Source organism: Euphorbia lathyris, chromosome 8 (assembly GCF_963576675.1).
Source record: "Euphorbia lathyris chromosome 8, ddEupLath1.1, whole genome shotgun sequence".
Lineage (NCBI taxonomy): Eukaryota > Viridiplantae > Streptophyta > Magnoliopsida > Malpighiales > Euphorbiaceae > Euphorbia > Euphorbia lathyris.
This window is the reverse complement of record NC_088917.1, coordinates 5462746-5534834: the sequence shown is the minus strand read 5'-3', so window position 1 is coordinate 5534834 and position 72089 is coordinate 5462746. Positions and strand designations below refer to the sequence as shown.

The window sequence follows — 72089 nt, the reverse complement described above, 5'->3', positions numbered from 1 at the left end:
TTGATGTAGTGAAGAGTTTCTCATTCTACAAATAAAATTATTTGTAGAATGTCTTATAAATATTATTGATTTTCATTTGTTACGTTTTGCTGTTGGAAAAACTATTGTAGATATCAAGCCTCGCTCGGTGAATCCGATGAGATGATACTGTTGACGACAACGATGTTATTGGAGCCGAAAGTAACCAATCTGGAAATCAAGCTACTCGTTGGGACCGAAACTCAGAGTTGGAAGAGTCGTCACCCATGAATGGGAAATGAACATCGGATTCCTTGCGGGAGACCGGTTGAGTTTGGGAAATTGGATACGAGTCGAGAAGGCTAACTCCTTTCCGGAGTAAGACTACTAGGCACCTCAAAATCGTCCGGTTTGAACCACCGGCCTCCTGCTTAACACTACTAAGCGCTAACGGCCTAATAACATATTTCTTTAAGTTTCAAATTCATTTGTAAACCTTTCCTTTCTCGTTTTGAAAACCGTTTTAAGCATTTGATTTAAAGCCATTTAAGTTAGATCACCAAATTTAATTCTCAATATGTCATTATTCTCTAAATATTATGATTTTACACCATAATTTAAACATTTTAGACTCCAATTCATAAATCATAAATCCTAAAATATATATTCTAGACTTTTAATTTATAAATTATAATCCTTAAAATATATTAAAAGTATTGATTTTACTAGTTTGATATAATCTAAAATTATGACTTGACATAATTGTAAATAGTTTCTAAGAGATGAATTTCTGTGCAATTTTCCCGGGGAATCAATCAATTGCTTGAAACCGGGCCCATGTCTACTAAAAAAAAGTAAACAAAAAGCCCAAAATTAGCAGCCCAAATTTAGTACACATAAGGGAGCCCAATTAGCCATAAATCGCACACAACGCCCAAAAAACTTAATATATATATATTTTACAGCCAGGAGCAAATTTACTCCATAACATCTAAAATGATGCAACTATACCTAACGTTGGCAGCAAGAACAATTTTATCCTAATGTTGCCAAGTTGGATCCATTTTAGTAATAATTCATCAAACTGTTTTTTCAGTCATGAATCATGTCATTTACTCTTCACACGTGAGTCATTTTTATCACTCATCAGATCATAAACATATGATTAGATGTGAAAAAAATACTATCTATTTTAAGAGTTGGACAAAAAAAGTTAAAAATATTTCCCCCAATTAATAAATATTAACCTCCAATTCTATTATTAAATGACAGAAAATATGATCTTTTTTAACAAACTCATGCAATTGAGGCAGAATAAAAAAAAACAAAATATATGTGTTTTACAATAATGTCTGAAAAAAAACAAAATATATGTGTTTTACAATAATGTCTGAAATTGACCAAACTTGACAATATTATGAGTAAAATTGTTCTTGATTGCCAATGTTAAAGGTAAAATTGCTCATGACGGTAAACTTTAAAGGTATTTTTACACCTTTTCTTTTTAAAAGGATTGAAAAAAAGTTATGGCTTCGCCCAGGCTCGAACTGGGGACCTTTAGTGTGTTAGACTAACGTGATAACCAACTACACCACGAAACCTTACTATGGAAATCACTTTATTTAAATAAATTTAAATAAAATTCAACAACGGAGGTCAACTTTAACCCTACCGTTTTAAGGGAATGCAAACTTAACCTTAACATGTGAAATTGTGCAAATTTAATTCTAATATTTCCAAGAAAGATTGATTTTAGCCATACATTATTAAAAATTAGAAAAAATTAGTTTGACTGGTGTTTAAATGTCACTTCAGACATTCCAAATATCAATTATGTCTAAGATATTTAGTTAATTACTAACAAAATTACAAAATTTTGGTTAAAATGCTAAAAACTAAATATGTTATATATAAGTTAATCACAATTTTTTTTTTGTCAAACTAGCTAAAATAATTTATGCGTCATTAATATAGCTACAAAAAATGTACGAAATTGCTTTAGTTTATCAACAAACTTGTTTAGAATGTCCGATGTGATAGTTAATAACAGTCAACCCAGTCTTTCAAATTTTCAATAAAGCACGACTAACATTGATCTTGATTAGAAACGTTAATGCTAAATTTCCACCATTTCATACGTTGGGGCTAAATCTGCAATTCGCTTGAACGGTATAGTTAAATTTAGTTCTTATCTCATTCAGCAACGGTGAACCAAGTTCATGTTTCAATTTTATCTCCCTTTTTTACTTTATACACAACACACTTGTAATTAACTTTATTATCAGAGTTCATACGGGCCACTGTCCCAAAACACAAAATCGAGGATCTAAATAGTCACCTTACTTGAATTACTCTATTATAAAGTACACACCCAAAATTACAGGGAAATGTATGAAGCAAAGTAGAACATCAGATGATTATGCAGTTAACTTGGAAGGATAATTAGTACGGAACCCCGTGTAAAAGGAAATGACATCTAAAAGATTTACCATGTGAAGGGTATGAGATTAACCTAGTGTATCTAGTACCCGTCATATATTTGGTCACATAAATTTTAGGGATAATTCTAAAAATAACCCCTATGATTTTGAGAGTTTACACATGAATGCCTTCGAGTTTTTTTTGTTGCAAAAAGAATACATACATTTTAGGGATATAATTCCAAAAATAGACTTGTATTTTTTGTTGTTGTCTAAAACTGTGTTATTTGGCTATAGGAGTTCATTTGAGCAACTCTAATGGTTGGAGGGTATGGACACATCACCATTTTAACGACTCTCTTTTCAAAACACTCTCTACCACAAATCTTCTCTAGTGGTTAGTCACGATAACAATATTTAATGAATCACACACATCATATAATATTTTTTTTCTTTTTCTTTTAATCAATTAACTTATTTTGTAATAATAATAAAATTGATAATAAATTAAAATTAATAGAATAAAAAATATTTGCAAGTAAACATTATAATTTTATTATCTTTATTAATAAAGTGACATATAGAAACACGAGAAAATATAATAATAAATATTAAATATTTATGTCGTTTGGTGTCGTTTTGTCCATATATTATTATTTCAATTGCTAGTTTTGCGAATTCATTTCCATGGGTTAGCATATCAACCCCTAACTCAATCTAAAATCTGCATGTCAGTTTCGTGTCATCCAAAAATGATACATTACTTACTAAGTTAAATCTATATATTAAAATTGCATCTTGATTTCATATCGTATGTACTTTTGCCACATTTAGTAAAAATAAATTATTTTCGATGTGGTTATCACATGATCATTCCTATAATTTTATTTGTCAGAAAAAAATTCAATAAAAAACATTGTGATTCAACTACAATAAAACCAGGCCCATATTTAGTGAGTAAAATTGAAAAAGTTTAAGCTTTGCCCATGCTCGAAATGGGGACCTTTAATGTGTTAGACTAACGTGATAACCAACTACACCACAAAACCTTACTATGAATGTCACTTTATTGAAATAAAATTAAATAACATTCAGCTACGGAGAACCATGTTCACAATTCAATTCTATCTCCATTCTTTACTTTATACCAATGTTTTAAAAACCGGACCTAACATTGAATCAGATTGATAAAGAATTCAGAGATCAATAAATTTATAAATTAATAAATATACTTAACCAAAGTATTATGAGAGTTTATATAAAAGACCGTCCACAATACAGAATCGACAAACCCGACTAGTCACGACACTCGAACTACTCTATCATCAAGCACACACCCAAAATTACTGGGAAATGTATGAATATTAAAGTCATTTACTTGAACACATCATGAAGTTTTGGGAAACAAAATGTATGAAAATTAGAAAAGAAGTTAATATTTTATTGGTTTAAAGCACTATTTGGCCCATGATCTATCCAAAAATTATGTCATTTGATCCATGATCTATTATTTGATCATATTTGGCTCATGATCTATTCCAAATTGGTGAACTTTCACCCAATTTCGATTCAAACTTAACCGAATCATTATCTCATTGATAAGTAACGATATTTTCACACTTGAACTTAATAGATTTTAGTTTAGGATTTGTTTTTTGTTTTCTTTTTTTGTTTTTTTAATCTAATTAATTATTTCCACATAGTATGAAACAAAAAAAACTTTTAAAAATATCATATTTCAAGTTGTGTCAAAATATCGTTACTTATCAATGAGATAAAGATTCTGTTAAGTATTCATACAAATTGGGTGAAATTTCACCAAATGGGATAGGTGAATGGCCAAATGTGACCAAATAATAGATCAGGGCCAAATGACACAATTTTGAATAGGTCACGAACCAAATAATGTTTTAAGCCTATTTTATTTGCGTCTTTGGAAAACAAATAAAGAACCTCCAAGCATCAGCTATTCACTCAAATCAATCAACACGTAAACTAAAACAAATCAAAGATAAATACTTCAAGTATGATCCTCTGAGCCAGTAGTGAATACAGGATTGCTCGGTTGGGATTTTACATGTGCGTTTGGGATTTTTTTTGCTAACTTGCTTAATTTTTTTTTGTATATATACGTGTTATAATTTGAATGGTCAACAACCAATTTTAAGTATTAATATACAATTTCTCAAAATTAAACTAGATTTCATTTAATAGTCCTAACATGTACAAAATTAGATTTAGAGAGGGCTGAACATGTAAAAAAATTAAAACAATTGATTTCAGATGTCCTACCAGGCAATTTTTTTTAATAATTTGGATTTAAGAAGGCCTAAAAGGCAAAAAAAACTTAGAAATTTGTATTTATGGAGGCCTAACAGGCCAAAAAAAATTTAGAAATTTTGATTTAGAAATGTCTAACAATCCAAAAAAAATTAGAAATTTGGATTTATAGAGGTTTAAAAGGCAAAAAAAAAAAAGAAATTTGAATCTAGAGAGGCCTAACAGGGCTAAAAATATTAGAAATTTAGATCTAGGAAGTAATAGGTCCAAAATATTAAAATTTTGAATTTTGAAAAATAAAATTTAAATAAATAAACGATTTCTAAAATAAATTGAGGTTTGGAGGAATTGAACCTAGGGGTGAGCACGGTCCGGTTCGGTCCAAAAACCAAACCAAACCAAATTGGACCGAATCAAATTACCTCTATTTTTTAAAACCAAACCAAACCAAATTATAATTTGGTTTGGTCTAGACCGAACCGAATTATTTCGGTCCGGTCCGGTTTGGTTCATGTTTGGACCAAACAAAGCACTAGCGACCTACAACTATTTGTGCCTTGAATAATCAAACAATTATATAAAGACAATAATCATATAATTAGTTTTTCTTTTGTATATATATAATTAGTTCAGAGAAAAAACATATTTAATTGTTTTTTCTTTTCTATATATAATTAGTTAATTAATTTAAAACCTTAAAACTAAAAGTACTACATATTGTATTTTGGTTTGGTTTTGTTCGGTTTTGGACCGGACCAAACCAAACTAGCTTAAAAATTAGGACCAAACCAAACCAAATTATAATTCGATCCGGTTTGGTCCGGTTTTTTCGGACCGGTGTTTTTAGTCTTTGGGTTTTCGGTTCGGTTCTGCTCACTCCTAATTGAACCTAGGACCTTTTAAAAAAACAAGTGTTTTTAACAATCTCATCTACCTTTAAACAATGAAATATTACTACATAGAGTCTATATAGACTAATATTAGGGGGGGGGGCGAAACTTTTCGTTACCATGGTGGTTCCGATGGCCGGAGGGGCCCGCCCCCCGGGCCCACCCCTGTCTCTGCCCCTGCGAAAGGTCATGGGTTCAAACCGCATCAAGCTCATTTTTTGTTTTATTATATGAAGTTATTTTTATTATATCTCTTTTTTTTAAGAATTTATTATCTCTTTTCTATAAAACAAATCAATTTTCTATTAAAAAAAATCAATTTCGTACTTTTTGAGATTCAATTATCTTAATTCTAAATTAAATTTTATGAAAATTATAGCTAAAAAAAAGTGTGAAAATGTTACAATTTTTAGCTAACATACAAAAACCATAAAGTTTAAGTGTGCTAGAAGGTTAAAAAAATTTGTCCATCCCTAACAGGCTGGACTTCGAAAAATTAATATTCGGACTAAAATTAGCCCCCCCCCACAGACGTCGATTCCTGGATCCGCCACTGTCTATGAGAATCATTTACATAAAGTTCTGATACTGAATCAATCCAAGGACGCCAACAACAAGACTCAACATTGTTTTGACTTAAGTTATTGTTCACGTAGATTATATCTAAGTATCAGCATCATTCTTTCATATGTTTAACTCTGATCAAACATGCTTCTGACTCTGAACTTAATTCTTACTATTGAACTTTAAAATGTCTAACGATTATTTTCTGTCAAAGTAAAATTATTTTTCAGTAGCTCAACCCTTACTGGACCGTGTGTACTTTTGCCACCACTATTATTTTTAGTGATTTTGCATCTAGAAATGCCGGTAGATAATATTTTGCATGAGCAACTTGGTACTTAAAGCGAAATAAAATGTTTTTTTATATGAAAGATGTTTTAATTAGATTTTTTTTTGTAGGATATGAAAATAGTGACAGAAAACAACAGCAACAAAAAAAACTACATCAAGTAGCAACTGCGCTAGACATGGAAGAACCTAGAAAATCAGCTTCAATGAGACCGGTAAGAACACCACCAGGGGAGGAAATAACATGGCAGCCTAGTTGGATAGATTGGGCTTTCGATGCTAAACAATCAGCACACCTATTACCTTCCCAATAGATATGAGGAACGTGATAAATTCAAACTTACTTCTAAGAAAATGAATATTTCCTATCAAGGATCTGACATGATGATGAACTAAACAACTCGAATTAATCATAGTGACTCCTTCTACACAATCAGACTCCACCGTAATCCTTTTCAAATTTCTCTTGATAGATAAACGGGGACTAGAGAGGATGCCCCAGAGTTCAGCTTCAAATGTACTGTCATGGCCTAGGGCCTTACAAAACTAACTTAAAAACCGAAAAAACCATTTTCCGAAACCGAAATCGAACCGAAAAATAGGTTAACAGTAACTGATGAACTAGGTTACGGTTTTTTATTTAAAAACCGATGGTTAACCGAAACCGAAAAATAAACCGATTATGCATTGATACACATAAAACTAGTATAAATTATATATAGAAAGTTAATTATCAATATATAAATATACTATATTTAATTTAATAGTTAAAAAGATTAAAAATAACTTATAATTTAATGTTTTTGCGGTTTTATTAATTAAATTTGATGTTCAATATTTTTTTTAATATTTAAATAGTTATATATTTATTTTAGGGAAAAGAACAAATAAAATGTCCGTGGTTTGTACAATTTACATATAGAAGCCCGTAATGTAAAAGTTTGCAAATAGAGATATGTGGTATGTTTTATTTATAAAAAAAAAATATTTCAATTTCACAATTAAGTTCTAATTACAACCGAAAACATTTTTATCTTTAAAAAATCATTCTTACATATCAACAAAACATAACTCCCTAAAGAATAACACTCTAAATCGACACAATAAATCATATGGTGGACATTTTACGTTTTTTACTAATTTGACAGTTTATGAAGTAAATTGATATTTAAGTTCATTTTATACAGTTGCAATTTGATTTTCGGGTTTGTGTTTTGTCAATATATAAATGTAATTTATTTATTTTTTTTAAATAATCTTGATTGTAATCAGAACTTAAGAATATAATTTCAAATACTTTGTTTTGTAAAAAAAAGCATACCACATGCCTTTATTTGTAAACTTTTAAACCACAGACCTCTATTTACAAATAGGGTAAACCACGAGCATTTTATTTTTACTTTGTCCTTTATTTTAAAGTGAATAATTATAGATATAAAGTGATATTTGCTACGAAAAGTAGCTAATGGTTAACCGACCGAAATATAGGTTAATCGACCGAAATAATAGGTTAACCGAAATATAGTTAACCGAATTAAATGGACTGGTTAACCGACCACGTGCACCTCTACCATAGCCTATATTGTGATCATAACCACTTTTTACTATTTCAGAAGAGGCGCTTATTAAGTATAATAAAAAAAAGTGTAATTTTAGCTAATTTTTCTTTTATCTAATTAATTTTTCTATTTGCTTTTTTAATTGTACTTATTTATTATAACCATGATTTACTATTTCGGCTTTAGGCCTTAAAATTCTCACTTTGGTAGAATATAACTGTGACTATTTAATTTTGAGGTTACTTATTATTCCCAAATTATAAACTAGACATTTTAATTCTTAAAATCACATATATTATCTAAAAAATCCAAATAATTGGAACACAAATTCATCATTTCTATAACATAATGTTTGATTACATTATTAAAAATCTCAATCAAATTAAACAATCAATCGCTGCAAAATCATCCTCTAAGCAACATATATATCAATAGACTTATCATGCAACATCATCATCGACTTGTATATGAAGTCATTATCGACATCAATGAGATACTTCCTATCAGGTGGGAAGAAGAAATTGACCTTAGAGATGCACCAAGGAGGAATATCAAACATTGTAGCCACTTTTTTCTTTAAGTCATTAAGCTTTAGATCACCACATTTGTCGATTAAGATAGGATGAGTTTTCCCTCCTTCATATAGATCATTGTGCCATCACTGGCAGTCTTGAATTTTCCTCCTATATGGCATATTGCTAAAAGATCCATTACCTGCACATGTGGCATCTTGCTAAATAGTAAGTTTCAATTAGCAAGAATTATAGTCACAATGCAAATATTTTTCTAAACCAGAAACACATTTTATATTTTCAATATTTAGAGAAACGAGAGGTGAACATGAAGTAAACAAACATGAAATGCAAAAACGCTATTGAAGAGTAGTTTTCGTGTAATATAATCTCACATTATTGCATTTAGAAGATAATAATCTCTCATATTTCAAAATTTCAACATAAAAAAATGAGCTTAAAGAAATCAACTTTTCTTACTAAACAATAAATTCGTCAACCAAAAATATAAGGAAAAAGCAAAAATAATGCCTGAAAATAAAAAAACGGCCAATAATTTCACAAAATCTCATCACAATCCAGAAACTATTCTACATGAGTTTCATTAATGGCAGAAACAAAATTCCTAAAAAAACTCTTAAATTCAAGCAAAAAGGATGAATCAAAGTAAGAGAACACAAAAGGAAATGAGGTACCTTTGTTCTTAATTAGTGAAAAATAACACAGTGTAAGGAATTCCCAGATACCAATTGGAGTTTCAGATCGAAATAGCAATAAGAAGAGATTAATCTATCTATGTATATATAACTAAGATTTTTCACTATTTTCCACTATTTCCTCCGTAATAAAAGTCTCATTAATTGAATTCAACATTATTAATTATATAAAACATTTTGGTGGTTACACTAGTTTAAGTTGTCATTAACGTGAATTAATTCAATAAGATTAAGTGATTGTTTTCTTTCCAAGAGGCTAGCAACTCATCTTAGTATGCATCATCAATCAATATACTAAAACTAATATTATATATTGTAACTATTTTAGTAAATCTTAAAATTAAAGTATTGAATTTGATTTTAAGTTCTTAATTATTAATATTGTAACTTAAAGTTTTAATTTAAGTATTTTAATTTACCATAATAAGTGAGTTAATTAGATATTTTAAACGGTTTTTTTTAGAAGAAATATTTTAAATGGTTAGTTATCAAACACATTTAAATATTAATCAATGTTTAAAATATTTATTTCTAGCTGTTCTGTTAGTTTCATTAATAGGATTTTTAATAACAAAGCACACGCTCTTGCACGAGCCGTTGCTAATGTGCCCATCAAGGAGAATGGCTTATCGCCCCCCTCCATTTCTATGTTCTATGACTGAGATTATTACTAAATATAAATCCTACTTTCTTTTAAAAAATTGCTTTTTTAAGTTATCAAACAATGCCTTAATTTGTCATATATAATAGTCAATGTCATTTTTCATGTACAAAATGAGCATGTTGATGTAGTGAAGAGTTTCTCATTCTACAAATAAAATTATTTGTAGAATGTCTTATAAATATTATTGATTTTCATTTGTTACGTTTTGCTGTTGGAAAAAATATTGTAGATATCAAGCCTCGCTCGGTGAATCCGATGAGATGATACTGTTGACGACAACGATGTTATTGGAGCCGAAAGCAACCAATCTGGAAATCAAGCTACTCGGTGGGACCGAAACTCAGAGTTGGAAGAGTCGTCACCCATGAATGGGAAATGAACACCAGATTCCTTGCGGGAGACCGGTTGGGTTTTGGAAATTGGATACGAGTCGAGAAGGCTAGCTCCTTTCCGGAGTAAGACTACTAGGCACCTCAAAATCGTCCGGTTTGAACCACCGGCCTCCTGCTTAACACTACTAAGCGCTAACGGCCTAATAACATATTTCTTTAAGTTTCAAATTCATTTGTAAACCTTTCCTTTCTCGTTTTGAAAACCGTTTTAAGCATTTGATTTAAAGCCATTTAAGTTAGAAGAATCACCCATTTTTAGTTAAATGAATTTGTATATGTACGAAGAGAGGCGAGGAGAAAATGTAAATCGGAAAGATAAATCACAATATTTGAGAATATGTATCTATGCTAAGCTATATACACTAATGTTTAAAACTAATTCCTCTCCTAAAAACCCCATTTATTTACATGTTCGCACTTAAATCGTCGTTAGAACGATTAAGGCGCATTAAAAACGTGAAGTTAGAAATCATAAGTGGGAAGTAGCTTAGTGGTAAGACGTGCATAGTTGTTATTTAGTGATCTAAGTTTGATTTTTGCTACTTCCATAATCTTTTTTTTTTAATTGTGTATGTGTGCAAAACTGATCAGACCGAAGCATTGAACCTGACCAGTTTGTGGTTCATTTGGTCGATTTAAGCGAATCAATATGATTTGTTGAACATATAAAACCAATCACTAACTGGATAGGACACTTGATCGATTTGCGGTCGAACCGATCAGTCCGATTTGGTTTTCAAAACACGAATAATATGGTTTTTTTATAATAATAATATGGTTGTTTAATATTAGTCATTTTGTGTTCACTTTTACGTATCATATGATTGTCATAAGACATTAAAAAAATTATATACTTCTTTAATTCATGTTTGAAACGGTCACTTGTAGGAAACTTTTCCGTTCTTCGGATTTCCCTCTGAAAATAACGCCGAAATGGTACGTAACTACAGATTACTGAAGATGAAAAGGGGTAAAATACATCTATGACCTCTGAAGTGTAGCGCTACTAATCTTATGGTTAAATATCTATTTTCATGTGATCGTTTCATTGATTTTTTAAATGAATTTTCTTTGATTTGGACTTTAACGTTACAATAACGTAAAGTTTAAGAACTTTTATGTCACGAAATGAAGTTTAGGGTGATAATGTGTGTTAGTAGTGCTATTGTTTACCCAAGAAAGGGTTCAAAGTGTTTTGCTGCTTAGTTACCTGTCATGTAAATCAGATTTTTTTTTTTGTCTTCCATGTTCTTTTGATTCTGTTGGTAGCAAATTTCACGGTTTTGTATGATGGTTCATGTTAACCGATCCCGAATCATTTCGGGACTAAGGCTTTATTGTTGTTGTATAAAATTATTCAATTGAAAATCTGTGTTGAAATAAAGTTATGAGCTTCGTTTGTGTTTTGTTTTGATTTGTTCCCTTTAAGGGAAGAGAATTTCCGTAAGTTTTGAATTCTTAACTTGAAAGTTATCACCGTTTAACTTTGGTCTCACCCGTGTTCATTTTTGCCTGAAAATCACCAAAGCCGAAGATGCCACGTGAATGACATGTCATAAAAAAATGCAACTGAAACACCCTCTTCCTAGACCGAAAACCGTCTAACATAGTTATTAAACCTTCAAGTATTGTTTGACTTAAAAAATTTACTCACACATTCTTTTTAACCGCAAAATTCACAAAATATAGGCTTTTATTTATAAACTTTTAAATTACAAAGACTATCTTTACAAATCAGTTAAATTATGAAGTTTTATTTTTATAATTTTTTTTCAAAAAAAGGGGTTAAGGTGTAAAAATACCCCTAACGTTTTGGGTCAGGAGCAATTTTATCCCCTAATGTCTAAAATGGTGCAATTTTACCCCTAACATTTGTAGCCAAAAGCAATTTTACCCCTAACGTTGATAATTTGGGTCAATTTGAGAAATAATTCATCAAACTGTCTGCTCGGTCATGAATCTTGTCATCTACACTTCACACGTGCATCATTTTATTAATAACAAATCACAAACATATGTTGGGATGTGAAAAAAAATAAAAAAAATATATTGTCTTATACGAATTACACAAAAAAGTTCAAAAATTCATCGAATTTATAAATATTAATCTTCTTTTTTTTGTTACAAGGAAGGCAGAGCCCAAAGCAAATATTAATCTTTAATTCTATTATTAAATTACAAAAAACATGAAATCCTTCTTTTAGAACGAATTGATATGTAATTGGTGCAAAATAAGTAACAAAAATGTCTGTATTTTATAATAGTATCTGAAATTGACCCAAAATATTAATGTTAGGAATAAAATTACATCATTTTAAACGTTAGGGATAAAATTACTTCTGACCTAAAACGTTTGGGGGCATTTTTTGTACCTTAACCCCCCAAAAAAATGAAGTTCAACAACTAACATTGTGAATCATGGGTCAATTACATGAATATCATAATTAACTACAAAATTACAACTAAGTCATATCACCAAATTTAATTCTTAATATGTCATTATTCTCTACATATTATGATTTTACACCATAATTTAAACATTTTAGACTCCAATTCATAAATCATAAATCCTAAAATATATATTCTAGACTTTTAATTTATAAATTATAATCCTTAAAATATATTAAAAGTATTGATTTTACTAGTTTGATATAATCTAAAATTATGACTTGACATAATTGTAAATAGTTTCTAAGAGATGAATTTCTGTGCAATTTTCCCGGGGAATCAATCAATTGCTTGAAACCGGGCCCATGTCTACTAAAAAAAGGGTCAAATACATGAATATCATAATTAAGTATAAAATTACAACTAAGTCATATCACCAAATTTAATTCTTAATATGTCATTATTTTCTATTTATTATGATTTTACACTATAATTTAAAAATTCTAGACTTCAATTCATAAATTATAAACCGTAGAAAATATATTCTAGACTTCTAACTTATAAATTCTAATCCTTAAAATATATTAAAGTACTGATTTTACTAATTTTACATAATCTAAAATTATAATTTGACATAGTTGTAAATAGTTTTTAAAATATGAATTTCAGTGTAATTTTCCCCTAAAAAAAAGTAAACAAAAAGCCCAAAATTAGCAGCCCAAATTTAGTACACATAAGGGAGCCCAATTAGCCATAAATCGCACACAACGCCCAAAAAACTTTATATATATATATATATTTTACAGCCAGGAGCAAATTTACTCCATAACATCTAAAATGATGCAACTTTACCTAACGTTGGCAGCAAGAACAATTTATCCTAATGTTGCCAAGTTGGATCCATTTTAGTAATAATTCATCAAACTGTTTTTTCAGTCATGAATCATGTCATTTACTCTTCACACGTGAGTCATTTTTATCACTCATCAGATCATAAACATATGATTAGATGTGAAAAAAATACTATCTATTTTAAGAGTTGGACAAAAAAAGTTAAAAATATTTCCCCCAATTAATAAATATTAACCTCCAATTCTATTATTAAATGACAGAAAATATGATCTTTTTTAACAAACTCATCCAATTGAGGCAGAATAAAAAAAAACAAAATATATGTGTTTTACAATAATGTCTGAAAAAAACAAAATATATGTGTTTTACAATAATGTCTGAAATTGACCAAATTTGACAATATTATGAGTAAAATTGTTCTTGATTGCCAATGTTAAAGGTAAAATTGCTCATGACGGTAAACTTTAAAGGTATTTTTACACCTTTTCTTTTTAAAAGGATTGAAAAAAAGTTATGGCTTTGCCCAAGCTCGAACTGGGGACCTTTAGTGTGTTAGACTAACGTGATAACCAACTACACCACGAAACCTTACTATGGAAATCACTTTATTTAAATAAATTTAAATAAAATTCAACAACGGAGGTCAACTTTAACCCTACCGTTTTAAGGGAATGCAAACTTGACCTTAACATGTGAAATTGTGCAAATTTAATTCTAATATTTCCAAGAAAGATTGATTTTAGCCATACGTTATTAAAAATTAGAAAAAATTAGTTTGACTGGTGTTTAAATGTCACTTCAGACATTCCAAATATCAATTGTGTCTAAGATATTTAGTTAATTACTAACAAAATTACAAAAATTTGGTTAAAATGCTAAAAACTAAATATGTTATATATAAGTTAATCACAATTTTTTTTGTCAAACTAGCTAAAATAATTTATGCGTCATTAATATAGCTACAAAAAATGTACGAAATTGCTTTAGTTTATCAACAAACTTGTTTAGAATGTCCGATGTGATAATTAATAACAGTCAACCCAGTCTTTCAAATTTTCAATAAAGCACGACTAACATTGATCTTGATTAGAAACGTTAATGCTAAATTTCCACCATTTCATACGTTGGGGCTAAATCTGCAATTCGCTTGAACGGTATAGTTAAATTTAGTTCTTATCTCATTCAGCAACGGTGAACCAAGTTCATGTTTCAATTTTATCTCCCTTTTTTACTTTATACACAACACACTTGTAATTAACTTTATTATCAGAGTTCATACGGGCCGCTGTCCCACAACACAAAATCGAGGATATAAATAGTCACCTTACTTGAATTACTCTATTATAAAGTACACACCCAAAATTATAGGGAAATGTATGAAGCAAATTAGAACATCAGATGATTATGCAGTTAACTTGGAATGATAATTAGTACGGAACCCCGTGTAAAAGGAAATGACATCTAAAAGATTTACCATGTGAAGGGTATGAGATTAACCTAGTGTATCTAGTACCCGTCATATATTTGGTCACATAAATTTTAGGGATAATTCTAAAAATAACCCCTATGATTTTGAGAGTTTACACATGAATGCCTTCGAGTTTTTTTTGTTGCAAAAAGAATACATACATTTTAGGGATATAATTCCAAAAATAGACTTGTATTTTTTGTTGTTGTCTAAAACTGTGTTATTTGGCTATAGGAGTTCATTTGAGCAACTCTAATGGTTGGAGGGTATGGACACATCACCATTTTAACGACTCTCTTTTCAAAACACTCTCTACCACAAATCTTCTCTAGTGGTTAGTCACGATAACAATATTTAATGAATCACACACATCATATAATATTTTTTTTCTTTTTCTTTTAATCAATTAACTTATTTTGTAATAATAATAAAATTGATAATAAATTAAAATTAATAGAATAAAAAATATTTGCAAGTAAACATTATAATTTTATTATCTTTATTAATAAAGTGACATATAGAAACACGAGAAAATATAATAATAAATATTAAATATTTATGTCGTTTGGTGTCGTTTTTTCCATATATTATTATTTCAATTGCTAGTTTTGCGAATTCATTTCCATGGGTTAGCATATCAACCCCTAACTCAATCTAAAATCTGCATGTCAGTTTCGTGTCATCCAAAAATGATACATTACTTACTAAGTTAAATCTATATATTAAAATTGCATCTTGATTTCATATCGTATGTACTTTTGCCACATTTAGTAAAAATAAATTATTTTCGATGTGGTTATCACATGATCATTCCGATAATTTTATTTGTCAGAAAAAAATTCAATAAAAAACACTGTGATTCAACTACAATAAAACCAGGCCCATATTTAGTGAGTAAAATTGAAAAAGTTTTGGCTTTGCCCAAGCTCAAAATGGGGATCTTTAATGTGTTAGACTAACGTGATAACCAACTACACCATAAAACCTTACTATGAAAGTCACTTTATTGAAATAAAATTAAATAACATTCAGCTACGGAGAACCATGTTCACAATTCAATTCTATCTCCATTCTTTACTTTATACCAATGTTTTAAAAACCGGACCTAACATTGAATCAGATTGATAAAGAATTCAGAGATCAATAAATTTATAAATTAATAAATATACTTAACCAAAGTATTATGAGAGTTTATATAAAAGACCTTCCACAATACAGAATCGACAAACCCGAATAGTCACGACACTCGAACTACTCTATCATCAAGCACACACCCAAAATTACAGGGAAATGTATGAATATTAAAGTCATTTACTTGAACACATCATGAAGTTTTGGGAAACAAAATGTATGAAAATTAGAAAAGAAGTTAATATTTTATTGGTTTAAAGCACTATTTGGCCCATGATCTATCCAAAAATTATGTCATTTGATCCATGATCTATTATTTGATCATATTTGGCCCATGATCTATTCCAAATTGGTGAACTTTCACCCAATTTCGATTCAAACTTAACCGAATCATTATCTCATTGATAAGTAACGATATTTTCACACATGAACTTAATAGATTTTAGTTTAGGATTTGTTTTTTGTTTTCTTTTTTTGTTTTTTTAATCTAATTAATTATTTCCACATAGTATGAAACAAAAAACTTTTAAAAATATCATATTTCAAGTTTAAGTGTCAAAATATCGTTACTTATCAATGAGATAAAGATTCCGTTAAGTATTCATACAAATTGGGTGAAATTTCACCAAATGGGATAGGTGAATGGCCAAATGTGACCAAATAATAGATCAGGGCCAAATGACACAATTTTGAATAGGTCACGAACCAAATAATGTTTTAAGCCTATTTTATTTGCGTCTTTGGAAAACAAATAAAGAACCTCCAAGCATCAGCTATTCACTCAAATCAATCAACACGTAAACTAAAACAAATCAAAGATAAATACTTCAAGTATGATCCTCTGAGCTAGTAGTGAATACAGGATTGCTCGGTTGGGATTTTACATGTGCGTTTGGGATTTTTTTTGCTAACTTGCTTAATTTTTTTTTTGTATATATACGTGTTATAATTTGAATGGTCAACAACCAATTTTAAGTATTAATATACAATTTCTCAAAATTAAACTAGATTTCATTTAATAGTCCTAACATGTACAAAATTAGATTTAGAGAGGGCTGAACATGTAAAAAAATTAAAACAATTGATTTCAGATGTCCTACCAGGCAAATTTTTTTTAATAATTTGGATTTAAGAAGGCCTAAAAGGCAAAAAAAAACTTAGAAATTTGTATTTATGGAGGTCTAACAGGCCAAAAAAATTTTAGAAATTTTGATTTAGAAATGTCTAACAATCCAAAAAAAATTAGAAATTTGGATTTATAGAGGCTTAAAAGGCAAAAAAAAAAGAAATTTGAATCTAGAGAGGCCTAACAGGGCTAAAAATATTAGAAATTTAGATCTAGGGAGTAATAGGTCCAAAATATTAAAATTTTGAATTTTGAAAAATAAAATTTAAATAAATAAATGATTTCTAAAATAAATTGGGGTTTGGAGGAATTGAACCTAGGGATGAGCACGGTCCGGTTCGGTCCAAAAACCAAACCAAACCAAATTGGACCGAATCAAATTACCTCTATTTTTTTAAACCAAACCAAACCAAAATATAATTTGATTTGGTCTAGACCGAACCGAATTATTTCGGTCCTGTCCGGTTTGGTTCATGTTTGGACCAAACAAAGCACTAGCGACCTACAACTATTTGTGCCTTGAATAATCAAACAATTATATAAAGACAATAATCATATAATTAGTTTTTCTTTTGTATATATATAATTAGTTCAGAGAAAAAACATATTTAATTGTTTTTTCTTTTCTATATATAATTAGTTAATTAATTTAAAACCTTAAAACTAAAAGTACTACATATTGTATTTTGGTTTGGTTTTGTTCGATTTTGGACCGGACCAAACCAAACTAGCTTAAAAATTAGGACCAAACCAAACCAAATTATAATTCGATCCGATTTGGTCCGGTTTTTTCAGACCGGTGTTTTTCGTCTTTGGGTTTTCGGTTCGGTTCTGCTCACTCCTAATTGAATCTAGGACCTTTTAAAAAAAACAAGTGTTTTTAACAATCTCATCTACCTTTAAAAAATGAAATATTACTACATAGAGTCTATATAGACTAATATTAGGGGGGGCGAAACTTTTCGTTACCATGGTGGTTCCAATGGCCGGAGGGGCCCGCCCCCCGGGCCCACCCCTGTCTCTGCCCCTGCGAAAGGTCATGGGTTCAAACCGCATCAAGCTCATTTTTTGTTTTATTATATGAAGTTATTTTTATTAGATCTCTTTTTTTTAAGAATTTATTATCTCTTTTCTATAAAACAAATCAATTTTCTATTAAAAAAAATCAATTTCGTACTTTTTGAGATTCAATTATCTTAATTCTAAATTAAATTTTATGAAAATTATAGCTAAAAATAAAAAAAAAGTATGAAAATGTTACAATTTTTAGCTAACATACAAAAACCATAAAGTTTAAGTGTGCTAGAAGGTTAAAAAAATTTGTCCATCCCTAACAGGCTGGACTTCGAAAAATTAATATTCGGACTAAAATTAGCCCCCCCCCCCCCCCCCCCGGACGTCGATTCCTGGATCCGCCACTGTCTATGAGAATCATTTACATAAAGTTCTGATACTGAATCAATCCAAGGACGCCAACAACAAGACTCAACATTGTTTTGACTTAAGTTATTGTTCACGTAGATTATATCTAAGTATCAGCATCATTCTTTCATATGTTTAACTCTGATCAAACATGCTTCTGACTCTGAACTTAATTCTTACTATTGAACTTTAAAATGTCTAACGATTATTTTCTGTCAAAGTAAAATTATTTTTCAGTAGCTCAACCCTTACTGGACCGTGTGTACTTTCCACTATTATTTTTAGTGATTTTGCATCTAGAAATGCCGGTAGATAATATTTTGCATGAGCAACTTGGTACTTAAAGCGAAATAAAATGTTTTTTATATGAAATTTGATGTTTTAATTAGATTTTTTTGTAGGATATGAAAATAGTGACAGAAAACAACAAAAAAAAAAAAACTACATCAAGTAGCAACTGCGCTAGACATGGAAGAACCCAGAAAATCAGCTTCAAGAAGACCGGTAAGAACACCACCAGGGGAGGAAATAACATGGAAGCCTAGTTGGATAGATTGGGCTTTCGATGCTAAATAATCAGCACACCTATTACCTTCCCAATAGATATGAGGAACGTGATAAATTCAAACTTACTTCTAAGAAAATGAATATTTCCTATCAAGGATCTGACATGATGATGAACTAAACAACTCGAATTAATCATAGTGACTCCTTCTACACAATCAGACTCCACCGTAATCCTTTTCAAATTTCTCTTGATAGATAAACGGGGACTAGAGAGGATGCCCCAGAGTTCAGCTTCAAATGTACTGCCATGGCCTAGGGCCTTACAAAACTAACCGAAAAACCGAAAAACCATTTTCCGAAACCGAAATCGAACCGAAAAATAGGTTAACAGTAACCGATGAACTAGGTTACGGTTTTTTATTTAAAAACCGATGGTTAACCGAAACCGAAAAATAAACCGATTATGCATTGATACACATAAAACTAGTATAAATTATATATAGAAAGTTAATTATCAATATATAAATATACTATATTTAATTTAATAGTTAAAAAGATTAAAATAACTTATAATTTAATGTTTTTGCGGTTTTATTAATTAAATTTGATGTTCAATATTTTTTTTAATATTTAAATAGTTATATATTTATTTTAGGGAAAAGAACAAATAAAATGTCCGTGGTTTGTACAATTTACATATAGAAGCCCGTAATGTAAAAGTTTGCAAATAGAGATATGTGGTATGTTTTATTTACAAAAAAAAAAATATTTCAATTTCACAATTAAGTTCTAATTACAACCGAAAACATTTTTATCTTTAAAAAATCATTCTTACATATCAACAAAACATAACTCCCTAAAGAATAACACTCTAAATCGACACAATAAATCATATGGTGGACATTTTACGTTTTTTACTAATTTGACAGTTTATGAAGTAAATTGATATTTAAGTTCATTTTATACAGTTGCAATTTGATTTTCGGGTTTGTGTTTTGTCAATATATAAATGTAATTTATTTATTTTTTTAAATAATCTTGATTGTAATCAGAACTTAAGAATATAATTTCAAATACTTTGTTTTGTAAAAAAAGGCATACCACATGTCTTTATTTGTAAACTTTTAAACCACAGACCTCTATTTACAAATAGGGTAAACCACGAGCATTTTATTTTTACTTTGTCCTTTATTTTAAAGTGAATAATTATAGATATAAAGTGATATTTGCTACGAAAAGTAGCTAATGGTTAACCGACCGACATATAGGTTAATCGACCAAAATAATAGGTTAACCGAAATATAGTTAACCGAATTAAATGGACTGGTTAACCGACCACGTGCACCTCTACCATAGCCTATATTGTGATCATAACCACTTTTTACTATTTCAGAAGAGGCGCTTATTAAGTATAATAAAAAAAGTGTAATTTTAGCTAATTTTTCTTTTATCTAATTAATTTTTCTATTTGCTTTTTTAATTGTACTTATTTATTATAACCATGATTTACTATTTCGGCTTTAGGCCTTAAAATTCTCACGTTGGTAGAATATAACTATGACTATTTAATTTTGAGGTTACTTATTATTCCCAAATTATAAACTAGACATTTTAATTCTTAAAATCACATATATTATCTAAAAAATCCAAATAATCGGAACACAAATTCATCATTTCTATAACATAATGTTTGATTACATTATTAAAAATCTCAATCAAATTAAACAATCAATCGCTGCAAAATCATCCTCTAAGCAACATATATATCAATAGACTTATCATGCAACATCATCATCGACTTGTATATGAAGTCATTATCGACATCAATGAGATACTTCCTATCAGGTGGGAAGAAGAAATTGACCTTAGAGATGCACCAAGGAGGAATATCAAACATTGTAGCCACTTTTTTCTTTAAGTCATTAAGCTTTAGATCACCACGTTTGTCGATTAAGATAGGATGAGTTTTCCCTCCCTCATAGATCATTGTGCCATCACTGGCAGTCTTGAATTTTCCTCCTATATGGCATATTGCTAAAAGATCCATTACCTGCACATGTGGCATCTTGCTAAATAGTAAGTTTCAATTAGCAAGAATTATAGTTACAATGCAAATGTTTTTCTAAACCAGAAACACATTTTATATTTTCAATATTTAGAGAAACGAGAGGAGAACGTGTAGTAAACAAACATGAAATGCAAAAACGCTATTGAAGAGTAGTTTTCGTGCAATATAATCTCACATTATTGCATTTAGAAGATAATAATCTCTCATATTTCAAAATTTCAACATAAAAAAAATGAGCTTAAAGAAATCAACTTTTCTTACTAAACAATAAATTCGTCAACCAAAAATATAAGGAAAAAGCAAAAATAATGCCTGAAAATAAAAAACGGCCAATAATTTCACAAAATCTCATCACAATCCAGAAACTATTCTACATGAGTTTCATTAATGGCACAAACAAAATTCCTAAAAAAACTCTTAAATTCAAGCAAAAAGGCTAGATGAATCGAAGTAAGAGAACACAGAAGGAAATGAGGTACCTTTGTTCTTAATTAGTGAAAAATAACACAGTGTAAGGAATTCCCAGATACCAATTGGAGTTTCAGATCGAAATAGCAATAAGAAGAGATTAATCTATCTATGTATATATAACTAAGATTTTTCACTATTTTCCACTATTTCCTCCGTAATAAAAGTCTCATTAATTGAATTCAACATTATTAATTATATAAAACATTTTGGTGGTTACACTAGTTTAAGTTGTCATTAACGTGAATTAATTCAATAAGATTAAGTGATTGTTTTCTTTCCAAGAGGCTAGCAACTCATCTTAGTATGCATCAGCAATCGATATACTAAAACTAATATTAAATATTGTAACTATTTTAGTAAATCTTAAAATTAAAGTATTGAATTTGATTTTAAGTTCTTATTATTAATATTGTAACTTAAAGTTTTAATTTAAGTATTTTAATTTACCATAATAAGTGAGTTTTAACCTAATTAGATATTTTAAACGGTTTTTTTAGAAGAAATATTTTAAATGGTTAGTTATCAAACACATTTAAATATTAATCAATGTTGAAAATATTTATTTCTAACTGTTCTGTTAGTTTCATTAATAGGATTTTTAGTAACAAAGCACATGTTCTTGCACGAGCCGTTGCTAATGTTGCCCATCGAGGAGAATGGCTTATCAGGGCCGGCTCCAGGGGGAGTTCCCTAGGCGCCGGCCTAGGGCCTCACAAAATTGTGAGGCCTCAAATTTATGTTTTAATGAATAGTTTCGTTTTTTTTTTGTGATTAAAAGTAACTGCATGAGCATTTACTTATAGTCAGTTACCTCACCTCATACATCCACTCATTTTCACGAATCATAGTTTATCTTGTCTCTTTCATTTAATTCTTTTCTTTTTTTTTAATTTAAACCTTCAGCAACATGCCAACATTTATTAATTTACTCCAAAGACTAGTAATAGATTAAAAGGCATAATTTTTTTTAGTAAATTTTATACTGCACTACACTAGAAAATAGGCTATCTATTAAATTGTACTAATTAAATTGTGAGTACAATTATTTAAGAGTAAGCCTATCGTATTAAGGCTAATTAAATTTTAATTAATTACTGCACTAATTACAAAAAAAAAAGGAAAATTTATACAGAAATTCAGATTTTACAAATTATTTACAACTATGCCAAGTACTAATTTAAACAATGTTAAACTAAAAAAACCATTGTTTTTCATATATTTTAAGAACTATATTTTATGAATTAAGGATCTAAAATATATTTTTTAGTGTTTATGATTTATGAATTGAGGTCTAAAATTTACAAATTAAGATATAAAATCATACTTTATTTGTGATATACATATTGAGAATTAAGTTTCGTACTATGATATAATTGTAATTTTATAATCAAATATGATTTTCATGCAAATAGCCCAAAAAATTATTACTCCTTTGATTATATGCTCCCCCAATTTAAAATAACTGTCACATTTTATCAAATTTTTTTATTTCATATTATTTGTAATGTTTAGTTTTCAATGCAATTTTTTACTATTGTATCCGTTTTTTGTCATTTTAGTTTTCTATGTATGAATAGTGGTTCAATTTATTCAGTGACACAAAAAAATCAGAAAATCATTACCAATAATTTAATCAAACCAGTTGAAGTGTTAGGATACATAAGGAATTTGCATCTTACTTTTCGTAATACTTAGGTTGCTTACATGATTATATTGATTATATCAGTTACCGTAGTTACTTCCAAAAGAAGTTTTTCTAATCTGAAGTTAATAAAAATTATCTCTGATCAACTATCTCATAAGAGAGGTTGAACTATTTGGCCATATCGTCTATTAAGAAAAAAATTTAGCTATTATAGTGATTTAATTAGAGACTTTGCACATATAAAAGCAAGAATAATAATAATTTCTTAGCTTAGGTTATTATTATTTGATTTTGATTGTTATATGAACGCTAATATATTGTTTGAAATTATGTTGTTATCTCTAAACTAATATTGACAAATTTGAAAAAAAAAATTGCCTAAGGCCTCTAAAATGCTGGAGACGGCCCTGTGGCTTATCACCCCCCTCCATTTCTACGTTCTATGACTGAGATTATTACTTAATATAAATCCTACTTTCTTTTACAAAAAAAAATTGCTCTTTTAAGTTATCAAACAATGCCTTAATTTGTCATATATAATAGTCAATGTCAATTTTTCATGTGCAAAATGAGCAAGTTGATATAGTGAAGAGTTTCTCATTCTACAAACAAAATTATTTGTAGAATAATGTCTTATGAATATTATTGATTTTCAATTGTTACGCTTTGCTGTTGGAAAAAGCTATTGTTGATGTCAAGCCTCGCTCGGTGAACCTGAGGGGATGATACCATTGACGACAACGATATGATTGGAGCCGAAAGCAACCAATCTGGGAATCAAACTACTCGGTGGGACCGGAGCTCGGAGTTGGAAGAGTCGCCACCCACGAATGGGAAATGAACACTAGATTCCTTGCGAAGACCGATTGGGTTTGGAAAATTGGATACGAGTCGAGAAGGCTAGCTCCTTTCCGGAGAAAGGCTACTAGGCACCTCAAAATCGCGTGGTTTGAACCACCAGCCTCCTACTTAACACTACTAAGCGCTAACGGTCTAATCACATATTTCTTCAAGTTCCAAATTCGTTTGAAAACCTTTTCTTTCTCGTTTTGAAAACCATCTTAAGCATTTCATTTAAAGTCATTTAAGTTAGAAGAATCACTCATTTTTAGTTAAATGAATCGGTATATGTACGAAAAGAGGCAATGAGAAAATGTAAATCGGAAAGATAAATTACAATATTTGAGAATATATGTATCTATGCTAAGCTATATACACCGATGTCTAAAACTAATTTCTCTCCCAAAAACCCCATTTATTTACATGTTCGCACCTAAATCGCCATTGGAACGATTAAGGCGTATTAAAAATGTGAAGTTAGAAATCATTTAAATTTAATCGTGAAAAAGCGTGATTAAGCATGCAAGTTAAATTATTTGTAACAAAATCATTTGTAGAGAGAATGACATAGGGTAAATATATAATATTAAATAAATACATGAATAATATATAAGTATAGGGTAAATTACACCCATGGTCACCGATCTTTACCCATTTAATATTATAACCGCTAAACTTCAATTTTTAACAGTATGGCCACTGAACTTTACACTTTTTAACACCGGTGGCCACTCAACGCCTCAAAACGACCACTGACGGTTTGAAAATAAAAATTTCGAAGATTTAATAATATTTTAAGGAACTTTAATTCTTGAAAAATTTCGTTTTAATGCCATTTAGGTGTTGTTTGGTTAGGAGAGAGAAAGTGAATTTTTAGAGAGAGAAAGCTCCAAAAAATGTGATTTTGGAAAATAAAAAAATGTGGTTTCATGGTAAATGTCGTTCTCAACAACTTTAATTCTTAAATATTTTCATTTGAGGTCGTTAACGGTCATTTTGAGTACTTAGTTAAGTATCATATTGTTAAGAATTGAAGTTCAATGATTTGGTAAAGTTCACTGGTCATGGATGTAATTTACCCTATAAGTATATGAATAGGGAAATAGAAGTAAGTAGGCATAATGTAAAATATTAGCTTCACCCAGGTTCGAACTGGGGACCTTTAGTGTGTTAGACTAACGTGATAACCAACTATACCACGAAACCTCAATATATAATTTACTTTATTAAAATATCTTATGTAGAAATACCCAAATGTTTACAACTAAGAGCAATATTATCCCTAACGTCTAAAATTGTGCAATTTATCTCTAATATCGACAAACAATATCAATTTTACCCCTAACGTCATCAAATTGGATCAATTTCATACATAGTTATAAAACACAAATGTTTTTTTTGTTCTGCACCAATTGCATATCAGTTGGTTTTAAAAAAAATCATATTTTTTGTAATTTAATGATAGAATTGGATATATTTTTAAATTCAACGAAATATTTTTATCCAACCCATACAAAATATAATATATATTTTTTATTTTTTTCACGTTTTATCATATGTTTGTAAGGATTTAAATGAGATTTCTGGTATCCCTCTTACCAAGGCATTTGGAAACTATTTGGGGATTCCCCTCCATAGTGATAGAGTCTCGAAAGCTTCTATTAAAGAGATCTTTGATAAAACTAATAAGAATTGTGCTAATTGGAAAGCTAAAACCCTTTCTCTGGCGGGCCGGCTTACCTTGATCCAATCGGTGAATTGTGCTGCTCCCAATCACTTAATGCAAGCTTGTAAATTACCGTAACCTGTTCTTAATGGCCTTGATAAAATTAATCGTCGGTTCCTGTGGAGAAACTGGGAAGAGGGAAATAAAGTCCATCTGGTTCCTTCGAAGGAAGTCTGCCAGCCTAAGGATATGGGAGGTTTAGGAACCAGACAAGCCAGAGACAATAATAAAATCCTGTTAATGAAGCTCCTTTGGAGAATGTGGCAATCCCCGTCGGCTCTTTGGTTCGGTTATTGTGTGGAAAATATAGAAAGGACAAAGTTTTTGGGGCCTTAAGGAGAGAGCTCTTAATTGTTCCTTCTTATGGAAATGAGTTAATGCAGTGTTCTCTGAATTCTGCTCTGGGATTGGTTGATCGGTGGGCAATGGTAAATCTATTAGTTTTTGGAATGACACCTGGCTGGGGATGAAGCCTTTACTAGAGGAGTGTACTTCGACGCTACCTCTGGAGATTCATAATTGGAGTATTGCTGATGTGGTGGACTTGGAGGGAGATTGGATTTGGTCGAAATTTGAGACCTACCTTAATCTGGAAACGCTCCTGAAGATTAGGGGAGTCAAAGTGAGCAGTAAGGAGGAAGATGAGGATATTCACTGTTCGTCCCTTACAAATAGCGGGACCTATTCTTGTAAGTCTGCGTTTGAGGCGTTCTACATTAATTTAGACTCTCCTCCTTCTATCAATTGGAAGAATATCTGGGCCTTAAAAGTTCCCTATCGCATTAGGAGTTTCCTGTGGCCTGGGGCTAAGAATAGGTTACTTACTAACGTAGATAAGAAAATGCGTCATTTAGTGGAGGCTGATACTTGTAGTAGGTGTAGAGTCCAGTCTGAAACTACCTGTCATGCTCTTAGGGATTGTGTTAAGAGCAAGAATGTGTGGAAGGAAATTCTGCCAGATCATATGCTTCATAATTTCTTGGCCTATCCTAGCCATGAGTGGTTTATTGATGGTGTTAAGGGTGTATTATTGCCTGAGCTTGAGCATGGGGCTATTCTCTTTGCCGTTGTTTGTCACCAGCTTTGGTAGTGGATGAATGCTGATATCTTTGGGAAGGGGCGGTTATCTCTCCTAATTTACTTGCTTTTTTCTCCAAAAAAATTAATACTTTTATTAAGAGTTTTAAAGATGAGGGGTTATCTAATATTAACCAGAGAAATGAGGTCCATTTAGTAGGTTGGAAGAGATCTGGTGAAGGGACTGTGAAGTTGAACACTGATGGGTCCTGTCTGTCGGATGGGAGGATTGCGGCTGGTGGGGTCTTGAGAGACACTGGTGGTGCTTGGGTGTCTGGCTTTGCTCAGAACCTAGGTGTTGGTTCCTCCTTTTCCGCTGAGCTCTGGGGAATCTTCTCTGGGCTTAGACTCGCCAAAAGTCTGGGTGTTAAGAGTCTGCTCTTGGAATCTGACAACCTTGAAGCAGTCAAGCTTATCTCTGATAATAAAGCTCCTTGTTTGAGCAGCCAAAATTTAGTAAAAGGGATCAAAAGATTATGTCCTTCCTTCGACACCATCAACTTCGGCCATGTCTTCAGGGAACAGAATGTTGAAACACCTTTCCACATGATTTTGATTTGACAAAATTATTTATGTAAATGATAAAAATATTCTAACACATTAAATTTAAATGTTTGATTTATTCACACTAATGTGTTTGTTCAATGTTGAGTTTATTGATGTATAAGACATTAAGATAAAAAGCCTAAAGGCCCATAAGTGGAAGTCAAGCCCAAGTCAACAGATCAAGACCACACGGCCCAAGAAGACAAAACGCAGTCGTTCTAAGCAAAGCACAAGCTCAGCGTGAAGAAGGATCGAGAAGCCTTCTATCAATTGCTTCAAGATGAAGCTGTTGAGTTGAACGACAAGAAGTACAAGTCAGCGGCAGAACAGAATCAACTTGGAGACAAAGTATTTCTACTTTGGGTAAAGCTCAGAAGGCGCAGGAAGTTGTCTGGAAGATTTTACTATAAATGTCGAAACATTCTGTTCATCTAACGAAAAGCTGCTGAGCACTGCCGTAGACAGAAGATGCAAGAATCTCATTGGCCAACGACACTGAGCACGTCTTGAGTGACAAAGACAGGAAGCCGTTAGCCTCCAACGGTTATTTCGAAATTCAAAATTACCGGTGCTTGAAGTGTCACTATAAATAGGCCTCTCATTTGCTTCATTCGATGCAAATCTTCAATTAGTCGAAACGCTGACCAAGTTCATACTTGAAGTTCTGTGAGAAAAGCAAAGCAAATCTTACACCAATTCCAATCATTGTGTAAAAGTCTAGAGTGATTTTATTCATCTAAAGTGTCTTAGCAATTGTTGTTTAGGACAAACACTTTATCATTTCTAGAAGAATAGAAAGGAGAAGCTGAGTACTCGGTTATAGTACTCAGCGGTAGTTATAGGAGTGAGTAGAGGTATAGAGGGAGGTACTTTTGTATACTCAGCTTCTATTGTAAAAGGTTTCGTGCTCTACCTTTAAAGAGCTCAGTAGAGAATTCAAAAAGCTCGGAACGCGTTCCGGGGACTGGACGTAGGCGGAGAGGCCGAACCAGGATATGTCTGCTGAGTAACATATTTCTAACCCTTAAACTCCTTTATATATTGCTTGCTATAAAACTGACTAAGTAACGAACTCACGCTGAGTTGAGTGCACTAAGAAGCTAAGTTCAGGAATAGACTCAAAGTGCTATTTCCTGACTCAAGGAAAGAAACAGACTTAGTCACCAGTTAACTAAGCTTGTGTCTTAAAACTACTTAGCGCCGCTGTGTAAACCTTTTCTTAAGAAAAGAAGTCAGCCTTAACGGACAAAATTTTAAATAGTTCATATCCCCCCCCCTTGGAACTAACCTTGTCACGTTATACGGGACCAACAAGTGGTATCAGAGCTTAAAAGCTCACTGAGCAAGATATAACTATCTTGAGCTGATCCCCATGATGGTTGAGAACAGCACTCGTTTCCTCCCAGGAAATCAGACAACTCAGATTCTTCCTGAGGGACTGTCCATTACTCGGCCTCCTCTGTTCTTCGGGTCTAACTACACCTTTTGGAAGAACAGAATGAAAAATTTCATTCAGGCAACAAATATGAGTGCATGGCTTTTTATAGTCCAAGGCCCATTTGTTCCTGTTGAAACTATTGACGGCTAAACGGTTGTTAAAGCTGAGACTAAGTGGACAGAGGATGATCTCAAGAAGCTACAAAATAATGCTTCGGCTATAAACATGCTTCACTGTGCCTTAGATGCTTCAGAGTACAACAAGATTTCAGGTTGTGAGTCAGCGCAGGAGATCTGGAAGAAACTGGAGGTCACCTACGAAGGGACCAACAAAGTTAAGGAGTCCAAGGTGAACCAGCACATGAGGTTGTACGAGCTGTTTGAAATGAATGATGATGAAGGAATCTCTGACATGAACTCAAGGTTCACAAACATAATCAACGAGCTCAAAAGACTTGGCAAGATCTTTACTGAGGAAGAGCAAGTTAAGAAGATACTGAGGAGTCTTCCTAAAAGCTGGCAAGCCAAGAAAACTGTTGTTGAGGAAGCTCAAGACTTGACCATCTACAAGTATGATGAACTCATTGGATCGCTACTGACCCATGAGATCTCAATGAAGAACTTTGAGGTGAAGGAGAAGTCTGAGGACAAGAAGCAAAAGTCTCTTGTCATGAAAGCTGACTCCACTGATGGGAGCTCAACAAACGATGAAGAAATGGCAATGTTCACTAAAAAAATGAAAAGGATGTTCAGAAAGAATGATAAATATTCCAAGAAGCCTTACAAGAAGTTTGACAAGTACAAAGCTGATTCCAGCGACAGCAAGTACAAGAAGGACAGCTCAAAGCCCATCACATGCTTTGAATGTCATCAAACTGGCCATATCAAATCAAGTTGTCCCACCTTGAGGAAGGAAAAGAAGAACAGCAAGAAGGCAATGGTGGCAACCTGGAGTGATAGTGATGAGTCATCATCATCAGGAGCTGATGCCACTGAGTCAGCAAAGATCTGCTTCATGGAAGATGAGCTTGCTGAGCCTTGTGTTTCTGAGCATGCTGACCCATCCATTGCATCTGACGATGAGGCACACTCAACTGAGGTAATATCACTACCCCTGCTCAGAAATGAAATGATAAATGCCCTGAGTGACCTCTACACACTTATCAAAAAGTGTAACAAGAAGGTTAGAGCACTCAGCAGGCGATGTGACGAGATTGAAGAGGTCAAACTCAGTGACCTTCGATATCTTCTCCAATACAACTCAACTTTGCATAGCAACGTAGAAACTATGCATAAGTTTGTCTCTGAGGTCCAATCAGATTCTAAGAAACTGAGAAAGGATGTCACATCTATTCAGAATCAATTCAAGGTTCCGAATAAAAGAAATATTCCTCTGAGCACTCAGTACCGAAGTACTAGTCAGAAGAGATGGAATCCTCAGCGGAATGTCCAGTGTGACTTCTGTGGGAAGAAGGGACACACCACAAAGGTGTGCTGGCATGCTCAGCACTGGGGTGCTGACCAGTCAGTGAGATATCCCAAACGGAAGGTCAGCTGTGACTTCTGTGGGAAAAATGGACACACTGCCCAAGTGTGTCGTCATAAGATTAAATATGATGCTTTACCTGCTGAGCCTAACAAACAAGGACCTAAAAAGACTTGGGTACCTAAAGATAACTAGCTATATTGCAGGTAAGCCTGAGATGTGCTGAGAAGTCAAAGATGTGGTACATTCACAGCGCATGCTCGAGGCATATGACTAGTGATAAAACTCAGTTCATCACACTTGTGCGTAAACGAGGTGGAAATGTAAGTTTCGGAGACAACAAAAAGGGTAAGATAGTAGGGGCAGGAACCGTTGGTGGTAATCCTGCTATTGAGTCAGTCTCCCTAGTCAGTGGACTTAAATATAATTTACTCAGCATAGCTCAGCTATGTGATAATGGGAGAAAAGTTATATTTGATGACATTGGATGTAAAATACTCGAGGGAAAAACAAATGAATTGATTTTAACTGCCCCTCGTATTGATAATGTCTTTATGCTGAATTTGGAAAAGAAATTTTCAAAAAACGTATGCTTAGTGTCAAAGGAAGAAAATTCCTGGCTATGGCACAGGAGACTTGGTTATGTAAGCATGGACCTCCTGGCCAAATTAGCAAGAAAGCAATTAGTTGAGGGACTGCCAGAACTTAAGTTCGAAAAGGATCAATTATGCAATGCTTGTCAGGCTGGAAAACAAACTAAAACATCTTTTCATAGTAAAAACATTGTCTCAACCAAGCGTCCACTCGAGTTGCTACACTTGGATCTCTTCGGACCAGTCCAACCGCTGAGCTTGGGTGGTAGGAGATTTTCTTTGGTCATTGTAGATGACTTTTCTCGGTACACTTGGATCATCTTGCTGAGTAGCAAGGATGAGACCTTTGAGACGTTTTCAACATTAGTAAGAAAACTTGAAAATGATAAAGACCTAAAGCTAGCTCACATCCGAAGTGATAATGGTGGAGAATTCAAAAACCAACAGTTTGTTGAATTCTGTGAAGCCATCGGCATTGACCATAATTTTTCTGCTCCTAGAACGCCTCAACAGAATGGGGTTGTTGAAAGGAAAAATAGAACCTTGGTTGAAATAGCCAGGACAATGCTGAGTGAGCATAGGCTTCCAAAGTACTTTTGGGGAGAAGCTGTCAACACAGCTTGCTACATACTTAATAGGGCTGTAGTCAGACCCATATTAAAGAAGACTCCCTACGAACTTTGGAAAGGACGAAAACCCAACATTGGATACTTTCGTGCCTTTGGCTGTAAATGTTTTATTCTAAATACTAAAGACAGCTTTGCTAAGTTTGATTCAAAAGCTGATGAAGCTATCTTTTTAGGCTACTCAACAAACAGCAAAGCATATAGAGTTTTCAATAAACGAACTCAGGTCTTAGAAGAGTCAGTACACGTTGAGTTCGATGAAACTAACCATGCAGGAAAAGACAAGCAGCTGACTGAGGATGATCCATACTCAGCACCCGCTGACCAAGAAACAGCCGCTGAGTCACTACCTCAAGGGCTGACCAAAGGTAAAAGCGAAACTCAAATTGTTTTCACTGACCAATCTATACCTGCAGAGATTATTGAAACACAACCAGCTCAAGAAATCACTCTACCAAAAGAGATCAGAATACCAAGAGGTCACTCAGAGAGTGCCATTCTTGATGCTGCTGAAAACACCCTGATGACAAGAAATCAACTCAGGAGATACCTCAGCAACGTAGCATTCGTCTCAGTTCAGGAACCAAAGAACTTCGCTGAAGCTGAGCACGATGAGTTCTGGATGAATGCAATGCAAGAAGAACTTGATCAATTCAGAAGAAATGAAGTATGGGACTTAGTGCCAAATCCAAGAAGTCAGAAGACCATAGGAACAAGATGGGTCTTCCACAACAAGCTGGATGAACAAGGGAACGTGGTCAGGAACAAAGCAAGACTCGTAGCTCAGGGCTATAGTCAGCAAGAAGGTATTGACTATGGTGAGACCTTTGCCCCAGTGGCAAGGCTAGAGGCTATAAGAATTTTATGTGCATATGCAAGTTATATGAACTTTAAATTATTTCAAATGGATGTTAAGAGTGCATTCCTTAATGGAGTTATAAACGAGGAAGTTTATGTTAATCAGCCTCTAGGGTTTGAGGATCCCAAGTTCCCAAACCACGTTTATAAACTCAAAAAGGCTCTGTATGGTCTCAAGCAAGCACCACGTGCTTGGTATGAGAGGCTGACCAGTTTCCTGCTGACTAGAAATTATGTTAGAGGTAAAGCTGATACAACCTTATTCATTAAGAGGAAGGGTACAGATACCCTACTGGCTCAGATATATGTGGATGACATTATTTTTGGTGCCACTAACAAGTCAATGTGCAAGGAATTTAGCAAGCAGATGCAGACTGAGTTTGAAATGTCAATGATGGGAGAACTCAACTTCTTCCTTGGACTTCAAATCAAACAAGGGAAAAATGACATCTTCATCAGTCAAACTAAATATGCTAAGGAGATATTGAAGAAGTATGAACTTGATAATTGTAAGCCAATATCTACCCCTATGGGCACTGACACTGTCCTCTACGCTGACGAGAATGGTAAGTCAGTAGACATCAAATTGTACCGAGGTATGATTGGCTCTCTACTCTACTTAACTGCTAGTAGGCCGGACATTCAGTTCTCAGTATGTTATTGTGCTAGATATCAATCTAACCCTAAGGAATCTCACTACATAGCTGTAAAAAGAATCCTTAAATATTTGCAAGGCTCAGTGAATACAGGTTTATGGTATCCCAATACTTATGATTTCACACTTATAGGCACTAGTACAGAAATGACTTTTAGCTACGCCTTATTAGCCACGGTTTTATTATTAACCGTAGCTAAAGGTCATTGGAGTCGGTTGTTTGAAACAACCGACCCTAATGATATCTTATTGGCCATGGTCAACATACAAAACCGAACTTAATGACCTTCATTTTTACTTCTGCCTTTAATTAAGAGTTATTAGCGTTGGGTTTGTACTTGACCGTGGCTAATAAATCATCATTAGAGTCGGTTTTCAAACAACCGACTCCAATGAGTTATTATTAGGGTCGGCCGTTTACATAGCCGACCCTAATATCCTTTTTCCTTTTTTTTTCAAATTCACAGATCTAAGAAATTCGCCTGTTTAGAATTCTCAAACCTAAGAAGACCTCTTTTCCTGATTCCTGTACCTCTAAGAAAGGTCTTCATCTCAAAATCTTTGTACTAAGGTCTCACCATTCCAAGAGTTTTACTCTTCTAAAACTCAGTGAGCGGCACAAAGTTGTGTCAATAGTCCAAGCGGTTATTTTAGACGAAAGCATAATCCCGGGATTCAAGAAGACGATACTAAATTTTCACAGGTTTGAAACATAATTTTTTATGGTTTCTTGTTGAAAGTAAGATACATAATCTAATTATAGTAATGTGGTTTTCCTTATATCTCGTAGGTGTGCAGCTTGTGTAGCAGCCCTAAGAAATCTCGAAGGTGTGCAGCCGCACGTGTGGCTATTGTTAAACTTGAAGAGAAGGCCTTAGACCTCAGACCCAGATTGATTATCTGCGGTAGTATTATGCTAGGTTTAAGTCAGTTGCAGATAAATGCGGTGCACTCTTGCTTTGTGATATGGCTCACATTAGTAGTCTTGTTGCTGCTAAGGTATATACATACTTTTGTTTATGTTTGATGGTTTCTCGTTTTGGATCTCTGCTTTTTACTTGCGTGTGATTGAATTGTTACTAGATCTGATTTTGTTCTTACTTCCATATTCTTACTTCTGTAGTCATGGATAAACTCTGTCTATAGCGTCCCAGGTTTCTTTTGCTCATCCCAATGGCAAGAATGAAAGCATATGCTTGATTTCGTTATCGATTTCACATTGTGTTTTGAATTGAACTCCTTGGAATGCCCTATCTGACTCGAAAGGAATCACCTTAAAAGACAACAATTTCTTTTGTGAATCAATTTTTTTAACATATTTGTATATATTTCTTATCTGCATACATTTTTTTGGTATATGCTTTCCATTTTTTGTTAGTGATATTTTTAGCCGTCAAAATGCTCTTTAGCGTTACCATTTGCACTATTTGACAGGGTTGAGATTAATTTCCCATTCTCTATGAACGGATAGGATACAGGTATATACCTTTGATCTGAATATTAGTTCTTAATTTCGAAATGTTCCTTTGAATCTTGTGGATAACACTCCACTCTCTGTAATTAAGAGAACAATTACCTCTAGAGTTATCACCGAGCATCATGGAATCCGGATCCGGCCGTGGCCTCATCCTAACACCGTCGAGGTTATGAGAGCGCACTAGATAATCGGGAAGGTGCAGAGAGAACAGAGGATTCAGTTTGTAGTGCAGACTCCTAAGACTATTATCGCAATCACACCGACTTATGCTGCATTTGACCGGTGTTATGCACTCACTGATGCTTGTCCCTTACGACCTTATTTGGATCGTGGTGGAAGCCGGTGGCGTACTAATGAAACTGCATCCATCATCGCAAAATCGGCACTCAAGACTATCCATAATAGATTTAAAGAGAGAATGTCGAATTCCTGGGAGGGACGCCATAAATTGGAGGCCAAAATGCGGCTTGCTGCTTTTAGGTAACACTTCTTTTATTTTTTGCTTGATTAGTTCGATGCTTAGATGTGGCCTTTTGCTTCTCCGTCTAGTATTTTGAATGTTAAAGTGAAGTCAATTTTAAGTCAGCGAATTTTAAATTGAATCACAGAGAAGTAGGGAATCATACTGTTTTACTTTGTGAGAGAGAAGAAGCTAGATGGGGTAGTTGTTTGTTGATGATAGTAATATGCATAGCTGTTTGATGAGATCCAGAATGTGAAGTGGTTTGGTGCTGTTTCTATTGATATTCTAGCTCATTCAGGTGGTGCTGATGAAACATCATTGCCTATGGCTGAGAAGAGCACTTCAATGCCTGTTCAGGGGCCAACTTATAATGCATCTGATAGCTTGGTTGGTTGGCATACCTTTGATTCACTTCCATATAAAGGGAAGAGTGCAATTTGATTAATGATAGGGCAATTGTCTTGCCTCAGAAGCTTAAGTGGGCTGGATTTATGTGGAATTCAAGGTAGTGGAAGGAAGGTGAAGATAAGCCTGACTGGATGTTTGATTTTGATTTTGTTGATGAGAATATAGAAAGTCCTCTGTCTCTTTCGAAGGATCCTTCAATGGTGGAGCCTTTAGGAAGCTGTGAGCGGCAAGTTATGCTTTGGTGGCCCCATGTTGAAGCCCGAAGTGATAGCAAATTTCCTCTTGGGTATGTTTTTCATCCTTCACCTTTACTACTATTCTAGTGTTCTTATGGTACAATTTTGATCTATGAAAATCATTTGATTTTATTTACATTGTCATTGCATATTTGATTGTCCATTACATTTTATTTATAGGAATTGATGGATTTTTGGGTTCTAGAAAGTTGCACATGATTACCTTTGAGTGAACCTAACATCGTGGTGGTATTTTGGGTTTAAAACAATATGAACCAGACATAGTTTATAACATTAGAGGTATATCAGGTATAATGTAGGTGAAAGAAGAAAATCATAGCAAAAATTTCATGTAGCACTTATGTCTTCTTAGACAGAACTTAATAATTAGAGCTTTTCGTTTATCTACTTATGGGAGTATTGAGTACAATCATAAATTATGACATGGAATATACATGACTTTTAGGCTTGTGACTGCTATCAGACTCAACTATGGTAAGCAATCTGGAACAGAAAAGGAAAGAAACAACAAGATATAAGCAGTTCATATATCAATTTAATCTGTGTTGAAAGTTTATCATTGTCCTTGTTAGCTAACTCTATTCATAAACCACTAATTTTTTATGTCTTTCTTCAAACAGTAGTTGTTGCAAAGAAACCTTGCTATACCATCTAATGATAGATCTGATATTATTAGTTATTTTTGTTGTAAGAATAACAACTCCCTAATTAATGCTTACGAATTTTGTACTGTTGCATGCTTTAATTGAGTACTTAGGAATCATTTAAATCTTATGTTCCTTATATACTACTTATGTGCTGCTTGCATATGCTTTAATTATTCTTATTTTGAGAAAACATTAAGTATCAAATTTCAAGATCCTTACTTGAAAACTGTTGCAGCTTTTTAGATATCTAATGTAATATACAATTGCACATGCTTGATGAGAGAACTAAGTGTATGATTGCAAATTATGTCAAGACATGGTGAAGCATAACAATGTTATTCCTAATGGCACTTGAAAAAGCACTGGCAAAATTATGTCAAGACATGGTTTAACCAACCCGCTAGGAAAACAAGGAGACGGGTGGCTCGTCAAAAGAAACCCGTGAAGATCTTCCCTTGACCAACTGCAGGACCTCTTCGCCCAATTGTTCATGGACAGACATTGAAGTACAATATGAAATTGAGGGCTAGTAGAGGGTTTACACTTGAAGAACTCAAGGCTGCTGGAATTCCAAAGAAACTTGCCCCTACAATTGGCATATCTGTTGACCATAGAAGGAAAAACAGATCTTTGGAGGGACTTCAATCCAACGTTCAGAGATTGAAGACATACAAGGCCAAACTGGCTGTCTTCCCAAGGTATGCTCGCAAGTCTAAGGCTGGGGATTCTGCCCCTGAGGAGTTGGCAACAGCAACTCAAGTCCAAGGAGAATTCATACCAATTGTGCGTGAGAAACCATATATGTGGAGCTTGTTAAGGTGGTTGAGGAGATGAAGTCATTCAGGGCATACAACAAACTTCGATTAGAGTGGAAAAATGCACGCCATGTTGGTGTTAGGATGAAAAGAGCTGCAGAGGCAGAGAAGGAAGAGAAGAAGTAGGAACATTGACCTTGTTGGTCAGGCTTCAGAGTTGATAGGACAGCTTTTTTTGTAGTGTTTGTTGGATTCTGTTTTAATTTTTTCTATGGAATAGAATATTGTTGGACCCTTCAATTTGTTTTTGTTTTTCTCGATATTGACTAAATTGATTTTGAGCTTTATGGAAAAAGTAATACAATAGGATCAATCTCGATTACGGTAAACGACTTAGGGTAACTAATCTCGTTTACCATTAATTACAGTAATACAGTAGGAAAAAATAGAGCAGATTCAATTTGTACCTACAGCTATAAAATTTCTAAAAACAAAAATATTAAGGTCGGTTGTTACGAACAACAGACTCTAAAGTTATTATCTTTAGCCACGATTGTTACAATAACTGACTCTAATGATCAGAGCATTAGAGTCTGTGGTTACAAACAATCGTGGCTAAAGACCCCTTTAACCACGATTATTTGAAACAATCGTGGTCAAAACAGAGGGCATTAGAGTCGGTTATACGTAAAAACCGACTTTAATGCCTCTTTGGCCACTGTCAACCAACCGTGGCTAAAGACACCAAGTATTTGCCACGCCTCTTTTGGCCACGGTCGAATAACCGTGACTAATGACGGTAAACGACCGTGACCATAGGCCGTTTCTGTACTAGTGTGGATACATTGACGCTGACTACGGACGAGACAAACTTGAACGAAAAAGCACCTCATGAGGATGTCATTTTCTTGGGAGCTGTCTTGTATCTTGGTTCAGTAAGAAGCGGTCGTCAGTAACCCTGTCAACCACTGAAGGTGAGTACATTGCTGCTGGATGCTGTGTTGCTCAAGTCCTCTGGATTAAGCAACAGCTAGAAGATTATGGTGTTCAGACTAAAACAATTGAAGTCAAATGTGACAACAAAAGTGCCATTGACATATCAAAGAACCCAATCCAGCACAGCAGGATGAAGCACGTCAGCATAAGACATCACTTCATCAGAGATCATGTACTGAAGGGAGAGATCAAGCTGACCTATGTCCCAACGGATGAGCAGCTTGTTGATATCTTCACAAAGCCACTGGCTCGTGAGCAATTCAACATACTTAGAGAAGCCATTGGTATGTTTAATCCTCTTCGATAAAATTCCAAGTATAATATGTGATATATGCATGCTGAGTTGATTACCATGCTGAGTGATTTATGCTAAATCAATATCTACTACATGCTGAGTAGATATACACGCTGAGTGGTTATCTTAAACTGAGTGACTAATCACACGAATTATTCCTTTGCGTAGAACTGACTATTCAGAACATTAAACGTTTAGAATTCTTAACACTGAGTAAAAGATTCGTTGCACAAATTAATGCTAAAACACGCGAATTAAATAGCCACCTAGGATGACGTATGCGCAATAATTAGAAAATACATGCGCCGAATGTGTCATAAATGCCAGAATCTTTGTCGATTGAGTATCTCGAGGTCAAACGGCCACCTCAACGCTTCAGATCAACTCGACACCTCTATAAATAGTGGACGAATTCCCACTTTTACCTCTTTACGCTTAGAAACTTCTAGTATTCAAATACTCTCTTCTCTAAAAATTCCCAAACTTCTCAAACTTCTCTAAGAATCATGTCTAACGATTCTCAGAATGTCTCCGGTGCTCTCTTCTCTAAAAATTCCCAAACTTCTCAAACTTCTCTAAGAATCATGTCTAACGATTCTCAGAATGTCTCCGGTGCCGGTTACGACGACAACCGCTCCGATGAAAATCCTCCATCTCCTGCTCAGCAGGAATATAGCGAGACTCCCACCAAGTCTCAAGAAACCAGTCAGCGTGACCACTCTAAGGTCACTACACCGAGCAAGAAAACCAATGTTGACCAAGCTACCTCTTCGAAAGGGAAACAGAAGCAGGATAAGGGAAAGACACCACGTACCTACTCCCTAGTTTATAACAGCGTAAGGGGTTATAAGGTTGACCACTCACGCTGGTTCTCGAAGGGTTTTGTGGAAGCTGAGAAACCCTTCTGTGAGTGGATCTCAAAGAATGGCTGGACCGAGCTGTTCTCAACTCGAGAAGCCACCTACCCTGAGTTAGTAAAGGAGTTCTACGCTAACTTAAGAGCCGCTGATGATGACCGTGACTATATGGTCACCAAGGTTCAAGGGAAAGATATCTTCATCAACCCTCCTTACCTTGCCTCACTGCTAAAGCTGAATACCGAAGGAGCTAAACTTAGAAAATCAGGTGACCAAGATAAAACTGAGTATCCCGCTAAGTTTTGTAAACTTGCCGGTCATGTCGGGGAAATCTCGAGTACCTCCATGGGTCAACATCAAAAGATGGCCCACTACATACTGACCAATTTCCTCTTCCCCAAGATCAACGCTACTTCCTCAGCGTCAAAGTTCGAGCAGTGCTTCATCTGGCACATGCTGACCTATAAGCCGATCAACATGCCAGTCTTTATAATCAGTGGTTTTCAAAGAAGTACTGGAACCCTTAGGTTAGGCTCCATCATTACCAGAATCCTCAAAGATCACCGAGTGAGTTTGGTGGAGGAAATCCACACCTGGGGTACAGAAATTACTGCAGCTGCATTGTTTGGCTTATTCTATGATCAACCAATTGTGCCCAAGAAAGGAAAAGGGGCCACTGTTCAGGAAACAGAGGAGATGCTGACCAGAAAAGGAAAGCAAGTAAGTAAAGCTCAAGCTGACAAGCAGGACAGAAAAAGGAAAGTTGTTCAAAGCTCTTCCAAAGACGCTGACGCTCCACCGAAAAAGATTTGATTTGTGTCGAAAGGAACTAAGCCTCAAGTTCAACAAGGTCAGGTCGGACCTAAGTCAACAGAAAACCTCAAAAGGCAAGCTGAGCCTGAGTAAGAAGAAAAAGAGGACACCCCTGAGCAACCACTAAGGAAGAAGAAGAAGATCTCTTCTGGGTCAAGTCCTATCAATGCACCTCCACTTGACGTCTTAATCTCTGAAGACTCACATTATGTGAGAAGTCTTGGCATTGATATTGAGCAACCACAAGTTGAACATGAACAAGAATTGGGTGGTCAGTTTGATACTGATGAGACAGTAGATGCTGAGCAACATGAGGCAGAAAATGTTGAGCAACATGAACCAACCAACACTGAGCAGGTTGAAGAAGAAGCTGAGCCAACAGCAAATGATCAAGCTGATCAAGGGGCAACTTCACCCACTGACTCAATTGAGTCCATTCCTGCTGACCCCTCACCTCCAAAGACTAAGAGATTAAGGAGACTTAAGAAGAAGGCTCCAAAATCCCCAGTGATCGATCTTATGAGTGACTCACCACTGCATGATCCAATCATTGATCTCTCTGATCTACAGTTTAAGTTCTTCTCCAATCCCACTGAGTCCCCTCCAAGAGAGCACCCGGAAAAGCAAGCCTCTATTTCTCAACCAAAGGAACATGCCGACTCAATTGCTCCTCTAAGCCAAGGTGATACCGAGCAAGTGCTCAAAGTTCCTGCTCCTCAACATGTTGAGCTAGCTAAGGAAATACCTGCTCAGTTCAGTGCTGAAACAACTCAACTTCCTCCAACTAGTCAGCCTCAGCCTGACTCTGAGCAAATAGATAATTCTGCCGATCAACCACTTCCACATCCTCAAGTGCAGAATATCAATCAGTCAGCTTCTGCTGGCAATCTAAACTCAAGTCCAGCCGCTGATCAAGCTGGTACTTCCAATATTGAGCAGAACCAAACACCTCCTCCATCCAGTTCTACTCATACTCCGACATTTGGGCCACACATTGATGGATCCTACAACTACTTACACGCAACTGAGTCTGGTCGAAGAATCATTGACTCAGCTTAAGCTTTGCTCCAGGACCTTCATCAAACCAATGCAGAAGCCGCTGGGTCAGTTCCTGTTGAGCCAACTCACCTTTCGTCTGTCACTCAGCTTCTCACAGAAATCAAAGGTCTTAAGGATCTTCTGAGTGTCATGACTTCACTTCAGTCTCAACAGCCTAAGCAGGAATCAATAACAAAGCTGGCTGAACTCCAGCTGACTATGGTCAATCACTTGAACTCTCTCCAGGGTCAATTTCATACTCTGTCAGCTGCGAACACTATGTATGCAACTTCTACTGAAGTTCAACAACTATTTACCCAGCTTCACTCTGAACAGGCCAAAACCAACGAGCAACTCTCTTCCTCCTCCCAATGCTCCATTGAGCAAATTAGTGAGGTTGTTCGTCTACTCAATTTGAGTAAGGAAGAGATGGACACTGACCAACTCAAGACAAATGAGCTTCTGCAATACTCCCAATCCATCTTCAAACACGTGCGTCATTCAAATGCTCAACGTCAGTACTATGACTCGGAACTGCTTAAAATGTTTCATCAAGCCTTTGCCATGCTGACTGACAGTATAACCTGGGTTGGGAAGTCTCAAGCATACCTTCTAAGTATGCTCAGTGCTTCGGTCAGGGTTCCCCGTTCTGTCTTGGATAATGGTGTTCCTGTTTTTGATGGTATAAATGAAAGCACGCGCAAGCTTAAGGCATTCTATGTGCGTTTAACTCGTGTTGCCCTCAACGACACCTGGGGAACATGACCTTCTGTTTAGGATTTTTTACTGACTTGTCAGCACCCCAGTGCTGAGCGTGCCAGCACACTTTAGTAGTGTGTCCTAACTTCCCACAAAAATCACATTGGACTTTTCGCTGGGGATTTCTTCTCTGCTGAGTACCTTGGTACTGTGTACCTTGATACTGAGTTCTCAGCGAAAAATTGTTTTTGTTTGGAACCTTTAATTGGTTCTGAATGGTTGTGACATCCTTCCTCAGTTTCTTTGAAACTGACTGGACTTCAGAGACAGACTCATGAATGATTTTCATATTTTCATGCAAAACTGAGTTGTCTTGAAGAAGGTATCTGAGGTCACTCAGTTTGACCTCTTCTACTTCATCACAGCGCCGGCTGAGTGCTTTAATCTTCCTATTACACTTTTTAACAAGTGTATAGAGATCACTCAGGGTGTTACCCATTTCATTTCTGAGTTGAGAGAGTGAGATTACCTCATTAGATTGCTCTTCATTATCTGACTCATCAGATTGGTCAGCATGCTCAGAAATGCATGGCTCAGCAAGTTCGTCAGCCATAAAGCATATCTTCGCTGACTCGGTGGCCTCAGTTTCTGTTGATGAAGATTCATCACTGTCACTCCAAGTAGCCACCATTGCCTTCTTCCCACTTTTCTTGTCTTTCCTCAGCGTGGGGCAGTTTGACTTAATATGACCATCTTGGTGGCACTCAAAGCATGTAATGGGCTTTGAGCTGTCCTTTCTGTATTTGCTGTCGCTTGAGTCAGCCTTATACTTATAAAACTTTTTGTAAGGCTTTTTGGAATATTTGTCGTTCTTCCTGAACAGCCTCTTCATCTTTCTTGTAAACATAGCCATCTCCTCATCATCAGTTGAACTCCCGTCAGTGGAGTCAGCCTTCATGACAAGTGACTTCTGCTTCTTGTCATCAGATTTTTCCTTCACCTCAAAGTTCTTCATTGATATCTTATGGGTCAGCAATGAACCGATGAGTTCGTCATATTTGTAGGTGGTTAAATCCTGAGCTTCCTCAACTGCTGTCTTCTTTGCTTGCCAGTCTTTTGGAAGACTCCTGAGTATCTTTTTGACTTGTTCTTCCTCAGTGAAGATTTTCCCAAGTCTCTTGAGCTCATTAATGATGTTGGTGAACCTTGCGTTCATGTCTGAAATGCCCTCATCATTGTTCATCTCGAACAGCTCGTACAGTCTCATCTGCTGATTCACCTTGGATTCTTTTACTTTGTTTGTTCCCTCGTAGGTGACTTCCAGCTTTTTCCAGATCTCTTGTGCCGACTCACAACCTGAGATTTTGTTATATTCTGCAGCATCGAGCGCACAGTGAAGCATATTGATAGCCGAAGCATGGTTTTGAAGCTTCTTAAGATCATCCTCTGTCCATTCAACCTCAGCTTTAACAACTGACTGGCCAGCAACAACTTTCACAGGTACAAACGGGCCTTGGACTATAGATAGCCAGGCACTCATGTTTGTAGCTTGAATGAAGTTTTTCATCCTATTCTTCCAAAAGGTATAGTTTGACCCGAAGAATAGGGGAGGCCTGGTAATGGACAGCCCCTCAGGTAATATCTGAGTTGTCTGGTTTCCAGGGAGAAACCGAGTGCTGTTTTCGCCCATGGTATGGATCAACTCAAGGTTGTTAGACCTTTAGTAGTGAGCTTTTAGGCTCTGATACCACTTGTTGGTCCTTTGTAAGGTTGCAAATATAGTTCCAAGGGGGGGTTAGGAACTATTTTACCTTTTTAAAATAATTCGGGCAGATTTCTTTTCTTTAAGAAAAGTTTATATAACAGCGGCACTCAACACTCAGCAAGACACTGGCTTAGTCAACTAGTGACTAGGACAGCTTCGTTGCTTAGGTCAGGAAATAGCACTTAGAGTCTATTCCTGAACCTTCTCGTTGGTAGCGCACAACTCAGCTTGACCTCTTTTACTTGGTCAGTTTTAGTTTGTTTTAAGCAAGCAATATGAATAAGGAGTTAAGGTTTAGAAATACTTCACTCAGCAGATTTATCCAGGTTCGGCTTCTTCTAAGCCTACGTCCTGTCCCCGGAACACCTCCGAGATTTCAAATCCTCTACTGAGCTCTTTAAAGGTAGAGCCTCAAACCTTTTACAATATCAGCAATTGAGTATGACAAGAGTACCCTCCTCTATACTTCTACTCAATCCTAATCTCTCCGCTGAGTACTTAAAACCGAGTACTCAGCCTCTCCTTTCTACTTCTAGAAATGATAAAGATTTTTTCCTAAACAACAATTGCTAGAACACCTTAGATGATTGAAAAACAACCACTCTAGACTTTTACACAAATGAATAGACTTTGTAGTGTAAGAATTTTGCTTTGCTTTTGATGGAGAACTTTTGTATACGTTTGGTCAGCGTAGCGGCTCTTGCTCAAAGTTCTCTACAGAATGTGGATTCTGAATGGACTATTTATAGAGAGCTGTGAGAGCTTCTGGTTATTTCGAATTTCGAAATAACCGTTGGAGAGAAACGGCTACAGGTCGCTTTCACTGAGTCTGCCAGCAGTTCTCGTTAGCCAATCAGATTCCAGCGTCTTCTGTTCTTCGGTCAGTGAGTCAGTATGTTCCACCATTTTGGGTAATGTCAACCAGACAGCTTGTTGTGTCTTCTGATCTTTACTTAATGAGGAAATACTTTGTCTGGAAGCTGTCTTATGGTCAGTAGCTGTCTTGCACGTTTTGTCGAGACAGCTCAGCAGCTTCATACCGAAGTTGTCTACGTGGATCTTCTCGATCCTTCTTTACTCAGCATGCGTTTCATCACTTTAACGGCGACGTTTTGGAGATACGCGGGCTGAGTGATCTTTGGCTTGTTTGACTTGGGCCTTGATTTCCATATAGGGCTTGAGCCTTATGATCTTTATGTCTTATGATAAATTATAAACTCAACATTGAACAAACACATTAGTAACACTAAATCAAAGCATTTAAACTTAGTGTGTTATAGAATATTTACTTTCACTTAATTAATTTTGTCAAATCAAAATCCTGTGGAAAGGTGTTTCAACAAACTCCCCCATTTTGATGTTGGCAAAACTAATCAGCAAGGAACTCAGTATGAGCTCCCCCATGATAGTTGACCTTTTAAATTAAGTGAACTCCCCCGTAAGGATAGAACTACTGACTTAGTTTTATTCTAAACATTCTAAGGTTTAGCTGAATAAGCCTAAGATCAGTTTTCAATTATAGGTCAGCTTATGGGTCATATTCTATTTTACTCAGTATTCAGTGGAAGTGATGTATAGTGACAGAGCGCTGAGTAAATCATTTGTTCAATGGTTTATATTTGACAAGTTCAAACATCTATATGCAGCATGCATTTATATAATACTTGGCATTTAAAGGATGAATAATCAATAGTTAAAATATGAATGCAAGTATTTCAGGAGTAACAGAAGTTAGGCAAGTTAGGCATAAAATAAAACAACACAAAAACAAACATTACAAAACAAAACAAGATCAAGTTCTTCTTCCTAACTTCTAACACTTAACACTCTAGTTTCTCTAACACTCTAGAGTTCCTTCTCCTTAGTTGCCACTTTTCTCCCCCGTTTTGCCAGCATCAGCAGTAGGCAAATTAATCGGTAGGGGCAGGAGATTTGGCCTGATCCTGCAGCACACGTATTTGACCCTCCAAGGAATTCATATGACTGACCATAGCCAGCATGAGTTCAGTCATTCTGGTCATGTGAGCATGTGTGGGTTGCTGCGTCTGGACAGAGGAGAAGTGATTGATTAATTCATGGATTTCACGCAGAATATGGTGAGTGACAGGTGGATGAGCGGACTGAGCAGGAGTTGATGGAGTAGGTGCTTGTTCTTGAAGCAGAGTGCTTGCTGAGGCGATGACACGCCGACCTGACTCAGTGGCACCAAGGTGTGCATATTTGGCAGAAGTGGGTTCACACTGAGGGCCTTGGGTAGTGACAGGACTACGAGGCGTGTTGACCTCAGGTGCTGAGTTGCTTTGAGTTTGAGGTGGGAGTGGAGCTTCTTTTGGACTTACAGGGGTCTTGGCTTGTTTCTCTACGGGAGGAACAGAGGCTTTATTTTGTGGAGACCCCTCTTGAGCAACATGGCCCTCAAGAACAGGTTCTTCAGCTGTTCGCAGCTTCTTCTCAGCTGACTCAGCTAGGTCTTGATCAGCTTTCCTCTTGTTGCTTTCCATCAGCCTTATCTTTCTCAGGACAGTATGAATATCCTTCGAGCATGCTCCCTTTTTCTTCTTCTTCTCAGCTTCAGCAACCTCAGATGGCACAGTGGATGGATTCTCAGTTGGAGGTTCATTGATTGGTTCTGTACCCTCAGCAGTGTGAGCAGCTTCAGCCATAACATCATCTATAATGGCATCCAGGTTAGCCAGATTTTCCATTTCTCCAATGGGTTGCTCATCCTCAGCCATAAGATTCTCCTCCTCAGGAGTGGCATTTTCATCATATCCTCTAAGAGGTTGGCTATGTGAGAGTCCATTCAGCAGACGTGCAGTGATAGCAGTTCCCGTTGAACTTATTTCACCAACAGTCTCTATGTTCTTGTCTTGTGTTATCCTGGTGATGAGAGAACCTAAACGGAGCTTCCTTCCGCTTCTTTGGAAAGCCCCGACCAAAAATACAGGCATGTTGAAAGGAGTGCTGGTCAGCATATGCCAGATGAAACATTGTTCAAAATTAGAGGCAGATGAGGGAGAGCTGAGTTTAGGGAAGATAAAGTTGGTCAGCAAGAAGTGGGCCATCTTCTGATTTTTGCCCATGCAGGTGCTGGGTACTTCTCCCTTATAGTTTCTGGGTTTACAGAATCCCTTCATCTTCTCTGCGATGGCTTTCGGTATCGGCTCCTTTGTGGTTCTGAACTGGATCCCTGTATTTGGTATCTCTAGCAATGTAGCTAGATATTCAGGGGTTATCACTATCTTTTGACCCTTGACTGTGGTCTCCAGATAGTCAGAGTCATCTGCATCAACATGCAGGTTGGAGTAGAACTCTCTTACCATTGTAGGATAGGTTTGCCCGGACAGAGAGAAGAGACCTATCCATTTGTTGTTTTTGATCCATTCACAGAATGGAGTCTCTGAAGAGATGAAGTCAGGGTGGAAGAATTGACTTCTTAATACCTCTTGATTCTTAGCCCAAGAGTGTACTTTAATCATTTTTCTCATTAGGCTAGTTGAAGGACCAGCCTGGTCAGAGGATTTGAGAGTTGGAGAGAAATAACTTTCGTTGTAAGACATTTTTGAAATTTTGAAGCTCTTTGGAAAATTTTGAAGCTTTCTTAGAGTTCAGTGTATATGTGACGAGGGTAGTGGGTTAGTATTTACTATTTATAGATTTTATGGTTTAGGGTTCCGTTTGAATTTTAATCCAGTTTTGCTCTGGGTTGTCCAATCGCCAGAAACCCTGACACTTATGACACTATTAAGACGTTATTCGGCGCATGCGCAGTACAGGTGTCACCTCGCGTGTAGTGACATTAAATGCTAATAAGTGCTTCTACTTAGCGTTTGTTGATATAAACGTTTCATATTCTGAGTAGTCAGTACATTCTTTAGGAATGGCTTTAAGTTCAAGTTCGAAGCTAATTTACTCAGTGTGCAAGATGACTCAGTATTGTATATTTAGTCAGTTTCAATGAAATACTCAGCAAACAATGAATCATTCAGCATGTAATTCATTCAGCATTCAATAATCATTTATGCACATAAATTTACTGAAGAGGATTAAACATACCAATTGCTTCTCTCAGTATGCTAAATTGCTCTCGTGCTAGAGGCTTTGTAAAGATATCAGCAAGCTGCTCGTCTGTTGGTACATACGTCAGCTTGATTTCTTTCTTGAGTACATGATCTCTGATGAAGTGATGTCGTATGCTGACATGTTTCATCCTGCTGTGTTGAATTGGGTTCTTTGAGAGGTCAATTGCACTTTTGTTGTCGCATTTGACTTCAATTGTCTTTGTTTGAACACCATAATCTTCAAGCTGTTGCTTAATCCAAAGGACCTGAGCAACACAACCTCCAGCAGCAATGTACTCAGCTTCAGTTGTGGACAGGGCTACTGACGCCTGCTTCTTGCTGAACCAAGATACAAGACAGCTTCCCAGGAATTGGCATCCTCCAGAGGTGCTTTTTCTTTCCAGCTTGTCTCGTCCATAGTCAGCGTCAGTGTATCCGATGAGTGTAAAGTCATGAGTGTTTGGATACCACAGACCTGCATTTACTGAGCTTTGCAAATATCTAAGGATCCTTTTTACGGCTATGTAATGGGATTCCTTAGGGTTAGCTTGATATCTAGCACAATAACATACTGAGAACTGAATGTCCGGTCTACTTGCTGTTAAGTAAAGTAAAGAGCCAATCATACCTCGGTATAACTTGCTGTCTACTGACTTACCATTTTCATCAGCACAAAGGACAGTGTCAGTGCCCATAGGAGTGGATATTGGCTTACAATGTTCCAGTTCATATTTCTTCAATATATCATTGGCATATTTAGCTTGACTTATGAATATGCCATTCTTTCCTTGCTTAATTTGAAGTCCGAGGAAGAAGTTGAGTTCTCCCATCATTGACATTTCGAATTCAGTCTGCATCTGTTTGCTAAATTCCTTGCACATAGATTCATTAGTAGCACCAAATATAATATCATCTACATATATTTGAGCCAGCAGGGTATCTTTACCCTTTCTCTTAATGAATAAGGTTGTATCAGCTTGACCCCTGACGTAACCTCTAGTCAGTAAAAAGTTGGTCAGCCTCTCATACCAAGCACGTGGTGCTTTCTTGAGTCCATACAGAGCCTTTTTGAGTTTGTAAACGTGGTTTGGGAACTTAGAATCCTCAAACCCTGGAGGCTGATTTACATAGACCTCCTCGTCTATTACTCCATTAAGAAAGGCACTTTTGACATCCATTTGAAACAGTTTAAAGTTCATGTAAGATGCATATGCACATAAAATCCTAATAGCTTCTAGCCTTGCCACTGGGGCAAAGGTCTCACCGTAGTCAATACCTTCTTGCTGACTGTAGCCCTGAGCTACAAGTCTTGCCTTGTTTCTGACTACGTTTCCTTGCTCATCTAGCTTGTTCCTAAAGACCCATCTCGTTCCAATGGTCTTTTGGCTCCTAGGATGTGGCACTAGCTCCCATAAATTATTCCTCCTGAACTGATTGAGTTCCTCTTGCATGGCATTCATCCAGAATTCGTCATCCTCAGCTTCGGCAAAGTTCTTCGGCTCAAGTACTGAGACAAAAGCTACATTGCCGAGATACTTCCTTAGTTGATTTCTTGTCATCAGCGTATTTCCAGCTGAGTCAAGAATTGCATTTTCTGAATGCCCTCTTGGGACTCTTATCTCCTTTGGTAGACTTGTGTCTTGTTCTATCTGTGTTTCAACATTCTCTGCAGAAGTAGATAGGTCAGTGAAAGTAATTTTAGGTTCACTCTTACTCTTGGTCAGCCGTTTTATGAAGGACTCAGTAGCTGGTTCTTGATCAGCAGGTGCTGAGTTTGGTTCATCTTCTGTCAGCGGCTGGTATCTTCCTGCAGGGTTAGTTTCATCGAATTGCACATGTATAGATTCTTCTAATACTTGAGTTCTCTTATTAAAAACTCTGTATGCTTTACTGTTTGTTGAGTAGCCTAGAAAGATAGCCTCATCAACTTTTGAATCAAATTTGGCTAAGCTATCTTTGGTATTTAAAATAAAACACCTACAGCCAAAGGCACGAAAGTATCCAATGTTGGGCTTTCGTCCTTTCCAAAGTTCATATGGGGTTTTCTTAAGTATAGGTCTAACTAAAGCCCTATTCAGAATATAGCATGCTGTGTTGACAGCTTCTCCCCAAAAATACTTTGGAAGCCTATGCTCATCCAGCATTGTCCTGGCAATCTCAACCAGAGTTCTGTTCTTCCTTTCAACAACCCCATTTTACTGAGGCGTTCTAGGAGCAGAGAAATTGTGGTCAATGCCGCTGGCTTCACAGAATTCAACAAACTTTTGGTTCTTGAATTCTCCACCATTATCACTACGGATATGAGCTAATTTTAGGTCTTTCTCATTTTCAATTTTTCTAACCAAGTTTGAAAATGTCTGAAAGGTCTCATCCTTACTGGTCAGCAGGATAACCCATGTGTACCGAGAGAAATCATCTACAATAACCAAGGAAAACCTTCTTCCACCCAGACTCAGCGGCTGGACTGGACCAAAGAGATCCAAGTGTAGCATTTCTAACGGACGCTTAGTTGAGACAATGTTTTTACTTTGAAAAGATTGCTTGGTTTGTTTTCCAGCTTGGCAGGCATGGCATAATTGATCTTTTTGAAATTTAACTTCAGGCAGTCCCTCAACCAATTGCTTTCTTACTAATTTGGCCAGGAGGTCCATGCTTACATGACCAAGTCTCCTGTGCCATAGCCAGGAATTTTCTTCCTTTGTGACTAAGCATACAGTTTTTGAAAACTTCTTTTCGAGGTTTAGCATAAAGACATTGTCTATCCGAGGGGCAGTTAAAATTAACTCATTTGATTTTCCCTCATATATTTTACATCCAGTAGCATCAAATATAACTTTTCTCCCATTGTCACATAGCTGAGCTACGCTGAGTAAGTTATATTTGAGTCCGCTGACTAGGGAGACAGATTCAATACTAGGGTTATCTCCGACGGTTCCTGAGCCTACTATCTTACCCTTCTTGTTGTCTCCAAAACTTACACTCCCTCCTCGTTTACGTTCAAACGTGATGAACTGAGTTTCATCACCCGTCATATGCCTTGAGCATGCGCTGTCAATATACCACATTTTTGACTTCTCGGCACATCTCAGGCTTACCTGCATTGTAACTAGTTACTTTTAGGTACCCAACTCTTTTTGGGTCCTGACTTGTTAGGTGCAACAGGTATAGCATCATATTTTATTTTATGGCGACATACATGGACAGTATGGCCATTCTTTCCACAGAAGTCACAACTGACCTTCTATTTAGGATTTTTTACTGACTTGTCAGCACCCCAGTGCTGAGCGTGCCAGCACACTTTAGTAGTGTGTCCTAACTTCCCACAAAAATCACATTGGACTTTTCGCTGGGGATTTCTTCTCTGCTGAGTACCTTGGTACTGTGTACCTTGATACTGAGTTCTCAGCGGAAAATTGTTTTTGTTTGGAACCTTTAATTGGTTCTGAATGGTTGTGACATCCTTCCTCAGTTTCTTTGAAACTGACTGGACTTCAGAGACAGACTCATGAATGATTTTCATATTTTCATGCAAAACTGAGTTGTCTTGAAGAAGGTATCTGAGGTCACTCAGTTTGACCTCTTCTACTTCATCACAGCACCGGCTGAGTGCTTTAATCTTCCTATTACACTTTTTAACAAATGTATAGAGATCACTCAGGGCGTTACCCATTTCATTTCTGAGTTGAGAGAGTGAGATTACCTCATTAGGTCAGCATGCTCAGAAATGCATGGCTCAGCAAGTTCGTCAGCCATAAAGCATATCTTCGCTGACTCGATGGCCTCAGTTTCTGTTGATGAAGATTCATCACTGTCACTCCAAGTAGCCACCATTGCCTTCTTCCCACTTTTCTTGTCTTTCCTCAGCGTGGGGCAGTTTGACTTAATATGGCCATCTTGGTGGCACTCAAAGCATGTAATGGGCTTTGAGCTGTCCTTTCTGTATTTGCTGTCGCTTGAGTCAGCCTTATACTTATCAAACTTTTTGTAAGGCCTTTTGGAATATTTATCGTTCTTCCTGAACAATCTCTTCATCTTTCTTGTAAACATAGCCATCTCCTCATCATCAGTTGAACTCCCGTCAGTGGAGTCAGCCTTCATGACAATTGACTTCTGCTTCTTGTCATCAGATTTTTCCTTCACCTCAAAGTTCTTCATTGATATCTCATGGGTCAGCAATGAACCGATGAGTTCGTCATATTTGTAGGTGGTTAAATCCTGAGCTTCCTCAACTGCTGTCTTCTTTGCTTGCCAGTCTTTTGGAAGACTCCTGAGTATCTTTTTGACTTGTTCTTCCTCAGTGAAGATTTTCCCAAGTCTCTTGAGCTCATTAATGATGTTGGTGAACCTTGCGTTCATGTCTGAAATGCCCTCATCATTGTTCATCTCGAACAGCTCGTACAGTCTCATCTGCTGATTCACCTTGGATTCTTTTACTTTATTTGTTCCCTCGTAGGTGACTTCCAGCTTTTTCCAGATCTCTTGTGCCGACTCACAACCTGAGATTTTGTTATATTCTGCAGCATCGAGCGCACAGTGAAGCATATTGATAGCCGAAGCATGGTTTTGAAGCTTCTTAAGATCATCCTCTGTCCATTCAACCTCAGCTTTAACAACTGACTGGCCAGCAACAACTTTCACAGGTACAAACGGGCCTTGGACTATAGATAGCCAGGCACTCATGTTTGTAGCTTGAATGAAGTTTTTCATCCTATTCTTCCAAAAGGTATAGTTTGACCCGAAGAATAGGGGAGGCCTGGTAATGGACAGCCCCTCAGGTAATATCTGAGTTGTCTGGTTTCCAGGGAGAAACCGAGTGCTGTTTTCGCCCATGGTATGGATCAACTCAAGGTTGTTAGACCTTTAGTAGTGAGCTTTTAGGCTCTGATACCACTTGTTGGTCCTTTGTAAGGTTGCAAATATAGTTCCAAGGGGGGGTTAGGAACTATTTTACCTTTTTAAAATAATTCGGGCAGATTTCTTTTCTTTAAGAAAAGTTTATATAACAGCGGCACTCAACACTCAGCAAGACACTGGCTTAGTCAACTAGTGACTAGGACAGCTTCGTTGCTTAGGTCAGGAAATAGCACTTAGAGTCTATTCCTGAACCTTCTCGTTGGTAGCGGACAACTCAGCTTGACCTCTTTTACTTGGTCAGTTTTAGTTTGTTTTAAGCAAGCAATATGAATAAGGAGTTAAGGTTTAGAAATACTTCACTCAGCAGATTTATCCAGGTTCGGCTTCTTCTAAGCCTACGTCCTGTCCCCGGAACACCTCCGAGATTTCAAATCCTCTACTGAGCTCTTTAAAGGTAGAGCCTCAAACCTTTTATAATATCAGCAATTGAGTATGACAAGAGTACCTTCCTCTATACTTCTACTCAATCCTAATCTCTCCGCTGAGTACTTAAAACCGAGTACTCAGCCTCTCCTTTCTACTTCTAGAAATGATAAAGATTTTGTCCTAAACAACAATTGCTAGAACACCTTAGATGATTGAAAAACAACCACTCTAGACTTTTACACAAATGAATAGACTTTGTAGTGTAAGAATTTTGCTTTGCTTTTGATGGAGAACTTTTGTATACGTTTGGTCAGCGTAGCGGCTCTTGCTCAAAGTTCTCTACAGAATGTGGATTCTGAATGGACTATTTATAGAGAGCTGTGAGAGCTTCTGGTTATTTCGAATTTCGAAATAACCGTTGGAGAGAAACGGCTACAGGTCGCTTTCACTGAGTCTGCCAGCAGTTCTCGTTAGCCAATCAGATTCCAGCGTCTTCTGTTCTTCGGTCAGTGAGTCAGTATGTTCCACCATTTTGGGTAATGTCAACCAGACAGCTTGTTGTGTCTTCTGATCTTTACCTAATGAAGAAATACTTTGTCTGGAAGCTGTCTTATGGTCAGTAGCTGTCTTGCACGTTTTGTCGAGACAGCTCAGCAGCTTCATACCGAAGTTGTCTACGTGGATCTTCTCGATCCTTCTTTACTCAGCATGCGTTTCATCACTTTAACGGCGACGTTTTGGAGATACGCGGGCTGAGTGATCTTTGGCTTGTTTGACTTGGGCCTTAATTTCCATATAGGGCTTGAGCCTTATGATCTTTATGTCTTATGATAAATTATAAACTCAACATTGAACAAACACATTAGTAACACTAAATCAAAGCATTTAAACTTAGTGTGTTATAGAATATTTACTTTCACTTAATTAATTTTGTCAAATCAAAATCCTGTGGAAAGGTGTTTCAACAGTTATAGGAGTGAGTAGAGGTATAAAGGAAGCTACTATTGTATACTCAGCTTCTATTGTAAAAGGTTTCGTGCTTACCTTTAAAGAGCTCAGTAGAGAATTCAAAAAGCTCGGAACGCGTTCCGGGGACTAGACGTAGGCGGAGAGGCCGAACCAAGATATGTCTGCTGAGTAACATATTTCTAACCCTTAAACTCCTTTATATATTGCTTGCTATAAAACTGACTAAGTAACGAACTCACGCTGAGTTGAGTGCACTAAGAAGCTGAGTTCAGGAATAGACTCAAAGTGCTATTTCCTGACTCAAGGAAAGAAACAGACTTAGTCACCAGTTGACTAAGCTTGTGTCTTAAAACTACTTAGCGCCGCTGTGTAAACCTTTTCTTAAGAAAAGAAGTCAGCCTTAACGGACAAAATTTTAAATAGTTCCTATCCCCCCCTTGGAACTAACCTTGTCACGTTATACGGGACCAACACAGAACAGGGTTGCTGACCGCCTTGCTGCGGAAGGCCATGTAAGGATGTTAAGAGTCACCAATTTCTCGTCGCCCCAGGACTTCCTCTTTTCTATACTTTATGATCGTATTGGGGTTAGCTTTCCCAAGCTAATCTCGGGTTAGCTCTTTGGTGTTTTGTTTTTTCTTCTTTCCTTTTTCTACCAAAAAATAATACTAAAATGACGCACATATGAAGTGTAGATGACAATAATCATGACCGAGAAGACAGTTTAGTGAATTATTTCTGAATTTGACTGAACTCAATGTCATGAGTAAAATTGCTCTTGACTGCCAACTTTAGAGATAAAAAATACATCATTTTAGATGTTAGTAATAAAATTACTTGTAGTTGTAAACGTTAATACTTTTGTACCTTATCCCTTGAAATAAAATTCAGTAACAGAGGACCAAGTTCATGACTCAACACGCATGGGAGTAGATGAGGGTGTGCAATGAGTGCTCCCGCACAGGGCTTCGAAATTATAAGAGTCCCAAAATTTAAGATGTGCTTAGTCAAATATAGATATTAGCTTAAATTAAAAAAAATAACATAATGTAATAAGGTCTATTTACATTTTTTCACTACATTCAGAGGGTGTTTGGTTCGGGGTCTTTAGGAATGAGAATGGGAATGGGAAGGTTTCATTCCCTTTGTTCTTGTTTGTTTAAAAAAAAACACATTCCCTTTCCATTTTTTATTATGGGTTTACCCCACTTTAGATTAAGCCCATTACCCCAGACCCTGTAGGGAATTGGATTCCCTTTACTTCATTCCATTTCTTAAACATATCCGAACACATAGAGGAATTAATGCTTATTCATTTCCTTTCCTTTAGTTTCATTTTCTTGATTTTTTTTCCCTTACCCATTGTGAACCAAACGCCCCCTGAGTGTGAATGTGATTTGGATATTCAATCATTCAAAATTTACAACCTTAATACAAAATTATATTAATTATTAACGGGGCATTTGGTATTCTAGTGGGATACGGATACAGATACGGATAAAGGTTGGGATAGGGATAAGGATAAGGATAAATGGTTGGGATAAAAATAAAATAGTCGGAAATTATTATTCAATGTTTGGTATGTGGGATAGGGATAGGGATAAAAAAATACAATTTACTATTTTAACCTTATTTAAACTACATAACATTAATTTGAGGGATAAGATAGACTTTTCCATCCTATTAAAATCGTAGGAGCTTATCCCACTTCCTTATACCACCCCCTCTTGGATATAGGATTTGAGGGATAAGACTCATATCCCGCTCTTATCTCCCTAGCCTATCTCTAAGACAAACATGGATAATTCGTCTCATTCTTTTTATCCCTATCCCCGCGTCTTTATCCCCTCTAACAAACACCCCGTAAGGGTTTGAGAAAATTTTAGCACATGGATCCCAAAAAGTTTAAGACGACCCTAAACACACTTGTAATTCACTTTATTATCGGAGTTCATACGGGAATGACACAACATATAATTGACAACCAGAATAGTCCTGATAACAACCCAAATTATTCTTGAATAAGGAATAAGGGAAAATTAATATAAATAATGGCAAACCATTATTCCTTCTAAAAAGAGATATTTATGCATGATTAATGTGGAATTAATGACAATTATTGCAGGATCAATGCAGGGGTGAATATGCAAATAATGGAGAAAATGAAGGAGTTTCTAGCATTATGCCACACCACGTGGACCATCGCGAGATACGCCATAACGAGATACGCCCGATGAGAGCGAGTAGTGGAGACCCGTCATAGCTCTCAAGGAAAGCGTACATACGCCTTGACGGATCTAAGAATACCAAAAGACGCCTTTATTACCATCCATGAATGGGAATAAATACAATTAAATGGCAATTAATAGCCATTAAAGGGGAATAAAGACTTGACTGTTCAAATACCTCAACTCTGAGGGTTTCAATGCTAAATGCTGGGATTAATGGAGAATTAATAGCAATGAGTAATGACACGACTCTTCACCTGCTTCCCCATTAATGCTGAAGGTTACAGAAACCTATATAAATACCTCAGCTTCCTAGGATCAAAAGTACACTTACTGATTCTCTACTTTTGTGCTTACTCGAACTACTTTAAATTACACGGGAATGTAAGGGTATTATAGTCATTTACTTGAACACATCATTAAGTTTTGAAAACAAAATGTATGAAAATTACAAAAGAGGTTAATATTTTTATTTATTTTCGTCTTTGGAAAACAAATAAAGAACCTCTAGAACCCTTTCCTAATCTTATATTCTCATCAATGTAAGTTATTTGCAACTTAACCTCACTTTGACCACCATATTGAAAATCCAGAGCTCCTACTTTCAGTTGGGGTGCTTCAAATATCACTTGAATCCAACTTTCATCCAAAGCAATCAACTTCCCTGAATATAAATCAATTACCACTGTGAATTTCTGATAAGATAATAGGATTTATAAAAATAATCTAATTAACACAATTATCATTTTTGTGTTATTTATAGGGTTAATTACATATAAATGTCCCGTGGTTTCGCCAATTTACAGATAGGTACTTATGATATTTTTTTTTTGCAAATACAGCCTTTTGGTTTGGAAAAATTTACATTTAGGTTCACTTTGTTAGAATTTGGCCAATAACGATCTCAAAATGAGACTTTTCAATCGTAAAATGATATTTTAAGAAATTTTAATTCTTCAACTTTTTACGTTTCAGGTCATTTAGGTGTTGTTTATGATGGGAGAGAAAGTTTAGAGAGAGAAAACTCTGATGATTTTGAAAAATTAAAAATATAATTTTATAGTAAATATGATACTAAACAACTTTAATTTTTGAAAATTTTGTCGTTATTGACCAAATTTGGCAAAGTGAAAAAAAATACAACCACAGAGTTGCGTTTGTAATGAAAAATATCATAAGAACCCATATGTAAATCCTTGTAAACGCAGGGCATCTACTTGTAATTAACCCTTATTGATATCATATATCATCACGTGACATAATAGACGCAAATAACACAGCTACAAGACGACTATTTTGACACCTCTATTTACATGTCATGACACAACCCAAAAAACAGCACGTGCAAAGCATCTTAAGTGTCAATTTATATTAGAGTTAATTATAAATATATATCATGTGGTTTCACGCATTTGCAAACGGGTACTTGTGGTATTTTTTGTTACAAATGTAACTCTATAGTTTCCAAAAAAATTATTTTCTATTGACCTTGCTAAATTTAGCCGATAACGATCTAAAAATTAAAATTTCAAAAATTAACAAGTTGTTTAGTATCATATTACTATGAAATCATATTTTTTTTATTTTTCAGATTATCATTTTTAGACTGTCTCTAAATATTAAATTTCTCTCTCATAAAAAATCAACACCTAAACGACCTCAAACCTAAAAAGTTGGAGAATTAAAGTCGCTTAAAATAGCATTTAACTCTTAGAAATTTTCATTTTGTAAGGTCTTTATCAGCCAAATTTGGAAAAATCAATAAAAAAAATGAAAATTTTGCATACTACATAGTTGTATTTGTAATAAAAAAATACCACAGATACCGATATGCAAATCCATGAAACCACGGGGTATCTATTTGCAATTAACCCGTTATATTAGTGAGACCTCACAAGCTTCTTATCAATTATTTTTTATTTTTTTGGCACGTGGTTGCCATCTGACTGTTAATTTGATTTTAAAAGTAAGTTTTTTCTAACGTAGTTTTCACGTCATTGTTCAAATGATTTTTTCTATCTGAATTGGTTGAAACGACGTTATGAAAACAAAATGAAGTTCACCGAACTTTTTAATTAACCGACTTCAAACTTCAGTGACCGTTGATAAATTAACGTACCTTTCAAAGAGACCTCTCCATCAAGGAAGCCAAAAAGAGAAAAAGCAACCTTGTTCCTTATAATATCAGGAGCTTCAACGTCTTGTATCATTTCTTTGGTTTTAAAGAATAGACGACCAAATGCACTTCTATACCCTCCCCCCGGCGACGTTGGTCTCGAACAGTACACCACGTCCCACTCTGCAATAACACGATTTATAAAGATACTTCAACTAATTAACACGATCTGTTTGACACGAGTATCATTTTTTATGCTTTCATATTAGAGAAAAGTACAAAAATAAACCAGTTTGAACAATTTGCAAATAGAGATGGAAACAAGGGGTGCTGGAGGAGCCCCAGACCTCTCGGCCACCGGGGTGAATCAGGCCTTCCTTGTTGTCGGAAGATTGGGATTGTAGGTGCAAAATAGTGTGGGAAAAAAATTATATAATTAAATGTAAAATTGGCCCCTCAGCATAGCAATTCTGTATTTGTTACGGTTAACAAAGACAACTTCGGTGGTTTAAAAGTTTGCAAATAGTTGTCTGTGTTTTGTGCAGTTCACAAACTTAGTCATCTCGTCAAAAATTGTTGTCCTAACTATTTGGCTCAAAATAAACAATTTGGAGCAATAAAAAAAGACTGACTCTGCAAATTATCCAAAATAAAAGATCTGAATTTGCAAATTAAGTAAAACAAATGTATTGTTTGATCGAAAAATTGAACCACAAATCTTTTAGCTATAAATTTCACAAAGAATAGGCCCCTGTTTGCAATGTTTGCAAAAAATTTAAATCACGAGGATTGTCATTCTAAATCAACCAAATCACACGCTTTATTTTTGTATCCCTTTTCATATTATATAAGTTAAATAATTTATTAGTCTCTATATTTTTACCTAACACACTATTTAATACTCATATTTTAATAATTTATTAGTCTCTGTATTTTTACCTAACACACTTTAATTTTTAATTTTCATACATATAGTCATTCACTAACGGCTTAGATAACGGAACTGTTCGTCAGGGGCTCAACGACATATATGAAAATTACAGTTCAAATGCCTAATTTGAAAAAATAAACAATCAATCCTTAAAACCATAAAAACTCAAAGGCTTAAATTATGTGTTTAGCCAATCTAAATTAGTAGATATGAATAACATAATAAAATTATGATACCATAATCCAAATTAGCACCTCTAATCCTAATCATAATCTTTCAATAATTTCCAATTTACCTCCAAAAATCAGAGGACATTTCACAGGTTCAGCAACACAAAATCTCTGCAACTGCTGAGCAACTTCAGATACTTGTTCATGCTCTTCACTGCTCAGCTTAACTCCCCCATCTGACAACGAAACCTGAATAAAAAAATCCGGAATAAGATACCAAAATGATCTCAAAGATTAGGTACTAAACTTCGAGTGTCAAGTTAACCCAGGCTACAAAATAACACCATTTTACTTTTAAAATTTATGAAATTATATAAATTTAGCCATGTATAACGGAACTTGATGTAAGTTTATGAAATTGTACCAATTTAACCATATATGACAACTTGACGCTCAACATTTATGACTCCAGTTTCATTTGACAAAACTAAATTGGTACTATATATCAGGCTAAAATAGTATCATTTTGTACAATTGGGTTAAATTAACCCTTTTGCAAAACTTTAAAGCTATTTTGATGGTATATCAAAAAAAAAAAAAAAACTAACTAATCTAATTACTAAAATAAGTTTAATACATTTTTAGTCCATGTAGTTATCTAAAAAAAGTCATCTGCCCTTAGTATTTTGAAAAACAGCTATTAACTCTCTAAACTTGCTTAAAGTTACTCATTAACTTTTTGAAATGACTTATTAGTTCCCTAGAGCTTGCTTATTAAAGCGTAGACATTTCAATTTTTCCAAAATTTCTACGAATCATCCCTACCATAGATAGTTTGTCAGATATTAATATAAGGTCTATGGTTGGACATTAACTATCAGCTCGAGCTTTCAGTTCCATCAGTTCTACGATGTATTAGAGCCTCTTGAACCAAGCGGTCAAGGGTTCGAATCCTGGTAACCTCATTAATTTGTGGAATTAAGAGTTCAGAATAATAAGAGCATCTCCGATAGGGTGACATGGCTCTCTAAATTGTCAAATTTAACTAGCCATTTAGATAGTGACCACTCCAACAAGGTGACATGGCTCTCTAAAATAAATAACTAACCATTTTCACCAATAAATAAATAAGAACCATCTTAATATTATCTGTTCATCTCCCTTCTTTTCACTAGTTTCCACTTATACCCCTCTCCTCTCCAGCTCTCCTTTCTCTTGCCTTTTCCTCCGCCTAAACATGTCTTGCCATTTTCTCCGGCCGTCGACCACCACTATCTCCGTCGACGCCGCCATCATCTCTGTTAATTCTTGCTTTTTTTATAGTTCCGTTAATTCTCTTAGTTATTGCTTCATCTGCTACTTTCTATTTCAGATTCAAAACACATATTTTTCTATCATTAATCAGATTCGAAAACTCATGCTTGTCTCTGGTAAATTATATTTGAAATCCATGTTTATCTTCAGAAAATAAATTTTCAACTCAAATCACAAATCACCTACAAATAGGTAACATTAACTATTATCACAATTAAGTAGTTTATTTTGCAATGAAACTGATCAGAAAAACACAACCATTGAATCAGGAAAACACAATCAGTGTTCATGAAATTTGCTGTATTCATCTGAGAAATCATGGTACTCATGAAATGTTGTCCTCACAAAAGACAAATACTCCATTTGTGAAACTCCGGCGATCTAGACTAATTTGTTAGATCTTCAACTGAAACCAGCCAATGGTCGCAGTTGACGAGGAGAAAGGCAGTCGGCGGCGGGAAAAGGGAAGGATAGTTGGAAAGGGTAGGCGGCAGAAGGGAAACGGTGAAACCAAGGAGATGGGATAATATCAAGTTAGGTTTTAAATTATTTTATTACTCTTATAAAAAATATATATTTTTATTACAGATGGCTTCTGTTTAGTGGAGAAGGCATACCACGTCATATCATTGAGGTGGTAAGCCCGGCGGATTATAAAATTTCTCGTTAAATAGCTAGCATGGTTGGAGCAAAACATAACTAGTTAAATTTAGCTAAACTAATATTTTATATTAATTTAGAGAGTCAAATAGCTAGTTAACGTTGAAGATGCTCTAATATATTAAGAATATTTAATTAACTCATTTGAATTTTAACTTAGTTATAAAATTACAACTCTATTAATATAGGATAAATGTATTCAAAACACTCAATCTGAATGTTGTAGTTCAAAATTTAGCGAGTTAAATGCACTGTTGGTCACTGAATTTATATGGTTGTTTTAAAATGATCACTCAATTTCAATTTGTCTCAATAAAATCACTCAACTTTGAATTTTATCTCAATTAGGTCACTCTGATGATTTCAGTCATTAAAAAGCATCAAAATGATGACATAGGTGATACGTCAACATGAGTCAACTTATACCTCTGATCGAAACACACCTGACATCCACGTATGCACCACCTAGCTATCACGTGTCGGTTAGTTTTATGAAAGAAAATTAGGTTTTTTCATTAGAACAACCGATACGTGGCTATCACGTTTCGTTTTGGTCAAATTTCTGAGTTGATTCATGTTCACTTATTAACCATGTCATTATTTTGATAATTTTTAATTGCAGAAATAGGCAGAGTGACCTAATTGAGATCAAAATTAAAATTGAGTGATTTTATTGAAATAAATTGGAGTTGAGTCGCCATTTTAGAAGTTTAGTGACCAATTATGCATTTAATCCAAAATTTAGCTTAATTTCGTTAATTTTGAAAAACTTTACAGAAATTTAATGATAACAACGAGTTCGATTTAGTAAAATTGTATCACTATAACATGTATTAACTATTAATCCCACCAAAATACTAAACTTATCATCAAATAAAATCCAATGGAAACTCGTACCTTCGACAGAATTGCATCAACGAGTTCTTCCGGCGTCTCCGTTCCGACTACCGGAGCCGATACCGAAACAGAACACACGATTCGCGAAGATCTGTCGCGTCTAGATTCAGGTGACAGTGAAAGGGACAGAATCGGCGAACTGAAGGGTTTCGATCGGAAATTCAGGGTTTGGGGGTTGCGTAATTCGGTGCCGTTCAACGAGAATAACAGAGCTAAAGATGAAGAAGTAGAAGAAGAACACGAAAACGACGTCGCAGCCATTGGAGCTGCTGCTGCTGCGGAGTGAGAAGAATTAGTGAAGTTAAAGGAGATATTAGTATGAAGTACTGGTCTTAAAAGTTCAGTAGGACGATGAGTTTTGGTTGTGCCACGTAGGCATGTAATCGCAGTATGGCCCACGTGATTTCCCTTATTGGTTCATAATTGGCCACGTAGGCCGATTCTATCCATTTCTTTCATTTAATTAAGATTAAGGATCAAAAGAATTAAGTATTAGGCAGTTAAAATCGAAATTTAAGGGGAAAATTACAAAATTTGGTTAAATCGGAGACTCGTTTACATTTTTAATCCACTTACTTAACCTGTTACATATATAGATTATATTTGTGTGATTTTTCCAAACCATCCTCAATATGTTTGTAATTTTACGATGCATCTATCTCCCTCCCGTCTGACTTCGCAGATTTTGCGATATGCGAAGTCTGCGAATATAATGTTTGGTTTAGTTGATGATTTTAATTCGCATATTTCTCAATATGCAAAGTCTGGACGTGTTTTTAACAAAATTCGCGAAGTAGTATATATCAAAAAAATGTCAAACAACAAAGGATTCTAACATTAAAATCATAACATTATCAAAATTTACAACAAGATTGCCACAATAACAACATTAAAATCATAATATTATCAAAATTTACAACAAGATTGCCACAATAAACTCCTAACTAATCATTTCAAAGTGAATGTGACGAATCTGGATGGAAATTTCTCTCTGGAAGTCTAGACCTTTTGGGATGAGAAATGGAAGTCCAGACCTTTTGGGATGGATGTTTCACATGGTGCACACTAAAATTGCCACGATAAGCTCCTATCTAATCATTTTAAAGTGAACGTGACGAATCTGGATGAGAATTTCTTCATGTATCAAAAGGAAAGTCATCCCTTCAACACCCAAGTACACCGCATTCTTGCGGTATGTTATGTATTCAACCACCTTTAGGAAAAATTAATCGTGTTAGGCAGAAAAAATGAACATTTGGCTTCGCGAAAACGGAATACGCGAAGTATGCCAATATAAATGTGCAAGAAAGATGATGATTTTACTTAGCGAAACGATGATTTTCGCAATGTCTGCGAGGACGAATGTGACGCTTTGACTTCGTGAAACGATGATTACACGAAATCTGCGAGGAAAAATCATGAACTTTTCCCTCGCAGACTTCGCGTAATCATCGTTTCGCGAAGTAAAATCGACACATTTCTCCTCGCAAACTTCACGAAAACGAAATACGATAAGTGAATTTCCGGAAAAAAAAAACATAGAGAAAACAATATATACTTACATTTTTCGCGTCTTTCACCATTAAAATCGACAATAGTCATATGATAAACTGGGAAAACGATGAAAATAACGTAGAATAACGGTTGCTTTGAACCGCACAAGAAGAAAGAAACTAAGAGACAAACAGAAACATGAAGATGAAGAACCATGGCGTCGTTTTCTAGCAATATGAAGATGAAGAATCAAGAGATGAAGAGAGAAAGAAGAGAAAGACATGTTGATGAAGAGAAATATTGCAGATTTCGCGAAATATAAAGGAAGAAATGAAGATCAAAGGTCTGGGGAGAGAAACCGTTTGTTTAAGAAAGAGAAAGGGGAAAGGGGAAGATGAGAGGTTAAGGGAATTATGGAAAAGTCACAAAAAAACAGTCTAAATATGTAGTATGTTGAGTAAATGGGTTAAATATGTAAATGGATCTCCCATTTGACCAAATTTTGTAATTTTCCCAAATTTAAGGGCATGTTAAGTTCATCATGTTAGCTAATAATTTAGATAAGGTGATTTTGCCCCTAATGTTGGCAGTCAAGAATAATTTTACCCTAATATTATCAAGTTGAGTCAATTTCAAACCTTATTATAAAACACAGATATTTTGTTCCTTATTCTACACCAATTGCATATCAGTTTGTTTTAAAAAAAGATTTCACATTTTTTATGATTTAATAATAGCATTGGAGATTGATATTTATAAATTCGGTGAAATATTTTAAATTTTTTTTGTCCAACTTGTACACTAGACAGTATATTTTTTTAATTTTTATTTTAAATTGCTTTCACGTCTAATCATATGTTTATGATATGTTACTAATAAGTGATAAAATGACTCACATACGAATTATAGATGACAAGATTCATGACCGAGAAGACAGTTTGATGAATTATTTCTCAAATTGGCCCAAATTGATAATGTTAGGGGTAAAATTGATATTGGCTACCAACATTAGGGATAAAATTGCACGATTTTATTTAGATGTTATGAATAAAATCGCTCATGGTTATAAACATTAAAGATATTTTTCCATTTTATTGTAATTATTATTGTTGCAGTTAGTTGTATCCTAAAGACAATGATCTTATAAACTTTTGTTGAATAATTGAATAGTTGATTTGAGATTATTTAATTCATTCAATATATTAGTTGATTATATAAAGGAATTTTATTTTGGGAAAAGTATAAAAATAAACTTTGCGGTTAAATCGATTTGCAAAAAAAAAAATCCATGTAGTTTAAAAGTTTGCAAAGGATCAATCATTCTTTCAAATATTATTGTCGTGTCTATTTACCCTAAAAAGAAGCGGTTTGGATCAATTAAAAAGACTAACTTTATAAATTATCCAAAATTTAAAGTTTACCTTTGCAAATTAACTAAACCTGTTGGGTGAAAAATTGGCTCATGTATCTTTTAACTACAAAATCCACAAAGCACGGATCATGTTGCAAACTTTTAAACCATAAAAAATGTCTTTGCAAATCAGTCAAACCACTAGATTTATTTTTGTACTTTTTCCTTTTATCTTTTATTCTATAATTAAAGAGACGGAAGAAATAGTTTATAATCATAACATAAAGTGTTATTATTAGAAAATCATGAACAAATTAGCATGCTCTCATACTCATGCTCAAAATAGCATAGCTGAACGAAAAATCAAACATTTAATAAGACACATCCCCTTCTCTTCTTGCTAATGCCTTTTTACACTTTAAATTTTGGAATTATCCAATTACTTACAACATAAAACCCATTAACTTACTCCTTACTAAAACACTTGCAAATATATCACCCTATATAAACTCTATACAAGACACTAAATTATTCAACTCTTTTTGGTTGTGGTATTTACTATCTTTGTCCATACAATAAAAAGAAGGGTAAATTCCAAAAAAAAAAAAACATGTGATTTCATAGATTTAAAAAAAAAAGCACATGTGGTTTGTTTTTACAAAAAAAAAAATACCGTGTTATACGCTGTTACGTACGAAAAATGACATAACAGCGTTAAATTTGATGACGTGCCAAAGGGTAAAATGGTCTGAATTTCTTCTTCTTCTTCTACTGGTACAGTTCTTCTTCTTCTTCCCCCTAAAATCGTATTTAGTTTACGTATCAGACTAAAATTAATCTCTTTGAATATTTCTAAATCTAACAGCAAGATAGTTAACCTTGAGGAGTAGATGAATCTGAGGAAGACGGAAATGGCGTCGCTTGGAACGTCGAGGATGGATGGGAATGGTCCTCTGAGAGTTGCGGTGTTTGAGTGGCCTGTCGATTATATTCTCCAGCACCGATGATATTGTTGCCTAAATAAAATCAAAATCGGAATATAATGAGTCATGAGACAATGAAAATGGAATGTTAATCAATTATTGAGAAATTAAATTCAGTACCAGGATGTTAGTGTGAGCCGGAATGCGAATACCGTGGGAGGTGACCATATGAACGTCGGGTTCAGGTAATTCACGGGGAGTTTGATCGGAGATTTGAGAATGGTCATGGACGATAGAGCAATTAGTTTTGGTAGTGTTATAAGCTTCTCCGATGGGAGATTGAGGCGGAAGCATACACATTTTCTTTTCTGTTTTTGTTTTTGGAATATGCAAAATTTGCAAAGAAGAAGAAGAAGAAAATTCCCAGGAATCACTCTAGGGATATTTGTTTAGATTATAGCATTAGTTGCATTTATATTCGTAAATTTGTTGAGTATCGAAAAAATATTTTTTTCTTCATCCATCTAGAAGCACATCTCATCAACTTCTATTTTTACTCAGATCAATGCCAGGTAATATCCCTAATTCTGGTAGCATCTCGTTTTCTTCTCCTTCTCATTTTACCCCTACTGCCACTCCCAAACAAAATCCACCCAAGACTGCCACTCAACATACAAACCCACTGCTCACCGCCGTGCATAATTCTACAGAATCAGCCCTCGCACTATCAATAGCTCCTCGAACATATCTATCTTTATCGACTAACACCCATTGCCTCACCTCTATAGCTCAGCCCACTGTCACCTTCATCTCTACACCAAAGCTCTGACTCTGCTATGACCTCTCGGGCTCCAGCAATCGTGGAACCTCCAGTTAGAATGGCTATAAATTTACGATGTACAACATATGCGTCTCTACTAGTTGATTGTGCATCTGCTGGTCCTTCGACAATGACTATCGCACCAACCACATGCTCCATCTCATTCTCGCACACGTCTGATGTTGTCACAATATTGATTTTGAAGCATTCTGGAGTTCCACAATAGCGGACTCATCTAATGCAATTAGCAGAATCGTGACACTAATTGTATCTTATCCTTATTGTAGTATGGACCCCGCTTTGCTTGCTTCAGCAAAGCAAATAAAGTTTCTGAATGGCGCAGTGCAATATCAAAAGAAGTCAAAGCTCTTATTGACAATGCAACATGGAAGCTTGTTCCTCGACCATCTGACCGTAATATCATTATGTCTAGATGGTTGTGCCAACCAAGCACAAAGTAGATGGATGCATTGAGCACTACAAGGCTCGCCTAGTAGCTCGAGGGTTCACTCAGCAGTCCGATATTGATTACAAAGAGACGTCTAGTCCTGTAGTAAAAGTTACGACAATACGAACATTATTTGATTTTACTGCTTCTAATGGTTGGTACGTACATCAATCAACTTGACGTTTCCAATCCGTTTCTTTATGGAAATCTATCAGAAACTATATTTGTGGAGCAACCGCAAGGATTTGTGGATAAAGATAAGCCTCATCATGTTTGCCTACTAAAGAAAAGTCTCTATGGTCTAAAATAGGCCCCACATGAGTGGTCCACTCGTCTCTGGACGTGTCTTGTCAACATTGGCTTTTGAATGTCTCAATCTGATCACTGAAAAGATATTTCTTCTCCGTTATGTTGATGGCATTCTTGTCACATGTACCTCACATGCTCGGATAGTGGACACTATTGAGGGGAAGATATAGAAGTATCAGAAGAAGTTTGTGAAGTGTTATGGGAGGAGATCGAAGACGAGACAGCAGACGAATCGGACTGCGTTTGCGCTGTGCGCGCAGACGAGGAGGCGGACGGACTGTTATTTGAGGACGAGACGGGAGACGAATCGGACGACCTGTCTGTATTTGACGGGACAGCAGATCACACGGACTGGCGGACATGACTAGATTGGAGGTGAGACGACGCGGACGACTCGATTGGGCTGGACGGAGTGACGGGTGATGCAGACTGCGATGCAGACGCAATAGAAATGGGGGACGCGACAGACTCGGGATCGACGGAATTGGAACGAGGAGTAGGAGTTCGAAATTGGACAGCAAGTAGGAAGGGACTGTTTGACTCGGCAGAAATTTGTGAGGGAGACGCGCAATTAGGAGGCGCGTTTGAAAACGGAAGAGTTGATTCGTCAAAAATGACATGACGGGATATGATTATCTTATTTTTAGACATGTCCAGACACTTATATCCTCTATGATTAGATGGATACCCTAAGAAAACACATGGAGAAGAGCGAGATTCAAGCTTATTTCGTGTTTGGGATGGGATTAGAGGGAAGCAAAGGCATCCGAAGACACGTAAGTGGGAGTAGGTGGGTTCCTGTTTATACAGAATTGTGGTGGGTGATTGGTATCCTAGAACTTTGTGAGGATATATATTTAGAAGATATGTAGCTAATTCGAGAGCATGTTGCCATAAATTAAGAGGGATAGAGGCATGATGCATTACTGTTCTAATCAGATTATTAATGGTGCGAATGGTGCGTTCCGATTTCCCATTTTGAGGTGAAGTATACGGACAAGAGAACCGAAATTGTATTCCGTTTGTTTGACAGAATTGTTTAAATGAATTATTATTGAATTCACCCCCATTGTCACACTGAAAAACTTTAATTTCTCTTTCAAATTGAGTGCGAACATATGACCGAAAAATTAGAAAGGCGGAATAGACTTGAGATTTGTGGGCTAACGGAAAAGTCCAAAGGAAATTTGTGTATGAATCTAAAAATAGAACATAGAATCGATGGCCACCCGAGCTAAAAACGGGTGAAGTCCAAATATCACTGTGAATTAAATCAAAAGGCATACAAGCAAAATTATTGGAGGACTGAAAAGGTAATTTTACCTATTTTCCATTAATACATGAAGAACAAACAGAAGGATCCTTAACTTTATTACAAGAAATCAACTTTTTATTGAGCAGGGCGTTCAAAACAGGAAGCCCTGGATGTCCTAATCTATTGTGCCAAACGGCGGAAGACAAAGCAGTAAAGACAGAATAAGATGATGCGGAATTGTGGGAGCTAGAGGTGACTGGATATAGGGCGCCGGAACTCTTACATCTCATGATAATATTGCCCGTCCATAAATCCTTCACAGAAAAACCCAAAGGATCAAATTCCACAAAAACTTGGTTATCTTTAGTAAATTGACAGACAGAAATTAGATTTTTGATAAGATGAGGTGCATGCAAGACATTGGTTAACTTTAAACGATGACACTTAGACTCTAGATATGCATTACCAGATCCACAAACAGGCATACAATGACCATTACCAACAATTATATTTTCATTGAGGTTCGAATTGAAATAAGAAGTGAGTGTACCTTTGTCAGCTGTCATGTGTGAAGTAGCTCCTGTGTCCATGTGCCATTGATCAGGAAGTGGAGCAAGTGTCATGGTGTGCATAGCTTCTGCAATATCTGTAGGCACATATGATGGTGATTCCATATGAAGGTGTGCTTGCTGCATGTGAGGAGGAGGTCCCAAAATACCAGATTGTGACGGCTGCCTGCCTGAAGTGGGATAAGGGCATGGAGGAGTCGCCCATTGTTGCGGTGGTGCCCATGGGTAGGTATATCCCCAAGGAGGAAGGGCAGCAGGCCGATAGTGTGGTGGCTGAGACGACCGATAGTGGTGTCGACCGCCTCTGCCGCGATTGGAATGACCACTGTGTCTGCCGCCGCGGTAGGAGGAGGAGCCCCGATAATTCGTAGGACGCGGTGAGTAGTGCGACGGTGCAGCCGTAGCTTCAGCAGATGACACGGTCAATGCAACTGGTTCAGACGGAGTAGGGTTCTTGTGGGCACGGGCTGTTTCTTCCAGAATTAGCATGGATCTGGCTCTCTGAAAGGATGGAAGTGGATCCCCATATCTAATTTGAGTACCAACAGTATCATAAGCCTCAGTCAGACCGGATATAAGCTGTAACACCATTTGATCATTGGTAACCGGACAATCCACATTTGACAATTGATCAGACAAGGATTTTAGATGCTGACAGTATGTTGAAATGTCAGAATAGTCACTAAGTTTGGTTTTGGAGAACTCTTGCTGAAGAAAGAGAGCCCGGGAATTCTTGTTATCTGAAAAGATTTCCTGTAGACGATTCCAGGCCCTGGCGGCTGTGGAATCAGCTTCAATAATAGTATGGAGAAGGTCGAGGGAGATGGTGCTATAGATCCATTGAAGAACAACAGCATCGATACGAGCCCAGAGATTGGGGTTGGATTGTTGAAGAGTATTGGCGGAAGGGTCTGTGGGTGATGGAGGAAATATATGGTCCATGACCTGAAATGTTGTGGCATGGAGCTTGAACAGAGCAGCCCAAGTAGGATAATGCCCTTTTTCGACGTCTAGGGTTATTTTGATGAAGGTAGAAATATTGGAGACGGTGAGGGACGGATGGTGATTTGGGTTCGAGTCTGTGTTGTTCATGGTCGAATTGGTGTTGGGCGGGGTACCGGTGGAGGATTTTTCTGTGTTGGTGCTCATTATTGTCGACGGGAAGAATAAGGAAGGGGTTGCGATTTGGGTGATGTATCGGCAGGGGAAAGATGGCCGGAATGAAAGACGGCGGCGGCGGCCGTGTGGTTAGAGACGGTGTCGCGGCGGCGGCAACGGTAGGGAAGAAGGAAAGAGGAGGGTTAGGGTTAGGGTCTCTGATACCATGAAGGAGTATAATTCTCTGTGTTTGTTATTGATATCAATTGAAGTATTTATACAAAATACAGTTCACTATGTAGTGAATAACTATAGTCAACAACTGAACCTATATTCTAGGCTAGAGATAGGTAACAAAATAATTACAGATAAATAATAACTAAATACATAGTCTAATAACATGTACCTCACATGCTCGGATAGTGGACACTATTGATTGCATTGAAAGAGAATTTCACATCAGAAATTTGGATCATACGGAGTATTTCTTGGAAATTGAAATCTGATATCTCAAGTAGGGAATACATTTGTGTCAAGTCAAGTATGTCAGTGATATTCTGGATAAGGTAAAAATGGTCGACTCAAAACCCTCACTTACCTTAATGTCAACAACACCATCTTTATCAAGAGAGTAATACAGAAGTGTGGTTGGTGCCCTAGAGTATCTCACACTTACATGACCGAAAATGGCATTTGTGGTATAAAAAATTGTGCCAATTTCTTCACTCTCCAACCGATGAACACTGGAAGTGTGTTAAACGTGTTCTATACACCCAGGGCACTTTTGTTCATGGTGTTGTTCTCTCTTCTGCTCCAATTAAAAATGTTCACTGTTACTCGAATAGTGACTGGGGTGGATATCCTGATGATCATCGTTCAATAGGTGCATTTTGTGTTTATCTTGGTACTAGCTTGATCTCTTAGCACATTCGGAAACAACCGATCATTACATGTTCTTCAATAGAGATCGAATATAAAGCATTTGTGATTGTTATTGTAGAGTTACTCTAGCTACATTCTCTCCTTAGTGAACTCAGCTTTTCTATATCTCGTCTTGTTCAATTATGGTGTGGCAATATTGGAGCAATCTATCTCACCATCAGTCCAATATTTCATGCTCAAACCAAACACATCCAACTCGATTATCACTTTGTTCGAGAATAGGTTAACTTTGGCTTCCTCAATGTCATGTTCATTCCGACTGATGATCAAATTGCTGATATTCTCATCAAACCTTCGACTAATGCACGATTTTAGCTTCTTTGTTCCATGCTAACAGTTCATCCTGGCCATCGATTTGCGTGGGGGAAGCGGGTGTTAATTATCTCTCATTAATTTGCCACTTTAAATTGTATTTATCTTCAAAGTAGTTAGAGATAATTATTTATTCTTTTTATTTCTCTCGTACTATTTATCAACCTAGGATATATATATATGTATAATACAAACTTATCAAATTAAGAGGATAACATTTATATTCAAACACCTTAAACCTAATTGTAACAAAACTAAGTGAGCAATGTCATATTTGCTTCCATCATTGTTGAAAAGAAAAAATAAG

General features: G+C 35.6%; 1 protein-coding gene, 3 non-coding genes and 2 pseudogenes across 4 annotated transcripts; 2 read left to right on the top strand and 4 right to left on the bottom strand.

The window, feature by feature from the left end:
- Nucleotides 1-1485: 1485 nt before the first annotated feature.
- TRNAV-AAC (transfer RNA valine (anticodon AAC)) lies at nucleotides 1486-1559 on the bottom strand. The gene has a single exon. It is a non-coding gene; the product is annotated as a tRNA-Val (tRNA).
- Nucleotides 1560-13997: 12438 nt separating this feature from the next.
- TRNAV-AAC (transfer RNA valine (anticodon AAC)) lies at nucleotides 13998-14071 on the bottom strand. The gene has a single exon. It is a non-coding gene; the product is annotated as a tRNA-Val (tRNA).
- An 11222-nt stretch (nucleotides 14072-25293) lies between these two features.
- On the bottom strand, nucleotides 25294-25367 carry TRNAV-AAC (transfer RNA valine (anticodon AAC)). The gene has a single exon. It is a non-coding gene; the product is annotated as a tRNA-Val (tRNA).
- A 9693-nt stretch (nucleotides 25368-35060) lies between these two features.
- LOC136203825 (beta-1,4-xylosyltransferase IRX14-like) lies at nucleotides 35061-56189 on the top strand (annotated as a pseudogene).
- Nucleotides 35794-37538, top strand: LOC136202545 (large ribosomal subunit protein eL13z-like; annotated as a pseudogene).
- A 369-nt stretch (nucleotides 56190-56558) lies between the features above and the next one.
- LOC136202544 (probable plastid-lipid-associated protein 8, chloroplastic) lies at nucleotides 56559-62570 on the bottom strand. Its single transcript, XM_065993235.1, has 4 exons — nucleotides 62262-62570; nucleotides 59516-59639; nucleotides 58293-58472; nucleotides 56559-56837 (listed from the first exon to the last, which is right to left on the bottom strand). The coding sequence occupies exons 1-4, from the start codon at nucleotides 62520-62522 to the stop codon at nucleotides 56647-56649; spliced, it is 756 nt and encodes a 251-aa protein (XP_065849307.1). The 5' UTR covers nucleotides 62523-62570; the 3' UTR covers nucleotides 56559-56646.
- Between the last annotated feature and the right edge of the window lie 9519 nt (nucleotides 62571-72089).

What these genes read in the sequence shown, in the direction of transcription:
- LOC136202544 (XM_065993235.1), bottom strand. Translation starts at nt 62,522, where the DNA reads ATGGCTGCGACGTCGTTTTCGTGTTCTTCTTCTACTTCTTCATCTTTA. An exon ending in ATGTCCTCTGATTTTTGGAG is followed by an intron (nt 58,473 to 59,515) that starts GTAAATTGGAAA and finishes GTGTTATTGCAG; the next exon opens with AGTGGGACGTGGTGTACTGT. An exon ending in TGGAGAGGTCTCTTTGAAAG is followed by an intron (nt 56,838 to 58,292) that starts GTACGTTAATTT and finishes ATTTATATTCAG; the next exon opens with GGAAGTTGATTGCTTTGGAT.